The sequence below is a fragment of the Saccostrea cucullata genome, unplaced genomic scaffold (assembly GCF_032062105.1).
Source record: "Saccostrea cucullata isolate Sc308-1 unplaced genomic scaffold, CSIRO_AGI_Scuc_v1 ctg1908, whole genome shotgun sequence".
Classification (NCBI taxonomy): domain Eukaryota; kingdom Metazoa; phylum Mollusca; class Bivalvia; order Ostreida; family Ostreidae; genus Saccostrea; species Saccostrea cuccullata.
In genome coordinates this window covers 1-72,089 of record NW_026937561.1, presented here as the reverse complement: position 1 = coordinate 72,089, position 72,089 = coordinate 1, and the positions used below count along the sequence as shown (strand labels likewise).

Sequence of the window (72,089 nt, the reverse complement as noted above, 5' to 3'; positions counted from 1 at the left end):
CAATTCTTAATTTTGTAAAGGTAATTTAGTGTAAAAATAAGATTGATAAACGTACGTAACAAACCTTTAATGTACATTGCATTCGATGAGGCACCTTGCTGCAGGTTTATAGATATGAACATAATTTACAGAACCAATTAACTAGATGTTAAGAATAATAAATCAATCAAGACCTTTTAAAAGAGGACATCACTAATTATCAAAAATATAGCCCTACTCAAACCTCAAAGACTGTAATGTTTTTTCCCGAAAAAAGTCAATAATTGTATATAGTGACAATAGAAAAAACAACGACGATAAAATTTGTCGACTACCACTAGCAGGTGTTAAGATACTTTTGATCATTAGAACAATATCATCACTCTTATAAAAAGATTGAGTGGTATGATTGATCATAAGAAGAATGAGTGGTGTGATAGTCATATAGAAGAATAGAAAATTAAGTAATGTGATAAACAGAAGATCAGAAAAATGAGTAATGTGATAGGGTGAAGATCAGAAAAATGAGTAATGTGATAGGGTGAAGATCAGAAGAATGTGATCAGATGTGATAGACATTTAGAAGATTAGAATATTAAGTAATGTGATAGACAGTTTGAAAAACAGAATAATAAATGATGTGATAGACAGAAGAACATCATTAAAATCAATGATATGATAGAAGTTTAGATGATCAGAAGAATATGTGGTGTGATAGAGAGAAAACCAAAGGAATGAGCGATATGATAGAAGACAGAAGATCATAAGAATAAGCGATGCGTTAATTTAAAAGATCAAAAGAGTAGATGATATGATAGACAGAAGATCAAAAGAAGAAGTGATATGATAGACAGGAAGAAGATTAGCGTTCCTGGAACAACAAAACATGACTTTTGTATTTGATGAACAATGAACAAATAAATGAATTATAAATAGATATCCTAAAATCTTTTCGAGTGGTGCCCTTTATCAAAATGATAAAAATGTCTTTAATTTTACTTTTCATTCACAAAACAACACATGATTTAGAAAAGAAATAATTTATACATGGACACGACAATAATTATGAGTAAATGTTAATAAACCAATATGTATAGTATACACAAAAATGGTTTTCAAATCAATATCAAAATAAGCTTAGTGGAAAAAATAATGGCAAATGTAAATATCATAAAATTATGAAATACAATTTATTTATATAATGATTTGCGGCATATTTCCACCAAAGCCTCGTGTCATTCATCAATATGGTTTAGAACTTACTTTATTGCCTTCACTTCGGAATGATGTATCTTAAATGGCATTTCGTTGGTTAAAAATATTAATAATTAATGACAAACTTCTCTGTTTTCCATGCCTTCAATTATTTTGCTTTGTCGAATGACAGAAAAACTTCGATCATTTGATAGAAAGAGATGGTAGATTTTGTTATTGGTAATAATGACAATTACAGGACATCTTTTGAGGTGATATTCTTTCATTAAAGTTAGCAAGTTTTTCGAAATGAAAATATTTACATGTATAAAGTTCATCTATCTTCGAGAAATGCTCCTTAAGGTATACCATGTGCTAGATTGGGGTTAAAGGAGGAACCCTTTGATGCTTTCTTCTGATTGAACTTATCGAAGAAAAAAAAAATCAAGTAATAGTTTCACAGTCTGTTTATACAGATAATATTTTAAAGTAATGTAAAGCATTGTCCAACCGTTATTTTAATCTTTTGTGGATTATTTAGAATAAACAATGCATAATCCATACTACTTTTTTTATCCTGCTGCTGATAATTTATCAAAGCATGCAATGTAGAAATCCAATCCATTAATTCTTTTATGATAACTGAACGCAATTGATGTTACCATTTAAAGCTTTATTATGAAAATGATAGCAGCACAAAAAATAAATTGATAATAATTCTGATGATTATCGATACGTCGCAGCGGTGGACATGGGGGAAGCTGATGTTTATCAGTTATAGCACTCTTTTTTATGGGGGTGACAATATGGATAACGACTACAACAGTCATTGGACGTTTGACATTTGTAACCATGCCAACAATCGTGACAGACTTTTACGTAGGGATCGCAAATATTATGACGTTGACAACAGTCCGAGGACGTAGAGCACCGCTGACGATAGCAGTTTGTGTTTGGAAGACTCTCCCATGGTCGCCAGTAGGAATTATACCTGTAATATTTGAAAGAAAAACTGTATATGAACATTGCACTGTGTGTGTTGTATGGTGTTCTTTTCACCGAAATTGTGTGAAATTGATTAAAAACATTAATTTTAAATGTTACCGTCAATCTTACGCAGTATTCATAAATATTGTATATATTACTCATTTTGTTTCTTTGTTTTTTTTTCTCCTCAGTAGCAACACTTGCAAAAAAAACAAGGAAATAGACTCATTTTGAAAATTTATGTTTTTAATCAATTCTACCCAAGTTCGGTGAAAATAACACCACGCTCCTGCGTATTATAACATATAACCAAAAAGAAGTAAACTTTGATCTGAATGATTTTGAACAATTTAATGTATCTTTCATGCATCTTGGTATAAAATTCAGATTAAACGTACTGAAAAATTCATCTAAGAGGTGGGTTTTCTTTCTTTTACAACACCCTGGAACTAATTATCAGCCCTGGCCATATGACTGTTATTATGTCTCGATAGCGAGTTAAAAGGATGGCGTACACTCTATGGAAGAAGTATAGTATGTACTGTATTATTATATCTATATACAAACCTTCTTCTTTTAGGGAAGTATGTATTTCTCCGTTGCGAATAACTAGGTGAATATCGTCTGTTATTTCCAAAGTTATATGATAACACAGCATATCTAAACAAAAAAACCTTTGATAATTAAATTTATTTTATTGTTTAATGGACCTTTGAAATTTAATACCTTTCGTTATCTCCATATATTTCATTTCAAAGTCTAATGAAATATGTAGAAAGTTAACATAACTGAAGCTCAATAAGTCCATTCAGAAACAATACAAGGCGGAGAGGAGCAAAATAGAGGTGTGATCAGGTGTTCACAAAGGAAAAGAACAATATCAACGTTATAACATTCTATATGGTATTTTTTTTTTAACAATTACAGTTATATAAGCATAACTACCGTTTATTTGTAGGTAACATTTCGTTTTCTGCAATGATTTCCGATGACAATGAACGATATGGTGGAAACTCGTCTACAAGAAATACCCGATTTAAACAACGATCTCTAAAATGATTTGAAATAGGACATAAAAAACCCATAGTTTCTTCAAAAGGAACGAATATCAAAGCAAGTCAAAAACAATATCAAAATACTTAGATTTCAATCAGAGACGCTTAAATTACGTCTTTTATGAAACAACAATCATTCCATTAAAGCTTTCTTAACTGCTATCTAAATTTTTCTGTTATTTAGTTACCTGCACCGTAGAATCTTTAATACGATAAAGTTCACTTACCTGAAAATATTGCAGTTGTCCAATGTATAAGCATCGTTAGAATAGTTACGACGAGGACAGAATGCAGACCGCCTAGCATGTTGTAGTTCATGATGAAATCTAAAATGAAATATAGAGACACAGGGTAAAAGCAATGAATAATTGATCAATTTACAGCTTTGTGTTGATGAATATTTGACATTCATTGCAAAATATACATCGTTGATTTCTCATGTCAAGCATCAAATAATAAAATTGCAGATTGGAGTAAATAGGATTCGAATGTACGCGACCTTGGACTGGTAATACACACCAATATCACTTACAACAAATCTAAAACCTAATACATTTATATAAAATAATTATCTAATAAATGAACAATAACAGGGGATGTGCTTGGATGCGTCCATTTGAATATTTCAAAAGAATAAGAAATGTCATTGTAAAATCTGTCATGTGAGTTTGTCAAGGCGATAAATTAATTTTAAAGAACACATCTTCTGGGTTGCGAAATACACCAGGGAAATAAATCAATTACCCTTTAATAACAGAGCTTCAGGCGTATGGCGGTTTACGATGCCAACTCGATTATTGCTCCTTTTTATACCAAAATGTTTAGAAAGACTAGGCTGTGCTATGTGTAATACGAAGATAAGACAATACTCTTCAATAGACTACAGACCCATTATTACTTAGCAGAAATATCCTGTGTCTCTCATGTGAAACTAATGCCAAGTCATACAGAGAAGCTGAAGTAGGCTTTTTAATTCAGAAGTACCTATGGTGTACTGGCGGCAAACATTGCCATAAAGGAGAAGCACTGATTATACATCTGATACCTGCAAAAACTATTCATGCATATATAATGCACATCTTATCTTTTAATATTTGTTAACAGAAAGTGTCCTATTGTGTTTGACATATGATGTTACGCAGTTTGATCATAATCAGAATGAATATAACATTTTAAAACTATTACCTTACTTTATTTGAGGAAACAAATGAAATGCAATACGAGTTCCTAAACGGATTGCAAAATAGATTGTTTTTAAAACGAAGCTTATACTATAAATGCCCCCTAGCTGTCTCTGACATATTTTAAAGAAAAGGATATTATGTTTCACTGTACTTTTAACTTAATAAATTTTGGATTTTTGAGATACACAAGATTAATTTTAACCTTATAAATCTTTGAAAAGTGAAAATGTGCGATACGAATTTTAAAGATCGTCAAAGCTTTTTTTCAAGCATATGCCTCTATGACATTTTTCTTTTGCATGTTCTCATATGAATTAAGATGGTTATATTTTCTCGAATATTTGAGTAGAAAAATTGTCGTTTTACATTTTATTTGGTATACTGAGCTATGTTGGGTGACATTGGATTAAAACCACACTTATTTTCCCCTTATATAGATTTTATGGAAAAACGTGTCAGAGAGGAGAAATACAATTTTGACATCAAAATGTACAAATTTTTCATACTGTGTTCATTGATTGTACTTGTTTTTTATGACAAGAATAAATCCTGTTTGAATTTATGTTTTGGAAAGAATTTCAATTTTTAAGCAAGCATAAAGATGATATGAAAAGTAACCATTAAAAAATACATACCAGTGGAAAGTCAAGTCACAGATGAAATATAAACTACTATAATAGAATAACCATATAATATCACCACTTCGATTGCATCTTCATAAATAATCATTATGTATGCTAATACGGGGGTGTAAGGTGATTGCGTCATCCAACGACACTCCTTTTTATTATTTAGAAGTCAAAATTGGTAACGGGTGTTCTGTTTTGTTTTCTTAACATTACCGTTCATAGGGCGTTAGAGTAAAACATTGAGGTTGTAAATAGAAATTTGTAAAATCGATGATGGTAATTAATCGGAAGGTGTTGGAGGGACTGCAGACTTTGACTTGATTAACAACATTTTTATCAAAGAATACATCCCTGGATATTCTTTGAATATTGATGTTACACGCGTCATGAGATGGAGGATATTAAAATTCATAAGTAAGAGGGGGTTCCCCTTCCGGTCCATTTATTTTCATTGTAATGAAAAAGAAAATTTGTTTTGTGTAATGCACAGTGCTTTAGTTTTTCAACTTAGACAAAAACTTGATGTATTATTTGAAAATACAGAACATTTACTACAATTATTTTTACAACATCTTTCAAAAATTAAATCAATAGATCTGAAAAAGATTTAATATTGGTTTGCCTTTGAAGGCGTTTCCTCCGTGTTATAGCACCAATTCATATGATAATCAAGGTTTCTCTATTGTAAACCCTTACTGAAATTTCTAGAGTCTACGTACATTAAAAAATTTCAATGGTTATATATTGAAATTTAATGACAACCCATGCCTTTAAGTAAAGGGTGCATATCCAAACGTTAATGAACCCTGTAGGATATATTAAAAAGGAGAGTATTTAAGAGACTAAGAATAACAGCAAGGCAGCTTCGGTTCCTTAGAATGATTTTTTCTAATGATTTGTACTTAATGAGAAGGAACCGACATATGAACTTTTAAAAGGATTTCCAAATCAGAAAAATGCTTGAATTTTCAAAATACTCCTACTGGTGTGTTCGAAAACTTTCCTTTTTCTGTAAATTATAATATCCGACGAGTTTGCAGAAGCTCTATATAGATTTAAGTGAGACTACAGTGACACGGAAAAAAAGATAATTTGAGTTATATATATCGAGAGTATCTCAGTATTGGCACCCAAGGCGATGGAGAAGTGAAGTTCTTATCGCGTAAAAGCTTGCCCTGTAAAAGAAACTATGTTTTAAAGGAAAATGTCATTACAGATAAAATATCCCAACATCTAATGCTATTGATTGATATAAACCTTTGTAATGAAGACACAATGAATCGGATATTGTTACATGCAACACACAATTAACTCAAGATCTGATAAAACAGTCATAAAACTATGCGACAAAAAATTTTTTAGAAGTAGTTTGAAATTGAGAGGCTGTTAGTATCTAGATCGAATCCATCGAAGTTTATTTTTGCAAACAAGCAAAGCTTGTAAAGCCTTTAAAGAAAACAAATATTGTTAAAAATAACCACGACAAAGCAAGTGGCATGTTTTTATGGTTGATAGATTTATAGCTTAAGTGCAAAAATAATGGGAACTCCTGTGAGGAGTCCAAAAGAATTTAACTAATTTAGAACCTTAAATCCTTAAAAGAAATGTCTTATGATGAGGAGAATTAGCATGATAAAGTACACGCTATGTATATTTCACTTTGTAATATAATTGCTTCATAGTGTCCCTGCTACATCAGTTCATGTACCTCTCTGTTATCTCCCTAACCAAAAGTACACCAAACTAACGTCAATCATAGTTAATTAATAATTATGGTAATTTTTCATAAGACTTCTATAAAATTTATTTAAAACTGATAAAAAAAAAATTTTTAAGGAAGAAAAGAAAAGGAGACGTCTTTCTGTGGCCTTCAATTCATTTATTTTACAATATTCATTACAAATACCGCATATTATATATTTTAATCAATTAACAATAGTTTTTTTTATTACCCTATAATAATTGAGATGCATCCAACTCTAACTGGTTTTGAATCATGGGAAACCAAAGAGACTGATACTATATTTCATATTTGGATGTTTTACAAAGATGGCAACCAAATAACTTAATATATATTATAAACGCGATGACCAACTTTCTATCGATATCTTCCATTTTTATGAACCAGTATATTATAAACACCTGAATATGATATACAGAGTTTCCCAGTCCATTCGATACTTATAAAATGTCAGGCTTCTTATGAAAAAAGTTGTTGATGCAAAGATAGAAACAATCTTGTTTAAAGTCAACATTTCGTATTTTTTTTACTCGACTCAAAAAACCTATTTGCAAACAAAATCTTGGTCGAATGGTGAGTAACGTCTCTATCACACTATTAGTCCATATTTTTTAAAAATATTTAATTGTCGATGAATTTTATTCGATCATGACAAGAAGCACACAACGCGTATGTTGGCAAAAAAGGAGGCTAACTCCTCCATGACACCTGATCCCACCTCTGGTTTTAAAAGTCTGTATGTACTCTGCGAACAATTTGCATTGAACATGTATTATCGATAAAAGAATTATTTTAAGGAATGGTATTTAGATTCCATGTGAATTTTTAACGAAGTCTTACAGTACCGACCAGACCCAACCTGACACCAAAGCAGTCCCAAAAAGCAGTCCCCGGGACTGCTTTGGGACCGCTCTGGGACTGCTGTGGGACTGCTCTGGGACCGCTGTGGGACTGCTCTGGGACCGCTATGGGACTGCTCTGGGACTGCTATGAAAAGCAGTCCCAGCAGTCCCAGCTGCCCCCGGGACTGCTTTCTGGGACTGCTTTGTTCACTCATGTGTGAAAAAGGTTCTGAGTGACATGATAGCTCCGCCCCCTTGTGTATTCTGAATTTGCAGGCTCCCTGTTGTTTTGTTTACTTGCAGCAGAGAGGAGTTTAAACTGTTTAATAAGCAAGGATTTCTTACATTCTTTTAATAAGTAGAGATTATTACAGTTAATTGATATTTTCAGGGACTGTATATTTACACAAATTAATGTGTATTTAGAATAAATAAAAAAAAATAAAGTTGATAAATAAGGAATTCATGAGAAAATTTTTATCCCTAAAAATAAACTACAAGTTTATGAGAAAAAAATAGCTACATGTGGGCCTTTTTTAATTATTTAATGTTAAATTTTAATATGTACTCAAAATTTGCATTGGTACTAATTAAAAATAATCATTACAGTTAGATATAAAATGTTTTTTATTAAAAATGCTACACATTTTATAAGGACCACGCTAAAAAAGAGTATTCCATGTAACCCTCAAATAAAACCCAACAATTTATTAAATGACCATGAACTAAAATTATGCTACTATTCTCCCGTAACATAAACTATGTGAATAATCATTGGGGAATTAATGAATTACCGCTAGCTTTTAATTAATAAACAAGTTATTAAAAGAGTACATGTATATTTATTTTTTTTAAAATGAAAATACCGGGAATTGTGATTTATTTCTTTTTTGTTTTGCTAGTCTTTACCTGGTCGATTAATTTTTATAAGATGGTATCAACACCCATTGTTTCAATCGCCTCTGGGCAGAAAAATCGATACATGTTATTTGGGTATTTGTATCAGTGTTACACATCATTGAACATGCTGGTAAACAATTACCCTAATTTCAATTTATTTAATGCGAAAAATTTGATAAATGAAATGTGTTTAAATTTCTTTCGGGATTAATTAATTTTGAACATAATCTGAAGCTCCCATTCTGGTGATTTACAGATGTACACTCTAACATTTACAAATAAAACACTTAAAACTGAGTTTTATAGAACTAGGCATTAACGATGATTAAACTGACATGTCAGTAAAAATAATCATGACTGAAAAATAATAATTGGCAAAATTAACACGGAATTTTTTTACAAGCCCCAATACTTAAGAAAACTCTAACTTTAGAGTATCCCGATAGTCTAAATTGGCCATATAATGATAAGATCTATTTAGATCTAAAGCTTCTTCTGGTGGAAAATATTTAATTCACGTTTAATTTTCTGTATAAAAAATAAATATGGGAACCAGTATCAATCACAGAAGAATTAATTAATATACCCAAGAATTGTGATTAAATATTCATGTTCAGTGTAATTCATATGTGTATATGTAAGTGTGAAAGCCTTCTTCCTCCAATAAATATTATTACATTTGTAATAATTATTTCAATTTTTATGCGCGTACATGTTCTGTTCATAAATGACCTTCGCGTACATGTAAGGATTCCTGGCATACTACACAGTATCATTTTCTACTGCCTTTTATAGTTCCGTTGTTTATTGGAAATCTCATTTCTGAGTTGGCTCCACCCATTAAATTAATAAACCCCGCCTACTGGGACTGCTGGGGCTGCTTTCTGGGACTGCTGGGACTGCTCTCTGGGACCGCTGGGACTGCTAGGACCGCTCTGGTACTGCTGTGGGACTGCTCTGGGACCGCTGTGGGACTGCACTGGGACCGCTGTGGGACTGCTCTGGGACCGCTGTGGGACTGCTTTAGCAGTCCCAGAAAGCAGTCCCCGGGACTGCTCTGGGACTGCTTTGTGTCAGGTTGGGTCTGGTCGGTACTGTATTATATGATACATAATGAAAAGCATTACCTTCAGGTGGATCAAATCAATCCTTCAGGTTTCAGTACTATCCACATTTAAGGAAATAAACATGTTTTCTAGAAATTTGCTTTCAGTATAATTTTTCCATTATTTGCATTTGTTTTTATGGAAGAAAATTGAGAGAGTTAGATACATCTCAGGAGACACGTAAATAAACCGATGTCACGACACGCCGATCGAAACTCTAATGAAAAAATATTCTACAGAGGCGAGCTAATGCAATTTGCACTTCTTTTGGTAACTGCAATAAAAATTGAGTAGAAATCCTTAACATACAACATCAACATACCCTTTAATGTTGCAGAAGCGACGTTTCTTCTATGCAGATCACAATGACGTGCGATAGAGAGTGGTTGTAACTTAAGTATCCATTAATCTTAAATAATTTCAAATTCGATTTACCTTTTAAGAGAAATATGATATCTTTGATTTTGCATTATGAATAATTGATGTATGATGAGACACCTCCATTTGATTCTATACTTGACCTTGCCTTAAAGCGAAATGGTATGTTTCTGTTATATGTCTGTCCCATATCAGAAGGGAATAAAACAGTATGCACTTTCACTACTTTGTAGGGTACATGCTTATTTATATAATATTAATATTCAGTAACTGTGAAACGTGAGCGTAAGCTATAGTCTGACCCAGGAGCAAGCAGAAAAGACACAGGTAAATTAAGATATATCTGATATTTTTCAAATATCATTTAAGTTCAGCTTTCATTCCTTGAATTAAACACCAGTCTGACAACATTGAGCTTGTTTTTTGCCAAATAACGCAAGACATGTTTGTTCCAAAAAGATGTCATTTATTATGAAATGAAAACATATAATATAATACATAAAACTGAATAAAAAAGACTGGGAGACAATGTAACCTTAAAACACAATTCCTGAGAAAAATTATAAAACAATTATGCAATAACAATTAGTCTCCCAGTATGTGACTATTACATAACATATATAATTTGGCAAAATAGGTGGCCTCCAAAATATGGACTTATACATATGAATTAATGGCTCAAAATTCCATTATTTGGCCTACATAGGATATGACGAACAATATAATATACATATAAAAAGAATTATTTACAATGAAAACATAGACATATGAGCTTGAGGTGGCCTAATGTACAGTTAAAGTCTGTTTGGGGATGGAGGTGGGTAATCCAAAAAATATTTCAGCAAATGTTTGGCCGTCTTGTCTTTACAATAGCAGTAGATATAATGATGCTAGTTCTCTTATCTCAAAAGGATAAAATTACCGGGGGGTCCCCAGTCCCCACGGGTTTACAGATAAAGAGGCACAAAGTGGGGAAATACTAATTAACATATAATACATGAAACTTAACTTAAAATAATTTTACTAGCATAAAATATCATTTAAGTTCAGCTTTCATTCCTTGAATTAAACACCAGTCTGACAACATTGAGCTTGTTTTTTGCCAAATAACGCAAGACATGTTTGTTCCAAAAATATGTCATTTATTATGAAATGACAACATATAATATAATACATAAAACTGAATAAAAAAGACTGGGAGACAATGTAACCTTAAAACACAATTCCTGAGAAAAATTATAAAACAATTATGCAATAACAATTAGTCTCCCAGTATGTGACTATTACATAACACATATAATTTGGCAAAATAGGTGGCCTCCAAAATATGGCCAAAAAAGGAAAGGCTACAAGCATTTCCTTGCGCCAAAGATATATCTGATATCTTTCAAATATCATTGTTTTACATGAAATATTTATAATTCCCCCCGCTTGAAAAGTGGATGAGTATATAGTGATCTGGATGTCCGTCCGTCCGCCTAGCTGTACGTCCGTCCGTTCGTCTGTCTGTACATTCGGCCGTCTCTTGCGGTTTGGGGCATTCATCTCTTATTCATAGCCCCTCCTATACCACTGAATGAAATATAAAGTTATTTTCACAGAATGTTTCTTAAATAGTGCCATTGTACACCTTCTTTTTTATTTTTTGATCGGACGTGGCACATCTTTCAAATTTCCCATAACAAAAAACATGGACACAACCATTCTTTCTATAATATTGTAGGGTAAATACTAGGATTGACTTGTCCTCTACGGTGGCTGAACTCATCCAAAAATGAAGAAATAACATATATTTTCATTTCACTGAAGTATATTCTTGAAATCGTCGCTGAAAGTGACCCAGTTAGGGCGCATTTTCACCGACGTTTCCATGTCTTTTTTTTTCATCTACACAAAAACTGTTTTACACTGAATAAACGAGAAAATCTTGTGTGACAAATTGAATTCTTTCACAGTTACAATCCTGTACCTTGTGTGAAATTCTAAATATCCAAACTTAATTTGTATTTTTTGCCATAAAATGTACTTTTTAAATTACATATGTATATTTTCCTGATATAACAACGTTCTCAAAAATATTCAAACTATGATATACAACATTGTATTTCATGTATATGCAATGCATCTGTCCTCCAACAAAATTTAATTGAATTAGAAAAATTTATATGAATTTTTCCATTTAAATAAAACTTGAGAAAACACTAATTGATAAAATATGCCACGATGGTGTGATTGTTTTTATAAGTACACTTTATTTTTGGCTTTCAAGTCATGGCTCATGTTATGTATGTTACTCATCTTGGTGTTGAGCGAAATCCATGAAGAGAACTAAGCATTTTTCCTTTTTCTCATAAATCACAGATCTTTCTCAGTCAAAGGCGAAGGCAAACGTAATATTGATTTACTTCAAGACAGTTCATTTCTTTATTATAAACCTACGCTTATATAGTTGAAATTTGATCATCTAAGATTGCTCTGTATACGAATTGTGAACATAAACCTATAACTTATTCATCCCCCATGCAATAAAGTCATGCAAAGATGCAATTAATTTTCCTTGCCTCTTCTTTATAGAATTATTATATATGTACCTATGCCTTACTTCATATCACGTCTTTCTTGCACAGAAATAATGAAGAATGAAGAGTTGTGTGAGACAGAGCATGATATTTTGGAAAGACGTATATGTATCTTGGAGACAACTTCAAAATCCAGCCTTAAGTCTATAACTCTGACAGCTGGTGACAAGATCCTATCTCTTGCATGCTTCTTTAGAGTAGCTCTCAATACTATGTTTTTGCAAAAGGTATGACGTATAATAACTGAGGTTTAAAAGACAAAGATTCTCATTATAAGCACAGATATTATGTTTGGTTCAGAACCGTAGCTAACTTTGAGAAATTCAAAATCATTAAGAACATTTCGTTTGCCATTGGAACTTTCAACGACAAAACTTGTTAAAATTGTATCAATCGTTTTCAGTTTTAAAAATATCATTTTAGAACGTTAAAGTCATACCATGGAATGAAGTTAATTACCTGTACTACATGTAATTATGCATTGTACTGCACTTTATGCGAACACATAATTGAGAAAGTAATTACCCTGCCTTCCTGGGTTTTCTTTAGGGAATAATTCAGAATCCACTGAGAGAAACAAACGTAATAACAGCCTTTAAACGCCTTCATGTATAGAACAACTCTTAATATTCAATGATTTCATCCCATTACTCGTGGAATTCCTTATGAAATAATTATTAAGACGCTGAGTACTCTTGGGGTATCTTTTGAAACAATGTAGTTTCAGTCATTCAAACATATCAGTTTGGGATGGGGTCACTCAGCATAATCAATAAAAAGAATCAAGAGCTTTTCTCCTATTGGAATAAATACATAGATATTTTTCTAATACAGAATTTTTAGGATATTTGCTCCTCATTCAGAAACTCATTATATTGGAGTTTAATTAATTACAAATCAAAATAGAATTTGACATTGAAAGCTGACCTTGCATCAATTCTCCTTTAATGCATTTCTATGTAAGCCAAGGTTTCTTGAAGACATAGAAACTTTATTGTTAAAAAATGACAATTGCACCATACAAAAGTTTTACAAGTATATACAATCTTAGAATTTAATGATGATTAGCATAATATAAAATTAGATGCGATCTGTGATATCTCCAAATGACAGCATAAGCAAAACGCGGATTCATAGAATCTAAAACGATGAGAACTTTAGAAAGTGCACTCTGCGAAAATTGAGAAACATGAAAGTTTCTATGTAAAATATATTTTATGATTTCAGCTTTTTGCACGAAGAAGCATTTTAAAAAAAATTAAGTCAAGAAATAAATTAGTAGCTTTGGGAAATCAACGGTGTAGCTTTGAGTTGTATGAGTAATTTCTTGTTCTAGATAGCAAATAAACTGAGACATGACACATGCTTTTAGATAATGAATGGAAGATAAATTACAAGACCAAAATAATCGGTATTCGTGACTAGATGTAAAGATCCTGTTCTTTCCAAGAGTATCTTTATTCTTTATCGAACTTTGATAATTTGTAGATAAATGTCAATTGGGTCCTTTTAATATGATGGGTTTATACCGACTTAAGAGATAAATAGAATTTTACATGAATATTTCATTATATTTTAAGAGGCCTACGATGTACTTTTAGGACTGAAATAATGGCGAAAACCTCTTAAAATGATATAGAAGTGACATTTTGAATACATGTAACTGAAGCAAATGTGATTTGTTTTAAATATCGTGTGTTGTGGCTTAGTAACTTAACGTATTTTACAATCTTAGAGCTGCTGGATAAAGCTCTTAGGGAACATTTCAGTATCTCTCACTGGTTTTAGAGATTGACTCTGAACTAAAACCGTGTCGAAGTTCATTTCTGAATGAAAAATATGGAGATGACGAACATTATTCAAGCTCAATTGTCTATAAAACAATAAAAATAGGAGCAGAGGGAAACATGGACCTCCGAAACAAAGGTGTGATCAGGTGCTATGGAGGAGTGAGCATCCCCTGCCGACCGCTCATACCCGCTGTGTGCTCCTTGTCATGATAGGGAAATAACGGAAAAATCCGTCGTCAATTCAGTGTATAAATAATAGACTAGCAATTAGTATGAAAACGTCAGTCAGCATTTGACTCAATGATAAATTGTATTTTCTGACAAGGTCATTGTATCGACGATAGAACTTACGAAATGATGTCTTGAAACGAGACTGCTGATGTTCTTGTGTCATCAACTTGTTTGTCAATAATTTACATCGTTTTAGATATTATACATTCGTAAGGAATGCTCTTGCGTATCGAATAAACTGAGAGATTTAAACTCCGTATGCAGGTGAAGAAGGAATATTGCCGCAAATAAGTAAGGGAAGTTGACTATTGAAAAGTTTATCATCACGTTTATCATAGAGCTTGGTTGTTAGATTACCATTAACTTCTTTTTTAAGTAAAATATCCAAATATAAAACAGATGTGTCAAGCTTACAGGGATATATTGTATCAAAATAAGAATGGAAATAACCATTGTTAATTGACAGTACGTTGTCGATATATCTAAATGTCAAGCTGACGGTCATAGCAGCTGTTTTCTTCTTTTCACGTATAATATTTTGGACAAATTCTGCTACATATGAATACAATAATAAGGGGGCGTAATTGGTACCCATTGGAATTCCAATAGATTGTTGGAGGACCTGGTCTCTAACAACCACATAGATATTGTTAATCAGAAACTGAGGTATATTTTCGATGTTAACCTCAGAGTACTTTCATGTACAATCATAGTGTTTTTAAACAAATTAAATTTGCAAATGACCAACGACAAGGTAAGTTAGTCATTAGATCCTATATCCCCTATCTATTTCTATTGTGTGCTGAAATTTTGGGCATTTTAATTTGCCAAAAACAAAGATTTTATATGTCAATTTCAATAGTCCCCGCCCACTGACGTCAAACACAAAGACAGCTGCAAGAGATTTACATGCATATTAGGTCTCCTGAGCATCAGACAGAGATACGTAAAAGCACGATAATTATATGCATATTAGGCTTCCTTAGCTCCTGTACTATCGCTTGGCGAAATTTACATTCCGGTAGAATGATCAAGGTATCAACTCAATTAATTTTAAAATAGATATCACAGAGAAAGAAAAATAGAAACGGAAATATATACAGATAACGATGACATAACATTTTAAGCCCTTTAACCGCCTGAGTAAATAAAAAAGCACTTTTTTAAATTTTATTCAATTTATTAAGAACTATGTCGTCACAACTATTGTCTTTCTTTCTCCACAAAAGAATTGTCCGTACATGCCTCTCGATTTATTCTCAACCTGGGTCTTCTCCTGCATCATTTTTGTAAGCACCTTTATCCGGTATTAAACTGCAATGACATATGTTATATTAAAATACGCATAATGAAATAATATTATATAAAATAATATAACTAATATAACATAATATAATTATTTAATGTTACGTTAAAAGGAGCACTGAAATTTTTTTTACTCTAATCTTTGAGAAACTATTTTGTATTAGGCGTTCCTCAGGGGGAAAATGTAACCTTCTTTTCTTTTTTGTGTTTGGTTTCATGCAAAATAACTTACGGCGTCGTGGTGTGCAGCGCCCTCTCACACAGCGGTAGCCAGATTCACATTGTCGACTCTAAAAATAGAAATCATCAGCTACTTTAAGAAAATAAGCCTTACTTTGTCATGATAAAAGAAATTAAAAGATTAATATATATTTTTTCTTACGCTTCTACAATATTCCTGGTGAGTTTCTGTACCTGAAAAAAAAATATGCAGATGATAAATATTATAGTTTTTGTTGCCCACATTCAAAGATTTAAACGGAATTATGATCAAACAGAACTCTCATTTATTTTTTTCAATTCCCAATATTCCATCTAGAATAACTTACCCATAGGTACACATCGATTGTTTAAACACTGGTATCCTAGCTGACAGTTTCTCTAAAGCATTAAAAATGTATTATTATATATGGATATATGTTACGACTACTTTTCTATTTTAACAAAAATCATATTGATAAAAAGGTATTTCATCTTTCTTTTATTTTGATTTTAGTTGTCCATTTAAGCGAATTAAAATTCCTTTAAAAAATTAGAAATATCAGCAAAAGAGGTTGGAATCTAAAACGATGAAGTAATCAAGACTCACCCCACGGTAAAGATCACAGTAAGAGGATCCCTGGTTCTGACCTAAGGGAAAGATTAAGGTTCATTGATACTCTGATAAGAGAGGTAACTCTTAATGACATAAATGTCTAACATCCTTTATATATGCCTAGTTGAAGTGTCTTTTTCGTCCAATTTTTGCCCCGCAAGCTATGCTATAATTTTTTGTAATTTACTTATAAAATAAATTTCTATTGAAAAATCAAAAATCATTTAGGTTCAAGCAACATTTTATATAAGTAAGCAGAGGGTTTATGAACTTTAAAAACACAAAAACTCTAAATCGTATTTGAAACAAAGTAGAGTTTAAGGAAATGAGTGTATTATATTTCAAAGCTTACTCAAAATTGAATCTTAATTTTGAGGGTTTTTTTTAGTAAATTTTACTCCGACATTTGCTTAGCTATTTTTAGATTGACGCTTAAGGCTTTATATTCATTTATTTTGTCGGACAAAAATATATCAAGTTAATATAATACACCATACCTGGCATACAGTAACCGTTAAAGCATCGCTCGTACAACTCACAGTCTCTGGTCTACAGTTACAAAACATTTATGTTTTAGTTAAAGGAAATAATGGACACAGCAATACAACTATATCCAACAGTGAAGAACACATACGGCTTTAACATATTGATAGGTGATAAGTACATTGAATAGCGCTTTTCTAAAATGTATTATATAAGGCTGTTCAGATTATAAATAAAGGTGAAGATGACAATAGATGTACAGTTTGATATTGAATATAATGTCTCACCCTCCTACATCGTCCTCCCATACCTCCAGGAATCATTGGACCTCCTAAAAAACACATAATTGTACAAAAGCTCATTTCTGTTTTTGTTAAAAGTAAATGTAACATTTAACTGACATTCGTGTTTAAAGTTCGACTTTAAAAACTCTTTTTCTTTCGTTTTTATGATTACCTATGTTTGATTCCATACAGGTGCCGAATCGACAGTACTGACCGAATCCACAATCATTATCCTGCATTTAAATGAAAAATAAAAATATATCGTTTTTACTGTTATTTTTGATAACTTGCTCAAGCTAATCTTAAAGATAGGATTTACAAAGAGAAAGCAATCGAATGTTTACACGTATCAGTTCACATTATTCTTTGGATGGCTTCATAATCCAAAATATACATTTTGTATCAATAATAAATATCCATAATTTCCAATCATTAAAATTAATTAAAAATCAATTTTTGAAGAGCTTCTAAAATCATTGAAAATGCAATGATGCAAATAATTTTCAGATAAGTATAAGTTTGCAATAATTGCCAAAAATATAAATCTTAAGAGGGATAAAGTTCTTTTGAATCTCTTATCTTCTTACCTGATTGCAATGTGTGTCTGGAAAAGAAAAGCAAATCTCTTATTGCATGTTGTTTTCTTAAAAAATCTAATTTAGGGTGTCTCTAATACCCAGTTTATGTAAAAAGTAAAATATTACACAGCTCTCATATCTCACCTGCGAGACAAGTTCCTCCTCGGCATCTTTGATTTGGTCCACAGTCCACGTCCTGAAATTGCATCAATTTGATATTTAACTACATGTTTATTGGAAGAATTTTATGATAAATATTTCAGTGCAATAACGTTTGAATATTCTGAGCGCCACGCCTTCAATAATGATTAAAATGATATAGATTACAATGTTGTGTTTATATTATTTGATATTGGTTTACATTTGAATACAAAAAATAAATCTTTAAACAAGGATCTATAGATGTGTAACAAATTTTCCACTTACTCTCCTGCACTGTGTTGAATCTGAAATAAAAAAGATATTTTAAACATCATCCATACTCTAAACTTTAAACTTGAACAAAATTATTATGACATAGTTAATTGAAAGTTGTATTGATTAGAAGTTCAAAATAAAATACTTTACAAAGATCAAAACATTAACAAGTACATACAAGTATATAATTGTGAGCATGATATTCTTTACCTGAATAACATCTGCCTCCTACACACTGGGAACCAAATCCGCAGTCTCGTTCCTGTTATTACAAAGAATGAAAGATATGTATCATTTTTTTTCTTCATAAATGTGTATTAAATATTTGAAATTGCTTAAGTTTACCAAGCAGTAGAACAAATCAAAGTTAGACCTCTGACTGAGATCGCTTAAACATTTTTAATTTATAAGTGGAATTTTAGCAAGACCCAGAATTAGCGATAATCTAATCTAATCTGAATAATACAGAATAAATTTCACTTATGATGACAACTTTAATTTTTTAACTTACCGATCGGCATTCCCTGGTGGTATCTGAAAAAGAAAATGACAACTTTCCATTCTTACTGCCGAAGTATAATTGAGATTAGATTTCAAATAAATTTGTTGATTTACATTCGTTCCAAAACATAATGAAGGTTAGTTCGCATTATGTATTAAGACTTAATTATTCAACTAATGATCATACCAGCTACACATGTCCCCAAATTACATCTTTGCCGAATCCCGCAGTCGCGATCCTGCAAAATAATGAAACGTTTCTACATGAGTGAAAAAATCTCTACCAGTACGTTAAACAAGGAATCAATCAATCAAACTGATGCCAAAAATATAGCATATTATAGAGATTTAGGTGGATTAAATGTAAAAAAAAAAAAAAGCAAAACATATTTCTGAATTTTGTCCATTCGTCAAAAAAGACCACCTAGTTCATAATGTAAGCGAAAAAGAAATAGGGGTTAAATATTAGATTTTATTGTTTTTATGCGCTTACTGCCTATTAAATATTTTTTCGTTTAGTTGAGTTTCTTAAAATGAAAATAACGTAGCTGAGACAATATTGTGCTTAAGTGAACTGATATTTTTATGTGTATACTCACCAATCTACATGTTCCTAAAGCTGTAAGTAAGAAAACATTTTTTTTATTTTATATCATCATTTTAACTGTAATAAACTAATCGTACGTCGAAGCAATGTAGGGATAGAAAGAAATAAAGATTTAACAATGTATGATTTCATTCATCTAATTATATCAATAACTAAATAATACATATTTACCCAATGTATTTAAACTCTTTCTCGTATAATATACATTTTAGGTCATAAAGATAAAATTTCATTTATTTTGCTACTTATGGAATACATGTATGACATAATCTCTGAAAATATGTAAGAAAATGTACATGTGATAAAAAAAAAAGTCCTACTTGGTACACAATATCCTTTTCTGCACGTGTGTGTAAAGGAATTTTCGCATGTCCCACCCTGAAAGAGAAAATTATTCTTATATTTTTCTTTATTACCTTCTGTTTTTTCAGAGTCTATTTCATTTTAGTCAATAGAAAATTATTTATAATGCAAGTCTTTATTTTCTTTGATGGATAACATAATCTACGTATTGTGATTAAATACTTTTTAAGGTACATGTAATTTCAAATTACCACAATTTGTTAAAACATAACTCTTGATAAATATTTAGAATAATCTAGCAATTGCTTTCCAAAAGTTTTTTTTACCATTGAGCATCTCTCAAAGTTTCCTGAAACAAAAAGAAAACTGCAATAACTAACACACTGCAGAAGATAAGGACAACTGAACACAGGGAATCGGATTATTGTTATAATATACAATTAAAGTATATCATTGAGGGAGTCAGCAAGATTCCAGTTCCCCAAGAGCAAGTCTATTTCCCGAGGCGCTTGCTGACTCTCTCAATGATATACTTTAACTGTTTTATTATACCGATACAAAAATTAGACAGTTTCAAAGCCAGTTACTACAATTCTTATTCAAACAGCTAGTGCAGTTATAAAGGAAATGGAAATAAAGGAAATGTTAATTACTTAAAATGTAAATAAAATAAATAAATTCAATATAATGTCTTTGCATTTTCAAGAATCAATTAGATACAAAATACTTGTATCTACAAGAAAAATGTTTTTGTTTTATAAACAATTTCCACTGTTACAAAGTTACCAAGGTTATGTGATCTGTGGATAGCTCTCAATGCACATTAGTTTACAAGGATGACGTCTGGTCATAATAACAAGTTACATTTCCCGTATAAATTAGGCCCCGCCTCCTTATACAGCTGCATTGTGAATATTCATGATTTTTTGGAACACATCGGTACTTTTCATATGATTAAAAGAAATTGCTAGGTGTTCCGAATAGGTGTGTATCAATTCATCAAACTGACACACCTTTCTGCAGGGAATCAGTCTTTTTGTGGTGATTTTCAGGAAATCAGCAAAATATATTGATTTACTCTTATATAGTGAAAAATCAGTAGAGCTATAATAACTAGATAGAACCACTTCAGATAATCCATAGAGAGAAGTATTGGTAATCGCACATTACACAAATGTTAAGGTATGCATACCTCGAGCATCCCGGCACGTGCCTGCCAGACAGACCTGATACCCCGGACACGTGTCTCCAATAGATGTCTGAACAAAAACAGAATACAGGTACAGGTCAAGTAGAGGTAAAGGCATCAAATTCATATGACAGAAACTATGCAGTGATTATTTTAAAACGTTCTTTTAAACTTAATGTTTCCGTGATTCCAAACTTTCAAACAACTCGGAACTAATGCAATATACTTACTGTTTGGCATCTGCGGCCAAATCTGTCAAATCTGTTAAATCCGGTATCGAATTGTGCGCTAACACTGACCCCCAGTACTACCAACACACTTAGGAACAATGGAGACATCTTTAATCTAGAGAAGAATTCAAATAAAGGATAAAAGAAAGGTTCATGTGCTTACATTAATTTGAAATCAAATTCAAGGGGTTTCTAATTACGAATCGTACATTTTAGTTAATGTTTTAAAATAAAACATGAAACGTGATTATTTTAAAACACTTTTATTTTCTCTTTTCTAACCCTTTCGATTTGATACATATTTCAAAAATGATTTAAAATCCCTAGATATGAACAATAATCAAACGTCTGTTGAAACAATATAATATTAGGGGCTAAAAATAACAGGGATAGATCTCGTAAGCATCCCCTGCCGAATGGTCACACCGCCGTTTGCTAATTATCATGGTCGGCAAACGGGCTGCATTTCATTTCCGGAAACTTAGTTCTACAGATATGCATAAATGTAAAGCTGTTTATTATTATTATTATTATTATTATTATTATTATTATTTTGTATCAATATTTTGGTATAAATACTTTAAGAAAACATTGAATTGCCGCACAGGTAAATTCCGGAAATGAAAGAAATATTATGTCGGAAATGAAAACAAAAAATGTCGGAAATGAAATAAAAAATTGTCGGAAATGCTATGCATATTTCCGGAAATGAAATGCAGCGGGCAAACGGGAAAATCCGTACTATACAATTCATTGTGTACATAATGACCACACAATAAGTATGAGAAAGTCAGTCAGCATTCGACTTCATAATAAATTGTATTTGCTGGGGATGTCAGTAATAAAAGTGCTCGAAAAAATCTGTCTATATATTTCTTTTCATAATTTTTTTTTTTTTTTTAAAGCGTGGGTTTTTGTTTTGTTGTTGTAGAATTTTTTCGTAGAGCATGCTCAACTCGGAGGCATAATCCCAACATGCAAGTGATAAAAGTATATTAATGCAACAAAAGTCACCTTGTTTCTTTCAAAGAATACTTAACTGAATTGGTAACATATTTGTAGTCAATAAAAATAAGTTTGTACTTTTGACCAATTTATGTTTCACTGCAGTTGTATTGAGCGCTTTGTAATTGCTTCGAAATTCGAAATGAACTACAAGGTATGAACAAATAACACTAATGATGAGGCATTTATGTTGTTAATTTCAAATAGAAAGAATATAACAGCTACCATAACAATTAGTAAACCATCGAATAATTTTTTTTTTATATTCCCACGCAATTTCTTTTTAATTCTTATAAACACATTAAATAAATATTTTTTTAAGATTGTTTGTTTTAAAATACTGATCACCTATCCAAATACACCTTAAAGTTTTCTTGCATGGGCTAGCGTTCAAGTTTTAAGAAGATTTATAAGAGGAGCAAATAAATTTGGTGAAAAAAGATATTTGTGATAAAAAAAAACTGAAAAATAACTTTACCTTTGAGCTGATCAAACTAGACTGAACAAAAATGTAAACTGCTTTGCTACTTTATATTTTTTTACCTGCGCAAAAAATGTGCTCGGAAAACTTGTGTAATATATCATTTGATCATCGACACGTTTAATGAATTGTCTTATCGACGTTTGTTTTCAATACAGGTACCACCGCATGTTTTATATTACCCTTAATGCTCTTAAGTTAAAAGTTGTACTTTTAAATCTTTTGCATTCAAATAATTGTGAAAAACAAACTTGTTTCAATTGATGTCCAGGAATGAGTGCAAAATGAAACAAAATTACGATGAAACACCGACACACTCTTGATGCTTTTTTTATAGACAAATTTTCAAGAAAATACAATGACGATGTTATTCTTGCCCTTGATGAATTGAAAGACAATCAATATATTCAACATCTTTAATACCAATACTAATCTTTTGTTGTGAATTCTAGAACCCCGTGTTTTTCGATTATTTAGTATTTTTTCTAATATCTGTTATATTTGTGTTGTTGAAATGAAATATATGAAGATAATGAACAGTATTCAGGCACAAAAGTCCATAAAACAATACAATATAGAAGCAGAGCGGACTTCCAAAACATGAGAGGTGGGATCTATGGAGTGCTATGGAGGAGTGAGCGTCTCCTGCCAACCGGTCACAAGCTGTTTGGTCCTTGTCATGATCGGGAAATAACGGAAAAATCCGGCGTCAATTCAGTGTGTAAATAATGGCCTAACAATTAGTATGGAAAACATTAGTCAGCTTTTGACTCAAGGATAAATTGTATTTGCTAAAAAGGTCATTGCACCGATCATAGACCTTAACAAATGATGACTTTAAAGAGACTGCTGATATTCTTGTATCACCAACTTGTTTGTCAATAATTTACCTCGATTTAGAAATTGTTCATACGTAGAGCATGCTATTGCGTATCGAATCAACTGAGAGATGTAAACCCGAAATGCAGATGATGAAGTTACATTTCTGCTTAAGTAAGGGAAGTTAAACGATTGCAAAGTTAAAGTCATACTTTTATTATAAGGTTTGGTTGTTAGATTACCATTAAAGTCTTTGTAAAATAATATATCCAAATATGAAAAAGATCTGTCAGACTCTGTGGTATCTTTTGTCTCAAGCTCACAAGGATATACATATCGTATCGACATAAGAATGGAAATATCCATTTTTAATTGACAAAACGTCGTCGATATATCTAAATGTCCAGTTGAAGGACACAGCAAGTGTTTTCTCTTCACACAAAATTTTGGACAAATTCTGCTTCATGTGAATATAAAAAAAAGGTCTGCTAATGAAGGGAGCAGTAGGTTCCCATGGGAAATTTCAATAGATTGTTGGTGAACTGGTCTTCAAAAATCCAAATAGATATTTTCAATCAAACACTGAAGAATCGTTTATGTCAACTTCAGAGTACTTGTGTGTACAATCAAAATGTTTTTAACAATTAAATATAATTTTGAAAATGACCAATGACAAGATAAGTAAATGTTCGAGTTCCAATTTTATTGAAAAAGCAGCTGTCAATGATATCAAAAAGCCTGGACTTAAATGTATCGTGAGGAATGGTTGTGTGTAAAATAGTAAAGTCATAAGTTTTTAAGCTGTTGATTTTGGTAAAATATTGTGCTTTCAAATTTCCCAAAAGTTGGAATTTTTTAGTATCCACTACTGATTTGCATCACTTCTCAAATATATTGTTGCACAATACTCTTGAAGTTTCTCCTTACTGATTTCATGTTTACAAACGAATTTTTTTTTATGAAAATAAACAAATTTTAGGTGTCTGATATAAAGAGCATATCAAAAATGTCAACAAGTTGTTATCATTATTATTATTATTATTATTATTATTATTATGGTGGTGATGATGATGATGATGAACCGTTCACGGTGGCTAGGTCGGTAGAGCTCTCGCTTCGTGATCGGGAGTTCGAATCTCGGTCGCGACTGACCTGTCGATAAGAAATGAGTAGCAACTGTTCTTTTGCCATGCGCTCGGCACTTAAAGTGAAAGTTGCAAGTTTTTCGAATGAGACCTTAAAAACAGAGGTCCCATGTCACAGCAGGCGTTGGCAAGATAAAGATCCCCCACTGCTCAATGGCCCCGAGTGCCGATTAACATTTTGAAACCCTTCACCGGTATATGGTGTGACGTCTCTACATGAGTGAAAAATTCTCGAATGGGACGTAAAACAACGATCAATCATTATTATTATTATTATATTTATTATTATTATTATTATTATTATTATTATTATTATAATTATTATTATTATTATTATGTTGTTGTTGTTGTTGTTGTTGTTGTTGTTGTTGTTGTTATTGTAATTTTTTAAAAATAAAATCTTTCAAGAAATTTTTAATGGTGTTTCATCCTCTTAATTGTTCTTGCTGTTTCTTTCTGAGTTTTCCTGCATTACCGTTAAACATATCGGAAACAACAAGCAAGGAAATGAATTAAAATTTAAGTTATACTCGCTTGAATAATCCTTAAACAGTTCATTTTATAACCTTTTAATCTGACACTGTAAATCGTAAATAGTGACTGATGTCTCCATTGTTGAGGCATTAACCTTTCTAGCCGAGTAATTGTGGTGCATTGATAATTAGGCCACACCATATCCCCGTAGTCTCATCAGTTATGCCTCTTTACATTTAACCTTAATTGACGACAAAAAGTTTTGATTTTATTCATAAAGAGCCCCATGTATATTTTTTTCTTTTCATTTAAATTTTCTTTGAAATGAAGTTCGAATAAATAGTCAGACGTTCATGTACATGTAACGCCTATATACTTTCAGAGTAGTTACTTTTTTACTTTGATTAATATAAGCAAATATTTCAGAATAAAAATTATGAAATAAGAAATGGCAATTCAGGTCTGTGGGTACACAGCTTGCACCGCTACGACAGATTTTGTAAAAATAAGACAGACATTAATTTATGTACCTTATTATGCAATATTTGGGTATTTTACCTAGTAATAACACATTGTATATTTTGCTGGTTGTTAAATCGTATAATTTAATTGTAATATATCATTTGATTAGATTGAAAAGTTCGTTTTTATTGTTAAGAAAACCTCATTCTCTATCCAGATTAGCCTGCTGCTACGCCACTAACACCTCTGTCAACGTTAGATAAATACGATTCTTTGTATTATTTAATGGACTTTGGAGCTTGAATGCTGCTACATGTATTTTTGAAGGATTAATTATTTAATATCTTACTTTGGTAAATTAAATTTATTCCTATTTTTCTGTTTGGCCATTCTGCATGTCAGCTGAAGAGACATAAGCTCTTATGTTTATACTGCTTTTGGATAAAGCTGGTCTTATCCTAATTGGTTATTTACGAATGAAATAGCATGGCTGTTAAAGCATTTTGTGCTAAGGTACTTGTCTCACTCTCTGATGAAACTGAATTTTCTAATACATTACCTGTTTACGTGGAGTCTACTGAAGTCTTCTTAAAATAATGATAAATATGTGCCCTAGAAAACAGTTTCCTTCCATGAAACATGCTTTAAATGATGTAAAGATTGTAAACAACATACGTATGACATATCAATCTCCCGGATAGTACCTCCTATCCTTAATAAAATCAGTTTCATGGAATAAGCTGCTAAAATATATTCCCTGCGTCGTCGTTTGTACATTTTATTGGATCATTTTATCCACATTCATTTCAGAACTTTTGTTTATTTTGATAATAGAACTTTCTCTCTATTCAATATCATTCAGTTTTGTAAAAAACAAACTAACTAAGATTGATTTCCTTGCATAAAAAATTTAATTTGGAGTAAGTCGATTTGCCTTTCAATACAGAAACACTCCATCACAACAGTTAATCTTGCTTGATTTATCTGAGACATACATTTTCCACGTTAGAAAGTGAAATCTTTAACCTTAAAAATATTCTAATTACACGTAGTTACATAAATCGGCTACTTTAAAATATGTAGACTTTTTCTTGTTATAATATGTTTATGACATTCGTCAAATTTAGAGATCTCGCTTTGATAAATGAATTTTAAAGATTGAAAGAAGGATCATACAGACCACAACGAATGTTATGCATCCATTTTATGGTCTTTCGACTACATGGATTCTATTGTCATACCCCCGCTTGAAAAGCGGGAGGGTAAACAGTAATCGGTATGTCCGTCCGTCCGTCCGTCTGTTACGCTTTGTGGTACCCATCTCTTATCCGCAACTCCTCTTATACCACTGAGTGAAATTTAATGAAACTTTCACAGAATCTTTATTACATATTGCCATTGTGACCTCCTATTTTACTTTTTGATCCGACAAATATTTTGGGTTTCCCGACCACAGCAAAACATTGACTTTGCCATTATAACCATATGGGTGGCGGGGGCATCACGCAGCACAGTTAAGGTTACAAAAAGGAGGCGGAGCCTAATTTGTACGGGAAAACTTGACTATGACATCATACACAATATACGTCATACAACAATTCTTTAGAATACCACAAAATGAGTTTATGTGCTAATTTAACCAGTAAGAAATCATCAAACTACATAAAAACTTACTACAGCGTGTTGTGTTGTCGTTAGTTAAATCCCACATAACAAGTTATAAACAAGTCACTGATCGCAATACACTTGTCAATATGACGTCATTTCTTACAACGTGACGTAGTTTGTATGCAGTGAGAGACAGGATCAAGTAATATTTTTTCAACAAAATATGTATTCTATAATTAAATAAAATATTATTTACAGATATTCTATGAGCCAATAACTTGAATTTAATGTCTTCTTCACTATTTTATTAATATATTTTCTGTACATTACGTATTTAATTGACATTGCCGTATATTTGTATGCAAGTACATGGTAGGGAAATGTGGGGGGTCTTAATAAATCGATCTAGTGCAAGGGCATACACTCTATGGATCAAAGTAAGCTTTCAGATTTTAACTATAGAACTATTAAGGTATCTGAAAAGTGCTGCGATCCTGATGAAATCGTAAAAACGATTTAATTATATCAATATTTTATGCCGTTGACCAGCAAAAAATATAGCATTCTGTCATACAATTATAATTTTAACAGTGAAATTGCAGAATTTAGACAGGATCGCAGCACTTTTTAGAAACTACAAGGCGTGTTGAAAATATTTATATACTAAACTTTGAAATTTAACTTGGTTATGCCCTTGCACTAGTGATATTTATATGTAACATCAAGACTTCAAGTCAATGTGCTAAAATCGCGTGACTGCCGCATCACGTGACTAATCTAAATATAAAATATAATCGTCCTCGATATGTAGTTATTAATCATAACTACAATTATCCGATATAAATAATGTACTAAAAATAATCGCCATCCCGATAACGAATACATTTTTAAATACAAAATTTTGTCGATATTTCCATTGCGCACCTTAACTGTACTGCGCATTAAGTGAGCTCATTGCTCACAATACCTCAGTTAGTTATTACAATTAATGTCCTCTGACTTCCTCCGGAGATAATTATTTTTTTTTATTATTGTTATAACGTAATTTTGTTGAAGACTCAATAGTGATTCAACTGTTTTAAACTCACCTGAGCCAATTTCAACCAAACGTGACACAGAATATCCTTGGATGAAGGAGCTTAAAATTCATTCAAATAAATGAGCCGTTCCAAGCAAAAACCCCCCTTATGCCAAAAATTTTCGAAAATGATTTTTTGTTTAAAAATGATATAGAACCTTAGGTAAATATAACCTGTAAATATTACGGGTATATCTTGCTCCGTTACGGATATACAGGTATTCAAAGTATGCATCATTTATATGGCCGACGTCATATTTTATAAATTTTCTATTGAAGCGACGTCGACGTTATAGCGACGTAATAAAAACATGAATTACTCATACGCAATAACTAGGTATTGTATTGGCGTTCTGACTAATTTATATATGCTTAATTTGTTGTAAACATTTTTTCTTCTTTTTTATGAAAAAGTTCAGTTCATTCTTTTCTGATATTAATTAAAAATATGTGAATGGAGTTCAAATAGTCCTATGATTCGCTGACTTAGAGAAAACATCACAAACAATTGATAGGTCTTTTAGTAAGTAAAATTCACTTTCAATTTTACCGCTTAAGTTCAGCCCAAATCTTTCAAAACCAGCAACAAGAAAAAATATTTTAGTTCCCATCGATTTATTTTTGATAATTGATTTTACTTGTCCAACCTTTGCCTTCAAAACACTGACCAAGAGACAGCATTAAGGGGCAGGGGCTTGCGCTTTTATTAATGAACACGACATAAGGATTTTGTAAAGTATGGTATATCAATGCAAATAATAAGTACCATTTATCCTTTTTTTCTAAATGCTCAACTGCATTTTCTTTGCTTAATTATGTCCTCATTTGTTGAAAAATATTAGAAGGAACTGGAAGGGGGGGGCTGCAATGAAAGAATAAATATATAAGTACTAGTATAAAGGCAATTTAGACTAGATATATATACATGTTAAATCTGTAATTTATGAATAGTTAAAGTGTACTTTTCAGATTTCAAATTATGAATTAACTAATAAAATCATGACCTGAAAAACTGAGAAAATGAGCAAGGCATTTGATTCAGCTTTTTTAAAAAAAAAAATTGTATATTTTCTACAGTACAATTATGTACATGTAATTAATATATAGAAGATTGCCAAACATACAGCCCCATCTATATCTAACAACAAAATTATGAGAGTCGATCCTCTTGTGCTTTACGCATAGATCTATCAAAGTGAAAGTTAGACATACTTTCTCAGTATTTAAATCAGTTATACGATCCGTATGAAGTTTAGAAAATCATACATGTCACAGTTTTATCTTTTTGTCTTTTTTTTTTAAACAACAGGTTGTTATGAGGCAAGTTTCACAGGTCAACACTTATAATACATCATGAAGGTCCTCTGAAAATGTACCAGTTAGCCAAAAGCAAAAAAAAATATTTTAGAGACTAAGAAAAACGTGTAAGTCAGGGGCCTATTCAAAGCAGCTTTTAAAGTCATCGACACAAAATGTACAATATTTGATTACCGTCTTCATAGAAAAAAAAACACAAAGAAATTTTATAGAAAAGAGAACATGTTTTACGTGCAAAATCTGCACATTGGATTGTCTTTCGAATAAAATGCTTCCCACATATTAGTAAAATATATTCTATCCCAGTCTACCCAACATTTTACATACATACATTTAATGGCGACGCACCTTTTCAAGGGGAGATAATCAGGATTTAGTGATCATATAATAGCATTTTTTAAAAAAATTCTCTCAAGAACTATTTGGCCAGGAAAGACGAAACTTTTGTAGAAATATCCTCAGGTAATAGTATATTCAAATTTGTTCAAATCATGACCCCCATCGGTAGGGTGAGGCCACTATGGACGATCAAAGTTTTAAATGGGAATATAAAGGAAAAATCTTCAAAAATATTCTTCTGAAGAGCAGCAAAGCCATGATTTGTCATATTTATATGGAAGCAAACTTAGGTAGTATGGATTCATGTTTATTCAAATCACGACGGAGAAGGGTGGGGCCTCAATGGGCGATCAAAGTTTTACATTGCAATATATAGGGAAAATCTTCAAATATAATCTTTTCAAGAACAGCAAAGCCATGATTGGTCATATTTATATGGAAGCATTTTCATCTGGTGTAGATTCAAGTTTGTTCAAATCATGACCCCCGGGTGTAGGGAAGGGCCTCAATGGTTGATAAAAGTTTTACATAGAAATATATTGGAAAATTTTTTTTCAAGAACAGCTGAGCCATGGTTTGTTATATTTACACTGAAGCATCCTCAGATAGTGTAGACTCAAGATTGTTCAAATTATGGCCCCATGTAGGGTAGGGTCACAATGAAAGTTCAAACTTGTAGGGAAAAAGTCACAGTTAGTAAAAAAATATGTAGGTGTAGATTCAATTTTGTTCAAATCATACCCTTCCCTTTATGGGGTGGCGCCTTATGGGGTAGGCTAGGACCACTAATATGATTAAGCTTTTCCATTATACTAAACTGATTTTAGCTTTTTTAGTACAATGCTCAAATGAGCGAAGTGGCTACTGGGCCTTTTGTTTCTGTTAACAATCTATGAATATACCAGTCTCCAGTCTTCGTGTAGTACATACCCCGGTAATGCGATTGGGGTTTATTTAGTTGAGGTATTCTATAATCGAAAAGGTCACAATAGTGTTATAAATTTATCATATCTGGGAGTATAGCTTCTTTGGAATATAATAAACAATCATCAACAATAGTGTTTTGTAGATAAAAAAGAAAACTCTTGTCTGATGATATATTTATTTTTAATCATAGTGACAATATTTTGCAAATCCATACTTCGTAGCAAATATAAAGCTTCTTTCTTCTTTCAACGGGAAACTATGCATTGTCGTTTACCAAATCTCGTTCGAATCCATTAAATGTCTCAGTGTACGCTGAAGTTCTCCTTACGAAATCACTACATTAAAAGAAACGTAAAAAAAGAATATGACTAAAATGTTATGACTTTTCATGATATACGAATTGGACAACGAAAACTCCACTTTAATACATAACTAATATGTTTTCCTCAACCCGCAAACTTTCACCTTTAATATAAATAATTACAAATTTACGCTTCAAAATTCTACGGACCATTTTCCAATGAAATTACTGTTGAATAAATTACTCTTGACTCTTTTCTAGATTAACTAACCGAACACGCATTGCCTTTGCGATCCGATTCTCACACACTCTTGTCCAGATGGGCATTCAGCATTCTAAAAAAAAATGAAAAGTGAAAAAAAACACAACATATCATAAGTTAAATAAAACTTAAGCAGATATAATCAATCAACATAAACTCGCTTACACTTTGACATCCTATTTGCGAGGGTGCAGTCGGAGTAGGGAAGGAGGTTGGAATAGGAATGGTTGGCCCATCTTAAATAAAAGTTAAGGTTAATTCAAATCAAGATACAAGTACTTCATTTCCTAAAAAATCATACTTTAAATATATCCAAACTTTGCATATTTTGTATTTTGTTGATGTTAACCTTTTCTTACGTGTTTCAGCCTTCTAAAAAAGTTTTGTTTATCGTTGTCAAGATATTCATCATAAATATATTCTGGTTATCAATAGACAATGTGAGCAAGAAATATATTGTATAGAATTCTACAGTTTTCTTTTTAACTTAAAAAAAATTATGATGCAAGTTAATGATTTTTTAAGTGAATACTAAGAAAAAATTTGTAGACACAAACATCTGAGACGCAGAAAACTATGCATTTTAAGTCTTACCAATGCAGAAACCTATGTCTTACCGGTAATTTGTGACAGTTTAACGCTTACTTTGAAAAAAAAACCATGAGAAGAAATTATGGAAATTGGTAAGTGTATGTGAGAGAGTTTCATCACTGGCAAAATATTTTTTCATAAAATTCTTTTATCTACGCTTAAAATATGTTTACTAATAAAGTCTACTCCACTTAAACAACTCTTATCGGTATGTTCAAGTTGAGCAAATAAACTAAGACAAATGTTTCATGAATACATTTTTCTAAATATGTTTAACTGTATCTACACCACACTTTCGTCAATTTTATACCGAGGCAGGCTACAAACACATAAATTGATATTAAGGACAGATGATACAAACAACATTTTTCTTTGGAGAAGAATTAAAATTATGCCACAGGTTTTGAAAAGTGGATAATTCTTAGAATTTTTTCTTCTAAGACCTGGAAATTGAAATAGACTTGGGAATTATTAGTTATATATCATTGAAATTAAAAATATGGACAAATCAGATTCAGTAAAGGTTCACATGTGAAAACAAATTTCAAAATATATAAGCTTTGGGCTAACAGTATGATATTTTCTTTAAAAAAAAAAGATATACCATTCCAGGTGAATTTTATGAGGAAAAATCAAAATGACAAAATATCAGAAAAATCACATCGGCTGATTTTTACCATTTTGCTTTTCCCCATAAAATTCACCTAATTATTGAGTGTGTTTTGTCAATATTTGTAATTAATCTCCTTTTTAATGGATCGTATAATGGCAGTCATGTGTTTTGCCATTTTCTTTATACCAAATTTGACAAATGAATGTTCTATTAACCTGATAAATATTGGATTACGGCGTGTGTGACCGATTAACTAGGGATGCCTTCTAGACCGAGGTACCTCTAAAATTCCCTACAATCCGTATGAGGCCCTTTTGCAATTTTTACTGTTTTATATTCTTTTTTAGATTGATTTTTGCTCATTACCCGCATCCTTTCTTTTGCAAACTGGATAGTTTACATTGCAACTATAAAAATATCCTAAGACTACTTTAATTATGTTCCCCAAACGAAGTTGGGGAACATATTGTTTTTACTCTGTTTCTTATTATGTTCCCCAAACGGAGTTTTGGAACATATTGTTTTTACTCTGTTTCTTATTATGTTCCCCAAACGGAGTTTGGGAACATATTGTTTTTACTCTGTTTCTTATTATTATTATTCTTTTTTCTTCTTATTTCTTCTCCGGTACTTTTTTGTCCGGGAGTGTTCACAGAAACTGTTCACCCAACTAAGTTAAAACCTTTTTAGGGTTAATAGGTGTGTTGTGTAGGTGTGCTGAACGAAGGTCATTTTGCGCGCATACGCATGCACGTGCGTGCGCGTGAAATGAGTGAATTGACTGATATACTTAATATAGCTATAACTTTTACATTTTTTGATGAAATGCTTTGAAACTCATTACATGAGGATATATTAATAGTGTTAATAAAATTACACTGTCAAATTAGCACGAACTCACGCGAATGCACGTGCGCTTTGCTCTGATTGGCTGAAACAAAAATCTCAATATCTCTTTTGTTTTTCGACGAAATGCTTTGAAATTTTAAACATTGTCATGAATTAGGATATCCTACAATATAATATGGAAAAAATTTCATGAAATCACGCGCATGCACGTGCACTGCAATCTGATTGGCTGAAATTTTAAATGGCTATATCTCCTTTGTTTTTTGACGAAATGCTTTGAAATTTAAAACATAGTCACGCATTAGGATATCCTGCAATATGATATACAAAAAATTTCAAGAAATCACGCGCATGCACGTGTGCTGCAATCTGATTGGCTGAAACTTTAAATGGCTATATCTCCTTTGTTTTTTGACGAAATGCTTTGAAATTTAAAACATAGTCATGCATTAGGATATTCTACAATATGATTTAGAAAAAGATTCTTGAAATCACGTGGATGCACGTGTGCTGCAATCTGATTGGCCGAAACTTTAAATGGCTATAATTCCCTTGGTTTTCAACCAAACACGATGGGATTTAGAACATAGATAGATATAAGGGCCTCCTACAAGAGGGTATGGTCATCATGCACGTGCACGCACGTGTGTGCATTTGGAACGAGTGAAATTAAATATACACTTAAATGAGTGATTTTTTAAATCCTTTTGGACTAAATGCTTTAATATAAAGTATATTTAAATATATATAAAATGTAGACAAGATTATATGATCATTACGCACTTGCATTCACATGGGCACGCGTGCAATGTTAAAATTTGAATATAATTGGTATCCTTTTGGGAAAACGTTGTTAATGTAAAAAATGCACAGATGTTGTCTTATTAAATGTAGCTTACAGGGAATATGGCATCAAAAGGGATTTGGGGAGCGTTTGGGGAACATCTGTAACGGTTCCCGTTACAATTAGCACTAGTTATTATTATTTTTTTTTTTTCTTATTTGTTCTCCGGTACTTTTTTGTCCGCGAGTGTTCTCAGAAACTGTTCACCCAACTGAGCTAAAACCTTTTTAGGGTTAATAGGTGTGTAGTGTAGGTGTGCGGAAGGAAGGTCATTTTGCGCGCATACGCCTGCACGTGCGTGCGCGTGAAATGAGTGAATTGACTGATATACTTAATATAGCTATAACTTTTACATTTTTTTGATGAAATGCTTTGAAACTCATTACATAAGGATATATTGAAAGTGTTAATAATATGACACTGTCAAATTAGCATGAACTCACGCGCATGCACGTGCGCCTTCCTCTGATTGGCTGAAACAAAAATCTCAATATCTCTTTTGTTTTCCGACGAAATGCTTTGAAATTTTTAACATTGTCATGAATTAGGATATCCTACAATATAATATGGAAAAAAATTCATGAAATCACGCGCATGCACGTGCGCTGCAATCTGATTGGCTGAAACTTTAAATGGCTATATCTCCTTTATTTTTTGACGAAATGCTTTGAAATTTAAAACATAGTCATGCACTAGGATATCCTGCAATATGATATACAAAAAAATTCAAGAAATCACGCGCATGCACGTGTGCTGCAATCTGATTGGCTGAAACTTTAAATAGCCATATCTCCTTTGCTTTTTGACGAAATGCTTTGAAATTTAAAACATAGTTATGCATTAGGATATTCTACAATATGATTTAGAAAAAAATTCTTGAAATCACGTGGATGCACGTGTGCTGCAATCTGATTGGCTGAAACTTGAAATGGCGATAATTCCCTAGGTTTTCAACCAAACAGGATGGGATTTAGAAAATAGATAGATATAAGGGCCTCCTACAAGAAGGTATGGTCATCATGCACGTGCACGCACGTGCGTGCATTTGGAACAAGTGAAATTGAAAATACACTTGAATGAGTGATTTTTAATCCTTTTGGACTAAATGCTTTCATAAAAAGTATATTTTAATATAAAGAAAGTGTAGACAAGATTATATGATCATTATTCACGTGCATTCACATGGGCACGCGTGCAATGTTAAAATTTGAATATAATTGGTATCCTTTTGGGAAAACGTTGTTAAAGTAAAAAATGCACAGATGTTGTCTTATTTAATAAGGCTTACAGGGAATATGGCACCAAAAGGGGAGTTGGGGAGCGTTTGGGGAACATCTGTAACGGTTCCCGTTACAATTAGCACTAGTTATTATTAGGGTCTTCCGTCTTCAGCGGAAGACCCTTCTATTATTCTTCGGTTTCTTTTTCACTTTTATTATTTTTTTTCTATTTTTTCCTTACCGATTTTGTGCAGAGGATTTCTCGGAGATGGCTCGATCGATTTAGTTCAAATTTTCAGAGTTGATGTGTTTCTATCTGAAGTTTGTACCGGCAACTCGATTTTGAAAAATTCACTTCCGGTCGGAAGTTATCGCCCTTTGATCGAAATTTAGATGCCCTCCTTGTCTGTGATGGAACTCAAAAACGGTTCAAGCTAGAAAGCTGAAATTTTCAGTGATGATAGAGGACATGTTGCCATGTTGCACCTGGGTCAGGATATTTTCCGGAAGTGCCTAGTATGGAAGCTCGGTAGGGGTCAAAATTTAGGACACAAATCATCAGCGTTTTTTGAGACATTTCGCATCATACCTTTTAAACTATAAATATTTTGTAAGGATATACTGAACATTATTTATGCAAAACAACGAGATCTTTCATATGATACCAAGAAAAAAGCGCTGACTCATCACATAAGGGGCAAAAAGGGGCCAAAAATCTTCAATCGATAACTCTTTAACAATCAATATTTTGTTATACATTACTGAAGGAAAGATATTTATCCCAACAATCTACAACAATATATTATAATTTTGATGTCATATATTACATAATTAGGGGCCACGAGGGGCCAGAATGCTTAATCTTTGACGCTTTATATCTCGAAAGTGAGAAATATTTTGATAAGTAATATTGAACAAAAGATGTTTAAAATAATATTCTTAACAATATGCAACCTTTCATTTTTCGCTAAACGTCCCCGTTAAGGAGTTGAAGGGTTAGCCCCTAAATATTTCTTTTGCTAATAAATCGAAAACAAAAATGAATCTCTGAAAAGTTGTTGAACAAAAAGTGTTCAAAATCTTGAGCGCTTTAAGATAAAATCAAGAAAAAGGGGCTGGGCACTCAAATTAGGGGCCAAGAGGGGCCAAAAGTCTTCAATCGATAACTTTTTATCAGTCAATATTTTGTTATACATTACTGAAGCAAAAATGTTTTATCTCAACAAACTATAGCGATATATTATAATTCTTATGTCGTATGATACATAATTAGGGGCCATAAAGGGCCAGAATGCTAAATCTTTGACGCTTTATATCTCGAAAGTGAGAAATATTTTGATAAGTAATATTGAACAAAAAATGTTCAAAATAATGTTCTGAACAATATGCAACCTTTCATTTTTCGCTAAACGTCCCCATTAAGGAGTTGATGGGTTGGCCCCTAAATATTTCTTATGCAAATAACTCGAAAACGAAAAAGAATCTCTGAATAGTTGTTGAACAAAAAGTGTTCAAAAACTTAAGAGCTTTAAGATGAAATCAAGAAAAAGGGGCTGGGCACTCAAATTAGGGTCCAAGAGGGGCCAGAAGTTTTCAATGGACAACTCTTTATCAGTTAATATTTTGTCATACATTACTGAAGCAAAAATGTTTATCTCATCCATCTTCAACTACGTTTTATTATTTTAATGTCGTATGGTACATTTAGGGGCCACAAGGGGCCAGAATGCTTAATCTTTGACGCTTTATATCTCGAAACTGAGAAATATTTTGATAAGTAAATGTAATATTGAACAAAAGATGTTCAAAATAATGTTCTGAACAATATGCAACCTTTCATTTTTCGCTTAACGTCCCCATTAAGGAATTGAAGGGTTGGCCCCTAAATCTTTCTTTTGCATATAACTCGAAAACGAAACAAAATCTCTTAATAGTTATTGAACACAAAGTGTTCAAAATCACGAGATGTTTAAGATGAAATCCAGAAAAAGGGGCTGGACACTCAAATTAAGGGCCGAGAGGGGCCAAAAGTCTTTAATCGATAACTCTTTAGCAGGCAATATTTTGTCATACATTTCTGAAGCATAAATGTTTATCTCAACAATCTACAGCTATATATTATGATTTTAGTGTCGTATGTTACATAATTAGGGGCCATAAGGGGTCAAAATGCTAAATCTTTGACGCTTTATATCTCAAAAGTTGGGAATATTTTGATAAGTAATATTGAACAAAAGATGTTCAAAATCATGTTCTGAACAATATGCAACCTTTCATTTTTCGATAAACTTCCCCATTAAGGAATTGAAGGGTTGGCCCCTAAATATTTCTTATGCAAATAACTCGAAAATGAAAAAGAATCTCTGAATAGTTGTTGAACAAAAAGTGATCAAAATCCTTAGAGCTTTAAGATGAAATGAATAAAAAGGAGCTGATTCCTAAAATTAGGGGCCGTGAGGGGCCAAAAGCCGATTTTGTAAGTCTTTAATGTTCAATGTCTTTTTACAGATTATGGAAAATCATTATTTTAGAATGAAAATCTCAATCAAAATCTTATCTCATCTCATCAAGAATCGGACGGAAGACCCACTCGTTGGTCGCAACGAGGTCGTATCTAGTTAAGGTCTTCCGTCTTCAGCGGAAGACCTTATTGTTTTTCTTAGGTTTATTTTCCACTATTTTTAAGTTCTTCCGTCTTCAGCGGAAGACCTTATTGTTTTTCTTAGGTTTCTTTTCCACTATTTTTAGTATTATTGTTTTTTTTTCTTACCGATTTTGTACGCGCGATTTCTCGAGAACGGCGCGATCGATTTTCATGAAACTTTCAGGTCTGATAGAACATCAAAAAATCTAGATATATATTTTTTATTTTGATGACGTCACTTCCGGTTCGGACTTTTCTGCGATTTAGTGATTTTTAGAGGGTCACTTTGTCCGGCAGTTTTCTCAAAAAGCACTCAACACAGAAGCTTGAAATTTTCAGTGATGCTAGAGCAACTTTTGGAGAAGTGCACTAAGTATATCACAACTACCGGAAGTACGAAGCGCCGACCCTCGCTATGGCCCGAAAATAGTCCTATCAAGAATTTCAAAATTTTAAGCACCTTTTCATCGATAACTTTTTACCTAGAAATATTTTGTTAAAACATGTAGAACAAAAATGGTGTAGAATTTAAAGATCTTTCAAATGACATCTCGAAAAAAGGGCTGGCCCCTTAAATAAGGGGCCTGGAGGGGCCGAAAGTTTTTCCTTTATATCTCAAAAAGTATTCAGAATTTGTGATACGTCAAAGAAGCAAAGTTGTTCAAAATGTCAAGTTTAATCTATTGTAGTCGTCAAAATACGTCCGGCCTCGTCACTTCCGGCCAAACCGGAAGTAGTCGGAAAACGCGTATTTTTGCCGTTCTTGACAAGTTTTTTTGGTAACACATATCTCTGGGAGCATTAAAATTAATTTTCCGTCCGTCGTCGTCACTTCCGGTCAAACCGGAAGTAACAGAAAATGGCTTATTTTTGCAATAATTAACATGGATTTAGATGAATCAAACCATTTTTGGACGTTATTTCTCATTTTTGCTAAAAATGAAAGCCACTTCCGGTCAAACATGACGGAAGACCTACTTGTTGCTTTGCAACGAGCTTTGCTCTAGTTATTATTATTGTTTTTTTTTCTTACCGATTTTGTACGCGCGATTTCTCGAGAACGGCTCGATCGATTTTCATGAAACTTTCAGGTCTGATAGAACATCAAAAAATCTAGATATGTATTTTTTATTTTGATGACGTCACTTCCGGTTCGGACTTTTCTGCGATTTAGTGATTTTTAGAGGGTCACTTTGTCCGGCAGTTTTCTCAAAAAGCACTCAACACAGAAGCTTGAAATTTTCAGTGATGCTAGAGCAACTTTTGGAGAAGTGCACTAAGTATATCACAACTACCGGAAGTACGAAGCGCCGACGCTCGCTATGGCCCGAAAATAGTCCTATCAAGAATTTCAAAATTTTAAGCACCTTTTCATCGATAACTTTTTACCTAGAAATATTTTGTTAAAGCATGTAGAACAAAAATGGTGTAGAATTCAAAGATCTTTCAAATGACATCTCGAAAAAAGGACTGACCCCTTAAATCAGGGGCCTGGAGGGGCCGAAAGTTTTTCCTTTATATCTCAAAAAGTATTGAGAATTTGTGATACGTCAAAGAAGCAAAGTTGTTCAAAATGTCAAGCTTAATCTATTGAAGTCATCAAAATACGTCCGGCGTCGTCACTTCCGGCCAAACCGGAAGTAGTCGGAAAACGCGTATTTTTGCCGTTCTTGACAAGTTTTTTGGTAACACATGTCTCTGGGAGCATTAAAATTAATTTTCCGTCCGTCGTCGTCACTTCCGGTCAAACCGGAAGTAACAGAAAATGGCTTATTTTTGCAATAATTAACATGGATTTAGAGGAATCAAACCATTTTTGGACGTTATTCCTCATTTTTGTTAAAAATGAAAGCCACTTCCGGTCAAACATGACGGAAGACCTATTCGTTGCTTTGCAACGAGCTTTGCTCTAGTTATTATTATTTTTCTTCTTCCTGGGAAAATTTTGTCCACGAGTGATCTTGTAAACTACACATCCGACTGAGGTAAAATGTTTTTAGGGTCAGTAGACATGTTATGTAGATTTGCCGAACGAAGGTCATTTTGCGCGCACGTGCTTACAAGAGCGCGCACGTGCAACAAGTGAAATGACCAATATAATGGATATTGCTGTAACTTTTCTTTTTCTTGATGAATTTTTTTGAAACTCATAATGTAAGGATACATTAGTAGTATAGACAAGATGGCATGGTCAAAATAGCAAGATCTCACGCGCATGCACGTGCGCTTCGCTCTGATTGGCTGAAACTAAAGTCTCAAAATCTTTCTTGTTTTTTGTCATAATCTTTTGAAATTTTGGACATAGTCCTACATTATGAACATCTACAGCATGATATATAAAAATTTTCATGAAAGCCTGCGCATGCGCTTGCTGCAATCTGATTGGCTGAAAGTTTAAATGGCGATATCTCTTTTGTTTTTTGACGAAATGCTTTGAAATTTAAAAGATAGTCATGCATTAAGATATCCTGAAATATGATATAGAAAAAATTCATGAAATCACGCGCATGCACGTGTGCTGCAATCTGATTGGCTGAAACTTTATATGGCTATATCTCCTTTGTTTTTTGACGAAATGTTTGGAATTTTAAAATATAGTCATTCATTTAGATATCCTTCAATACGATAAAGATAAAAATTTATGAAATCACGCCCATGCATGTGTGCTGTAATTTGATTGGCTGAAAGTTCAAATGGCTATAACTCCCTTGTTTTTCAACCAACCAGGATGGAATTTAGAACATAGATAAATATAAGGGACTCCTACAAGAAGGTGTAGTAATTATGAACGTGCTTGCACGTGCGTGCAAGTTAAATGAGTAAAATCAAAAATACACTCGAATGAGTGAATTTTTTAATACTTTTGGATTAAATGCTTTAATATTAAGTATATTAAAATTTGAGATAGTGTAGACAAGATAATATGGTCGTTACGCACATGAACGCGCGTGCAATGCCTATTTTTAAATATATTTTGTATTTTTCTGGGAAGACCTTGATTAAGTCTAAATTCCATAAAGTATTTCTTATCTAATAGAGATTACAGGGAATATGGCACCAAAAGGGAGTTGGGGAGCGTTTGGGGAACATCTGTAACGGTCCCCGTTACAATTAGCACTAGTTATATAATTAAGATACACCGTACATGAAAACAATGCATCAATATCCATGTATCCCTACTACAGTCATAAATTTTTTTTTAGTTTTTTTTTAAATTAATTTACCATTTCCATCACTAAAGTAACTTCAATTCTATTTAATATGGAATAAAATAAAAATGGATATAAAAAGCAATGATATATTTGAACTTAGAAACCAAAACAAAATAAATATTAAAACTTACCTTGTATAGGTAAACAAACTCTAGACACACAGTAATATCCAGAAGGACAGAAACCCTATCAATGACATTTAGCTTTAAAAATCATGCCTTTCCGTTTTCCTTCAAAATTTTACTGAGGAAAATCAAGAAATATCACTTTAAAAAAATGTTCATTGACTCCTCAGGTCTTTTTTTATTGAAGTCTTAGTCTTACAATATTTTAATTATTATGGTTGTTTCATTTTAACTCGATATAGTTTCCTGAAGATAAAACAAAATTTTATCTAATTTGTCAAAGAGTTAAAAAATAATAACCATTCTCTCTCTCAGACTCTCTCTCTCTCTCGTTAAAAAAACACATACTCACCGAAAATCCGCATAGTTCCCCTGAATGAAAAAAGTAACAGAATAGTAAATTAAATGGGAAAATAATTGAGTTGGTCATGTAAAAAAAATATGCAATGAATGCACCAGACAAGAATATATACCTGGAATATTTGGGTTTTAATTTCAACCCAAAAGCAAATTTTGGAATCAAGGCAAATTAAAGAAAAAACTCAAATAAATTAAAGGGATTTTGTTTTTTAGAAATCAGTGATGTATAATTAATTTTACGATTAGCTGAATTTCTAATCATGGAGAATCTTAATAAATGTTGTTTTGAACCATGCAAACAATTATGGAGTTACCGATTTTGATAACGAAATATTTTTTCTTTAGTTTCTTAATTTCATATAATAAAACTTGAAATCATACTTGGAAATTTGTAAAAATACTCTAAATAATGTTACCTTTTCTTCAACCATTTGGTTTTAGAAAATTGATATTTCAAAATAAATAGATGTTAATGTACGTAAAACTAAATGTCTGAAGATTTAAGTCCCGATAGTCTTCATCAACCAGCAAAAGGTATACTGAGATTTTTAATCCTGTCAGTGAACAGCAAAAAATGTCTTTGGCATTGTAATTGGTTAAAATTTAATTATAAATTTATTTATACCTCGTTATTTCAAAAACAGATTTTGATTCGGTGATTGATCTAATATCGGTGTCGGCAAACTTATAATATATATTACAACAGCGTTGATGGCCTCACTTAAGATTAAGATGTGTCGTAAGACCGTGTTAAGATATGTCTTAGTTCTAAGATAGCATCATAAGCATGCCTACTGGTCTTGAATAATAAATTTTTCATGTAAATATTTTGGTCGCCCACGTGGCTACGTGGTTTGAGCATGCGATCTAGAGTAGCGGAGTAAGGATCGAGTTGATCCTTATGTGCAGTGGGAGTATACATCGTTGCCTGCGCCAATTTAGCCGCTAGAATATGAAGCCCGTTTTTTAAGTACACATGTGTTGATTTCGACGCCTGGCCTAATTGTGGTAAATAGTAACACCCACTCACAGTACCCATTTCACTGACCATACGTTACGGCAATGGTATATCAAGAATAATTTACACTTACATATGGATTTTTTTTTCCAAAAAAGGAGCTTAGGGGGCGTGGGGGATGGCTTGTGAATATTTGACGTTCAAAAGAGAAATCTCTATTGCAACAAATATAGCAATACTGCTATAAAACTATCAATTATAAATAAATCACATACTGCATCTTCTTCTGTGGCATGTTTGACCATCGGGGCAATTGAAATTCTGCAAGAAAAAATTGATTTATATTTTAATTAATATTTTTATATCACTATCACAAATTAACATAAAGATGACACAGAAATGAGTTTGTCTCTTTTGAATGCATTCAAAGTATCATACTCAATGCAAAATGTGAAATTAAAAACAAACAAACAATAAACCTATGTATAAACAATTACAAATCAGTATTGACCAGATAGACGGAACGTTACGTAGTCAAGTTCAGCATAGATACATCGGCGTTACAACTGGTACCGATAAAGTCAGTCAAAGCACGACCGATAAGAGATTTTTATAGCTAAAAAATTCTATGATAAGAAACTTGGTGTTTTATTGAACGCTGAGCTTGTAAATACGTATATGCGTATACCCGAAACATTCCCATTCCAATGACGAGCCCCGGTGTAAACCAAAAATATTGTTTGGTCAACCTCTCAACGCCAAATTAATGATAAGTAGTGTCAGCTAGGTAAAATGTGTTTATTTTTACAAAAAGTTATTTTCACAAGTGTTTTAAAAACCTTCCATTTAAGCCGTTTTTTTTTTTGGTCGCTCACATCAAGTATTATTTCTTGAATTTTTGGATTTATGCTTTTGGAATGTCGATTAAAAAATTCCATTCCGAAAGCAATGTCTTTGAAAAACATGTATACGCTAGCCCCAAAATAGTAGTAAATATATAGTGAGTTTTCGGATACCATTTCTAAAACCGGGAAAAGCATAAAATACAAGTAATAATATCCGACGTGTGCAACCAAAAGACCGATTTTACTAGGAGCATGCTCTTGAGTATCAAATAAGACGATAGGAGGTGTAAGAAAATGTTTAAAGGATATAATTATATAAAAAAGGGGGAAGTTGACGATGTAAAAGTTAACGTCATTTACTTTGTCGTACAATATAGTAGTTGACCCTTACTGTCTAAAGGCAGTAACAAATATGGCATATTCTGTGGTGTCTGTTATTTCATTCTTACCGTGATGTAACAAATAATCGTCGGTAAGCCCACTAGTTCAAACCAAAAATTAATAAAGAAAAATGAAATTTTAAATTAAAAAAACCAAATTATTAATTGAAAAAAAAACACAACAAAATTATAAAAGAAAGCGAAACTGAGACTAAAATACGATATTCATAGATGTGCATGGAAACATAACCTGAACCTTTGAATAAATTCTTTATTTTTGATTTGCACTATTGGGCTTCCGTATATATCTCTCATCAATAATTGCAAAAATTGCATCCTAAAGCTACATGTATACATGTATATGTCGTCTCTGAGCTAAAAATAAAATATGAGATTTAAGTGTTGATTAAAATGATATTTTCTTCTTAGTTCAAATTAATTTTTTCACCGATTTTTAACTTAAATTATCCCCATTTTTTAAAGGTTATATTGACTTTTTAAACTGTGTCTGATATTTTTATCCGAGTGGGAAATAAGGATATCCATGAAACGCGTTTAACTATATTTTGTAATTTACAGGAAAGACCTATTCTTATATAGAGTACCAAAAACAAATAGAAAGATCTTTTTAATTTGAGTTAGTCTGAACATATAAAAAATACGCCATATATGACTTGAAATATACCCTTCAAATATGCTATATGAGCAAGTTACTATGTTAAATCATGTAAGATTGCATTTGACCTTTCGAAAGATTGTTCATCCAAAAATTTGAAGTTTCTATAACATTTAGATAAACTAAGATTTTTAATATATTTTCATGTGAAATGCTATTACAATATATTAATTCATGTAAAATGCTATTACAATATATAAATATTAACTTCAAATCTGTGTCTATGCACCTTTAAAAGTTTAATAATAAACATTCAGAACGTATACCCAAGTTTGTCATATGCATGTATGTGTTAAAAGATACCACAAAACAAAGAAAAAGAGAATCTTACTGTCTCAGATTAGAAGGTTAGTTTTGTGATTAAAAGTAAACTTGTGCCATGCTATAAGACAAAGACGACGGCTATATTGTATATACTTACTGATCTGCAACCTGTGAAACAAAATCATATAACATTTAGATAATAGATCTTCTGAAAAAAAATATGCTCTTAAGCAAAAATAATTGATGTATTTCTTGTAACTTGAATAATATAGCAACTTTACAGTAATGAATTCTATTATTTTGTTTTTGGTACCGTTTTACTTAATGATATCGTTCGATGCAAAACATAAATTAACAAAATTTAAAAAAAAATACCCTGGCTTTCCACAATTGCAGGTGAGTATTCAAAATATATCTTTCAACAGAAATTACGATTTATAGTAAAAAATGTTTTTGGTAAAAAAAAAATGCATGGTGTAGTCTCCAACACTTACAAACAAACATATCCTCACACCCTCCTTCACTCACTCTCTCTCTCTCTCTCTCTCTCTCTCTCTCTCTCTCTCAAATTATGTTTTTCTTACAGTTAGTGTAAAATGACATTATAAAGTTTATCTCCCATTTAAAATTATGACATACTTGTAAATAGTTGACATTTTCCATTTACGCACTCTGCCCTATGGGAATCTGGGCAATCCGAATCCTGAAAACGAAACCAAAAGTAAATTATACATGATAAAGAAGTATCATGCATGAAGATAACATAAATCTCGTATTTTTCATGAATAAGGATGGTTTATCTCCATTTCAGGAATGGGAATGGGTGTTGTAATTTAATTTCAAAAAAGAATAATATTATACATTTGTACAATACATGTACATGTACTTATATTAAGGTGTCGGCTTTAGGCACAATGTCATTTTAACATGTACTCTCTTTGAAAAGATATACAATTATGGAATCTTTTGGTGTTGAATATGGTTTGTTATTCACCAGAAATATCAATATTGAAGGAGGCGAAACAGTTTTTATTAGTAACGTATACATGCATATGTATCACAAACATTTACCAAAAAAAAATGTAATAATTATTTCACGACTAATTATATACCCATTTTGTTACTTTTTGATTTTTGTGGTGGTTATACAGTATTTTGTCTTGATTTCCTTTTTTATCAGGAAATGATTTACATTTGCTATCACAAATTACGACTTATATGTTTTAATAGCATTTCATACAAAATATATTAAAAATTTTATTGCATCTTAAAGTTATTGAAACTTCAATTTTTGGGTGGGTTTGATTGACACATCCTTGCACTCTAAGAAATTTTACTTTTATTCTAAATAATTAGTAAATGTGGCAATCTTGTTGTGTATTAATGAAAAATATTAAGACTTAAATTCTTTTAAATTTGATTTTTAAAAATCTTTTTGGTGTCTGGAAATTTACAGAACATCAAGTTTGCGAGGTCATTATGAAGTATGTGCTTGAATATAATGTGTTTTTTCCAGGAGAATCAATTGGGTGATCGATCAAAAAAAATTCAAACAAAACAAATATGTGAATAGGAAATAAACACGAATCCCCTAAAAATTCATGGTGGGATCAGGTGCCAAGGAGGATACTTAAGAATGCTTGCTTTCAAAGGGGTTGTTGAAATTTCTGTAACATCAATTAATATGTCAGTAGCTTGCCTTGGTTTAAAAACAGAAAAAGGTAGAAGAAAGTCATCAAGAGCTAATCTGTAATGGGTCCGGGCGATAGTGTGCCTATTCCTATCACAGCTCCGGAGCATTTCCATGACGACTACTTAAATAGCGAGGGGACTATTCATTGATCCTGCAGGGCACATGTTTGCGCGAGCACAACTATATCTTTATAATTTAGAGGCATAAACATACGTTTGCCTCTATGGGAGGTACAAAATACTCTTTATTTTTTAAAAATCTATTGAAAAAAGAGACTCTGAGATGGTGAAAGACTTACCTTCCTTCTAGATATAATATTTAAAATTATTACATTGTAGAAATATATTGCAAACTAATATAACATTGTAAAATACCACTCAATTTTCTCATAATTATACGGAATTTATAAGTCTAAAAATGTATGATCTTTATGTCTTTTTTTTCAAAATATATTTTCTTTAGAAGAATTCTGTAATGGAGCTTAGCCAGGGCCCCATCCCTGGTAGCTGCTAGCTTATTAGTTCATTTAATAATTGTTAATGAGTAGGATCTGTGAAATAAGGATTGAAAAAAACCATAGGTTTGCCAGAAAATATGCAAGATTCGAGCGTTTTTGCAAATTCAAATTCATCTCAGAGGAGACTGGAGATATTGATTTCAGAGTTGAAAAGGTCATTTGCGAAAAGTGCTATGCTAGTACAACCCGGCGTATTCTTTAAAGACTTAAAAGCACTACCCTTATCAAAACTCAATTTACTTTCAGCTGTCGTTGAAGTACAGGAAGACCATAAAAAATCCATTTTTATTTTAAAGTTTTGCTTTCTAGCCGCAATGTTTACAGACTGATATTATACACACAGCAATGCATACACAATCGAAACAACACTTAAAATGAAGATTTATGCAATAAACAAAACAAATACATACATAAGTAATTTTGCTACGTGTTCATGTGACAAAATTTAGACACATGAACTAATAATTTGCGACAAAATGTATGCAAAAGATAATTTGCACCATATCCTGACCAGGTGTAAATTTACTCAACTGTGCAGAATTTGCATGTAAGCAAATCAGTTCATACGGCAAAAATTGCACATGTGAGTAAATTTACATATGAGTAAAATATACTGAGGTATGCAAATCATGTCTTATGAATGGGGTATAGACAGATATTTGATATTCAGTAATTTATCTTGTAGTACTTACAGATGTGCATTCTCGATCTGTAAAAACATAAAAAGCGAATATTTTAAGAAATGTTTCTTTAATATATGGTAGCATAAAATATTTACCTCGATAGTATACACTACTATAGCTATTATTATTAGTTATTATATATCTTTACACATCATGAATATATTGCTATAATAACATAAAATAAAATACCGACCTCTTTCGCAAAATCCGTTTGTACAGACGTACCCAGAAGAACAAGGGAGGTAATCTCTTCCATAACATAGTGCTAGTTTTATGAAAAAATATTAGTATAAGAAACTTATACAAGTAAATTTGTGCACCATTGTTCCAAGTCAGATGTTCAATCACTGCTTACCTGAAGGTGGCCACACACATCGACCATTTTCGCAAATGCTTCCTGGGTAATTTCTGCAATCCCTCTGCAAGAAAAATAGGGTAAATATATTTTATCATTTAAAAAGATTCTATAATGTGATAATGTGTGTTTTCCTTGTAACCCCTCTAATTCTAGAAACGCAATTATTTTGAATGTTTTAGAAGGCATTGTTTCTCCTTTGTTTACATTTAAAAAGACAACAACTACATTGTATATATACTTACAGATCTGCATGGAATAGAATCTGTAAAATATAAATGTTACATTTGTATCTCTTCTGAAAAAATATTCAGCACAGTTAGTTTCTTTAAAACGTGCATTTTAATGTTAGATTTGTTAAAAAAAAATTGCAAAGGTTTTCTTTGAATTTTTTTTTTTTTTTTTTTTTTTTGCAAAAAGTATGTTTTACTTGATAATATATAATAAAATCTAATATTATTGGCAGTCTCATAACCTTACACATCGTGAATTTATTAAATTAACACAAACTGCATTTTCTTTTATTACCGACCTCTTCACACAATTTTTGAAGAAGCAGCCTTGCTCAACATAACTATGTACTTGATTAGTTTATTTAACACATAGAAGCAGAGAAGATTTTCAAAGAAATAATGCATTTTCACTAGGGATGGGTATCGCCAAAAATTTCGTATCGCGATATATCAAGATTTCCCCCCCCTAAATATCACGATAATATCATGATATTTTTACAAGCAATTTTTACAATGATTTTTTAATGAATTGTCAATATTTTTCTTAAAAATGTGCTAAAAAAACAAAATTTCAGTTTTTTGAAATTTTTATGTACATAAAATTAATCATGTTTGGATGGTAAGATGCCGTTCTTTTCACCCTTTTTCAACATTTTTAGACTTTCTATAATTGTAATTTGAAAGATTGAACAAATAAATGAACAGTTTCTGGACTTTATGATATGTACCTAAATAACGGTATTCAGGTTTCCGTATCACGATACGTATCACGCAACAAAAAATCGCGATATACCGGTATACCCTGGGGCCATGAATTTCACAATTTTGGTGGAGGACTCAATGCTTATTACATTCATGCGAACAGTATGACTGCTTGATGTTCAGGAGTAAAAAAGAGGATTTTTAAAGACTGCATTAATTTTAGTAGTTTGTGCCCCACCCATCAGGCCACAGGGGGCAGGGACCATGAAATTCACAAATTTCTTTCCCCTTCACACGTATATGCTTCATGCCAAATTTTGTTGAAATTGGTTGAGGGGTTGCAGAGGAGGAGATGAAAATGTTAAAATGTTAACACACGACGCACACTGCCGCACGACGATGGACGAAAACGGATAGCAATAGGTCACCTGAGTAAAAAATGAATGGTACTGGCTAAATAAGGATTACAGATGATTGCTTATTGTATTATCTAAAGAAAAAATTGATATAGATGAAAACAATCACAAAAGTATTCCATTAGGATTTACAATAATTTTATTCATTCTTGCTAGGCTATCCTTTAATATATATATATATATATATATATATATATATATATATATATATATATATATATATATATATATATATATATATATATATATATATAGAAAAATAATCCAGAATTTGGAAAAGATGATCACATTTTATTCCAAAGCGCTTTCGCCATTCGGCTCTTCAGTGGATTTTGAATAACAAAATCCACTGAAGAGCCGAATGGCGAAAGCGCTTTGGAATAAAATGTGATCATCTTTTCCAAATTCTGGATTATTTTTCTATATGTTCATACCTATACCAAGGACATCTTAATTATATATATATATATATATATATATATATATATATATATATATATATATATATATATATATATATATATATATATATATATATATATAGAAGAGTAAAAATCCAAAAATATCACAAAACATTTACTGCAAGCGCTTTCTCCATGTTCGGCTATTCAGACAGTTATACATATGTCAGGTAGGTTACCTGATAACGTCAAAAGCATAAAGTTCATTGTGACGTCATAATAGATGTAGGTAGCGTTAAGTTGGCGTAATCGTTAATGTACAAATCTTGCACTAACTTTCACACATTATACAAATGAAATTTCAAAATATAAAATATATATAGTATCATTTGCGATTAAGTTTGGGTTTAAAGAGGTTGATAAAATAGTCTTCTTTTGCCAAACGTAAATTTTCGTTTTCATTTGGAAGTTTATAAAAAGGGAAAATCTTAAATATTCCTTTGCCACATTTTGCGAAATGTTCACAACACGGTGTATTACGCACACTAGGGTCTTTAATTTGCTGTTTGTGCACACGAACCCTGGCATTTAGTTTTCCCGTTTGTCCAATATAATATTCTTTACACGTCGGACAGATGGCACAGTAGATGACGTTTTCCGATTTACAGTTCATAGATGAGTTGGTTCGAATTTCCATTCCTGATTTAAGTTGGATTTTATTCCCCGCTTCTAAATATGTACACGTTCCGCATCTCGGATCTCCGCATTTTTTAATGGTTGGAATTTCCTCCTGTGTAGTAAAACGGGCCTTGGTCAATTAAGATTTGGTGCTTGTCGTCGACTGTTTATGATATCATTTGGTTGAACTAAACTTTTCATGTTTTCCGATTGTTCTAAAATGGGATAAAATCTTTTAGCGTCCATAAGCAGTGTTTTCAATAAGATTTTCAATAGAAGGAAAAATAGATGGAATAGCAGGAAACCAGTCTCGGCGAGGGGTCTGGGGGCCGCCTTAGGCCCCCAGCGGGTCCAGGGCAGAGCCCTGGTAGGGGGCCCAGGGGGGCGATACCGTGTTGTGAACATTTCGCAAAATGTGGCAAAGGAATATTCAAGATTTTCCCTTTTTATAAACTTCCAAATGAAAACGAAAATTTACGTTTGGCAAAAGAAGGCTATTTTATCAACCTCTTTAAACCCAAACTTAATCGCAAATGATACTATATATATTTTATATTTTGAAATTTCATTTGTATAATGTGTGAAAGTTAGTGCAAGATTTGTACATTAACGATTACGCCAACTTAACGCTACCTACATCTATTATGACGTCACAATGAACTTTATGCTTTTGACGTTACCAGGTAACCTACCTGACATATGTATAACTGCCTGAAGAGCCGAACATGGCGAAAGCGCTTGCAGTAAATGTTTTGTGATATTTTTGGATTTTTACTTTTAAATATACCAAAAACTGTACCGATTCTTCATTTTGTTTTGAAACTATATATATATATATATGTGTATGTGTGTGTGTGTGTGTGTGTGTGTGTGTGTGTGCGTGCGTGAAGGGTATCAAACGGGGACATTTGTTTGTTTACACACCTTCCAACCGGGGACGACCTTCCAACCGGGGACGTCCCGGTTGTCTCCGATTAAAAATTGCGCCAAATTCGAAATCAGGGATGTCTAATTACCCCAAAAAGCCGAAAAAATCCATTTTTTAACATGTTGAAAAAATGTCCCCGGTTAGTTAGGATTAAAAGATGTGTGTTAGTGTGAACTTTTCATAATGAGCGAAGGTTCGTTCTTGGGGGTTACACACGTGTCCCCGGTAGTATAGTGAAAAACGTGTCACGTGACCTTTTCTGAAACAAACATTACCTTTAGATATTCCCTTTCTTATTTTTAAGTCCGTGTTTTTTTTTTTAAATGTTAAAGTTACATATACTATGTTACGTTACTAAGGTATGATCATCAGACAGTCTGACAAACATTCGTGTCTATGGAACATCAGGATTATAGATGTACGATTGACGTAGTACTTACGCATGTAAATTTAGTTTCTTAATAGAGCCTATAATTTTTTAAGGAATGAAGGTTATTTAAACTTATGTTATTCGAATAATTCGATCATTCTAACATAACTTGGGGCAGTTTGCACGTTATAAATCACGCAGTTTTGCAGTTTGATGATAAGCAGTCGCGATACATTCAGCATAATTCATAGGCGTCAAAAGCAAATTAAACAGGGGGAGGGGGGTCTAATATTGAAATGAGGCTAATCCCCAATAAAACCGTAAACCCTATTTTCAATGCCCACATAATGTATATCTTTGCAAAAAAGTGGAGGACTCGAGCCAATAATTCGAAATAATATTGTTTATATTATGTTAGAATTCTGCAGTAGGGTAGATTTTCTTGAGCTTAAACATAATTCTTGATTTAGTGACAAAATAATACTCATTTTGATAAATATGCTTAAGTATAATTCGCATATTTAATTAAAGAATTTCCTGTAAATATACATTTCACCAGAATTGAAAGTTGTCATGCATTTTTTTGTGGGGGAGGGGGGATAAGAGCGGGGTTGGGGTTAGAAAGTTAAAGCTTACAGTGTTTTACCATTTTATTTCTAAGCTGTTATTTGAATAGCTAAGGATGGTAGATATATCCATATACATGCATGAGATTCCTACAACGTGCCTTGTAATAGTAGTGTGGCAAATGCTAATAACTGCAGAACGGTAGTTATCCGAAAATATATTTTGACAGACTGGAGAGCTACAGTCCCATCCATTGTGAAAACAGTATATTTATTGCCTGGACAAAATGCAGTGCTTAGTTCTGAATTTTTTCTTACTATTCTTTTTACCTCAACAGCAAAAAAAAATTGTCTTTAAAAACTCTCGGACAAATGTAGGTGACATCTGCAAAAAGTGCGTTGGACCAAATTATCTTGCAAACCAAATTGAAAGTATAAATAGTTGAAATTTTTGATGATCACAGGAGGGCTATTAACAACAATAAAATTTAAAAATTAAGCTTTGACAGTCTGAGATTTCTGAAGGGTAGAGATACTGGAAGGAATGTAAAAATATCAATAAATGCCTCGCTTCATGAAACGAAATGTTTAATGTGGTGTTGAAGAGAAGGCGGGGGAGGGGGGGGGGGGGGGGGGGGGGGGGAGGGGGGAAGGTTTATGCTGTAATATTTCCATTTCTAATTTTTCTCTCTGTGATAACTCTTTGAAACTTAGCGGGGTTAATTCCTTGGTAATTATACCGGAATGTAAGTTAGGCAGGTCAATAGAACATGAGCTAAGGAGGCTTAATTTATGCATATTGGGCTTCGCCCGTTATGCAAATTATCCCATGTTCCCCACTATTGTTGATGCCATGGCATACTTTACTAACTAGACAGAGATTCCTTAATTTATGCTGTCTATATGCCACAGCGATCTGATCATATCCCTTAGAATTCGAAGTACCGAAGACGAGATATTGAAAAAAAACCTATATATTAATTAAACCTGTGCGATTCATAAAGTTAACTTTTAGAGAGTACCGGTATTTACAATAAATCTGATTAATTAAAAGGATCCTTTGTCTATAATTAACCAGTAACCATTGTAAATATTCGTACAACCATTATATATCCTTCTAATTAAAAATATTTAAAAAATCATATTTTTATAATACACAGAATAAGTAGCAGTCCACTCCCGGTATGTCGGTACGTGGAAGTTCTTATGCATGGACATATACGTGTAGTACAATGTTTACGTTTGATCACAGTCGATCGAGAGAAAGGAAGAAGGCGTAAAGAATAATGAAGAAAAAATATTTAATCATTTGACTGCTTTTATGAAAAAAGGGTCCTTAAGGACATACGCAAGGTACCTTACCTGCATATAATTATTAAAGATATTTATAGACAAAAAATCAGAATGCATTAACAGGGTTTTAGAAAGATAACAAATTACGAAAATTTTTGCATTATTCAAAGAAAAGTATACAAAAATTACAAAACACAATTTACAGATTTTTTTTTTCAAAATTTGTTTTAGAAGAGGTGTGCAAATCCATAATTATATAAACATTTAAAGTATTGCACACAGGTCCATCATCTAGTAGAATTCAACTCCAGGGAAGAGCTCAATAAAGTTCAAAGTATGTTGCATATGACCTTAAGGTCAAAGTTTCAAATCGGTATCGTCGTTATTCAGTAAGAACGTATTTTGACGTCGCGTGCTACGAATTAAGTTTCCAATCATTCAAATAAATTTTATAACATTCTTTGTATATAAACTCTTAATATAGATATTTTTTTTTATATTCGTCCTAAATTCTTTCAAGATCTTAAATTCTCAACATATACCATGAAGATGAATTTGTTCTCTTACATAGGCAGATCTAGTAATTTCGACCGGGGGGGGGGGGCATATACGGATTCTGAAAACAGATTATGTTAATTTGGAACATGTGTACCGTACAATTTAACACTAAGATATTTGATATTCTAGCTCGTGAGGATCCGGGTTAGAATAGGTCCTCAGTACCCCCTTACTTGTCGTAAAAGGCGACTAAATGGGGCGGTCCTTCGGATGAGACCGTATAAACCGAGGCCCCGTGTCACAGCAGGTGTGGCACGATAAAGATCCCTCCCTGCTCAATGGCCCTGAGTGCCGAGCATAGGCCCAAATTTGCAGCCCTTCACCGGCAATGGTGACGTCTCCATATCAGTGAAATATTCTGGAGAGGGACGTTAAACAGTATACAATCAATCAAACATCGATTAAAAGAAACAAAGAACTTGTACATTAAGACATAAAAACTACTGTTGACTAATACTTTTTCTATCAAAAATGTCGGATGGTCATTTAGAGGAAGTAAATAATTTCTTGGCAGCTTAATATATTGTTTCTTTTCAAATTGTTTCATGCATATATTTTTAAGAATAAGTTCATTGTACACTACTGTCGATGTAATTATTACTTCACTTTAAAATTGATTTATGCGCTTGGAGGTTTGATGAGGTGTGGATGGGAGTTCCACATTAAACGTATTGAATTCCTAAACAAAATGCAAACTCAATTTTAAGCTTTCATCCTAACAAAACAATATAGAATCAAAAGTAATTGTTTTCAGAGAATATCTTTACGGCATCTTAAATTTTATAAATTGCTAACTTTTAAAATATACTCCGTATTTTTACTCAATTCTCCTCCATTGAGGTTTTAGAATAACTCATAAACATGTTCCTTCTTGTATTTTGATAAGCCTAAGGTACATGTATATACATGCGTCATTCACATTTTTTTGTATTTGCATGTTATAAACAGGAATCTCCACTTTTGTATGGTGATAATTTATACCCACAATGTCCCCTATTGTAATGCGAAGTTTTATACACAAAATATGTCCCCTATTGTGTTGTAGATTTTTATACACAAATGTCCCCTATTGTATTGTGAATTTTTATACACAAATGTCCCCCATTGTATTGTGAATTTTTATACACAAAATATGTCCCCTATTGTGTTGTAGTTTTTTATACACAAATGTCCCCTATTGTATTGTGTATTTTTATACACAAAATATGTCCCCTATTGTGTTGTAGTTTTTTATACACAAATGTCCCCTATTGTGTTGTAGTTTTTTATACACAAATGTCCCCTATTGAAATGTGGATTTTTATACACAAAATATGTCCCCTATTGTGTTGTAGTTTTTTTTTTATATACACAAATGTCCTCGATTGTATTGTGATAATTTATACACACAGTTCCCCTATTTGATTAAGATGTTTTTTTTTATTTATTCCCAAGATTTATTAGTTTTAACAAATTATTTCTGTGGTTGTGCTCTATTTTTAACAATCTTTTCTGTACTGATTCGCGAATGTCCATATATCTTACTAATATTCTTTAATATCCATTCATGCGTCCTCTAGTTTTCGGTTATAATCAAGTGTTATACATAAAATTATCGGTCTTTCCGCCTTAAAATCTCACCCATGGGAAAACTGGCTCCATAGTAGAACTTCGCCCAGGGAGAACTGGCTTAATCAAATGAGCTAGTCCCCGCCCCCAAAAGCTTATTCTCAGTTATCCATAACACCACGATCCTCATTAATATATATATATATTTTTTTATTTTGGTGTTGGTATAATTGTATATATAAAATGTATATCATTGATAGAGTTTCCAAAGGAGTTAAACAAGGTTCCAGTTCCCCTCAACCAGGTCCTGACCCAGGGGAACTGGAATCTTGCTAACCCACTTAATGACATACTTTAAATGTATAATAATTACCTCTTTTAAAAGAGTTAATTATCATGATTATCTCGAAATAATTTTAACTTAGAGTTGATATCTCTTATAGTAAAGAATAACAGCACTAGAAATAAACGGATTCGAGTTATTAAAATGTGTGTGTAATATGTATAATGAAGATCGAGATAATGGAATTGAAGAATAGTTTTGCAACTGATTAAATAGTGTTCTTTTTAAATGTCAAAAAAGTATCTCCTTGTTCATGATTTTTTTTTCAGCAGTGATAAAGTTAATCCTTGAGATTATTGGCAGCAGAACAGCTTAAAAATTTTTCATAACTTAGCCCCTACGCTAAATAAAATTTTAGCCATTTATCATATATTAGAAAGATAATTATTAATGGGATTTAAGGTGACAAAAAAGTGTGTAGAAAATTAAGGATAGTTACAAAAAGATGGAAATTGGAACATCTAAGTAAATTAAAATTTCTTAGTACATGTATGTTTTAAATCTATTTTTTTTATCATTTACAACCAAAAAAGATCCAAGAAAAGATTTTCATCTATTCGATCAGTTTTTGTTTGTATCATCTGTCCTTAACATGATAACAAATCTGTTATTATATACTGCATGAAATGCATGAAATTGATTGATTGATTCCTCTGGAGAACTTTTCACTCATATGTAGACGTACGCCACCGCTTTCCGGTGGAGAGCTTCAAACTTTGCCCTACACTCGGCAAACAGAGTCATTGAGCAGTGAGGGATCTTTTTTGTGCCAGCACCTACTGCGACACGGGACTTCGGTTTATACGGTCTCAAACCCGCGGCTAAAGGATCATTTTCACTGAAAGATGATTGATTGATACTGTTTAACGTCCCTCTTTAGAATATTTCACTGATATGGAGATGTGAAGGGCTGCAATTTTAGGCCTAGGCTCGGCACTCACGGCCTTTGAGCAGGAAGGGATCTTTATCGTGCCACACTTGCTGTGACACGGGGCCACGGTTTAAACGGTCTCATCCGAAGGACCGCCCCGTTTAGTCACCTTTCACGACAAGCAAGGGGATACTGAGGACCTATTCTAACCCGGATCCCCACGGGGCTTCACTCAAAGAAAACCATTGTCAACTAAGGCGCAGCCAAGGTTGCTAAAGATTTCGAAGGGTGAGAATTCCAAAGTAGCATTTAACTTCATGCTGTATGCATTTTAATATTCTTAATATTCTATGAAAACATATTACAACTAAGGGTACTGTGAGCAATGAGTTCCTTAAATAATACCCCCGCCTTTCATCTGAATATAATGGCAGTATCCATGTTTTGCTCTGGAAAATTCAAAATGTATGTCAGATGAAAAAATAAAATAGGAGGTGCACAATGGCAATATGTAATAAAGATTCTGTGAAAGTTTCATTGAATTTCCTTCAGTGGTATGAGAGGAGTTGCAGATAAGAGATGGCTACCCCAAAGCGTAACAGACGGACGTACAGACGGTCGGACGAGCATACCATTTTTTTTAATATATACCCTCCCACTTTTCAAGCGGGGGTATAATGAACCACGTGCGCATGAATTCTGCACAATCAATATTTTTTAATGATATCACCGTCATCAAGCAGTGTTGATTGTTGCTATGCTTGGGGACGTGGTTTCATCAGTCAGCGGATAATAGTGATTGTGTCTCGGGAAATAGTCCTGGTCAAGGGGAATTAGAATCTTGCTAACTCACCAATTATATATTTTTTGACTATGTTATTATACCGATATAAAAGTAATTAAAAAAAATAATGGATTAAGAATGACCGGGGTCTATAACAGATAACCGGGGAATTAGCTTCCGAAGCAGGGATTAGACTATCTCACGGGGATTAGTCCATTCGCAGAGATTTCTAGGGAATTGTTCACATTTTACTGCGTATCTTTTATGGAGGAAAAAATCAGTAGACGTATTGATAAAATAAAAATAAAAAATACAAACTTGAACGATTCTTCCGTTCATAGGATTCAAGCAAACTATAAGTAATAAAAAGTATGCATAGATAGACTTTCTATAAAAAAAAAAATCTTTAAACAGCCTTGTCAAAAAGAACATTAAAAATACATCTACCGCTAAAGCCTTCAGAGGTGTTAATACATCTAATCTGGGGAGATTTGAGTTTCTTTTGAAAGCTAAACATTTTGGTTGATGATTTGAAATATATACTTCCTAAATGTACATAAGTTGAAAAACACTCATTTACCATTCAAAAATCTGTTTGTCGTTTATTTTATTATAATGCGGCTGTGGTTTTTATTTACTCTCTATATAACAAGGGATGGGGGATCCTACTCTGAGAAAGAGAGAACTTCAAGGAATAGTTTGGTTCTGGTGTGTGAATTCCCCTTGGACGTAAATTCTGCTCTAGAGTACGATTCCCTGTGGGGCAGTTGAGGGTTGGCTATGGGGGAAATGCAACTCTACAACACCAGTGTCTACTTTCTAAAATAAGTATTTTAACAATGAGGACGAGGGTGCTCGAACCCACCCTTATGGCACAGTGTACATATCTCAAGCAATCAGATGATTTTGCAAAAAGTTAATTGGTTTAAAGTATCCTATTTGCAGCAGTCGCAACTGAAATGTCCTGTAAATTTTCTTTTATAATTTAAGTAACGGTTGTGGAAAACATATTTAACTCCCTTTTTTTAAATTTCTGCTGTTAATTTAGTTCATTTGTATATTTCTTATAAAAAATAAAATTATTTGACTTTAGTGAAATGTATTCATAAACATTTTGTGCCATTAAAAATACTGCACATGTATGATCCTTCCGGATCATCGGTTTTCTGTGTAAAACAAAAAATGAATAATTGTCTTTGCTTTGAAAGATTTTTTAGTTAATGTTTTTTTTTAATAAAAGTACCTGATCAAAGATGCAATGTAATGTAAATATTTTAAAGAAGTCGTCGTACTCCGATTCTGTAATGAAGCGTATACGTAAATGCATTGGATTTGATTTTAAAGTGTCTATCGATTATATTCAAAAGCTGACCATTATCAAAAAAGATCGATATAAATTTTCTTTTCATTTTGAAATTGGTCATATTTTGGAGTGGTATTATCAGCGCCCGCTTCAGACCTTGTCTTATATTTTTTTTATAGTTGTAAGTATGTCAAATGACAATCATTTTTCTTGTTCAATACTCTAATTCTGAGACAAAAAAATTTGAATCGTATTTTAAAATCATAAATTACATGTAAAACAAGTAGCTTTAAATTTTGCAACCTATGTTGCAATCAACATATTTAAATTCCATGAATCATGGCACTGCGACAAAGAGGTCAGTGATGCCAAATTGATAAATTTAAGACAGATTCCTAAATTTCAAAATTATTTGAGAAGAAAAATAAAAAATATATTTTCATCATGCAATAACTGTTCGTAATTTCCATATTTGATTTAAAATATTAAGCATTCAAGTGCCTATGAAGACAAGGGTCTTAATCAGTGATGAGAACGGTGGTAATGAGTGAATAAAAGGCACAAAAGAAAGGATTGTATTCGTTTTGGAAAATGTCCCCGTTTAGATACATGTACAATAAAACAAGAACTGGTGTGTGAATATTAATGAGTGTGAAATAGGTCCCCGTTTGTGCTGCGAAATGTGCTTAGCTTAAAATTAAAGATATTGATATGTTCTCAATATATTTGTTATCAGGGTTACATGGTGATAAATATTTTAATTCAAAAGTCAATGAAATATTAAAAATGAAGAAGTCCCCACTTTGACAGTCTTTAACCCCTGTCCCCGTTTGACACCCTTCACACGTATGAATGTGTGTGTGTGTGTGTGTGTGTGTGTGTGAGGGTGTGTGTGAGGGTGTGTGTGTGTTTAAATGTAGTATGGTAGCAAGTGTATAATAATAGTACACCGTAATAAATCTTTCATTTTTTCGGGGGGGGGGGGGGGGGTAAGGAAAATCTATTAGAGTAAAACCAGTCATGCAGAAAAAACAAACTCTGTTGTAAAAAGATAGAACCACTTATCTACCAAACCTTTATAAACCCCGGGGTGTAAAAAAGTTTTGGACATTTAACAAAAGTGCCATTTTTCTTACTCTAGGTTTTTTGGGAAGGACATTTTTAAAAATGTTACTTTCACTTTATGATCGCTCTTTGAAATCAACATGGCCCTTTATTTGAACAAATTTGAATTCTTTTATCTAAAGATGTATTGTCGCAATTGATTAAAATTTACTCAGTGGTTTTTGAGAATAAGTCGAAAATGTAAAAAGTTTACAGATAGAGACGGACAGATATACATACGACAGGATTATTTGATGAAAACAGCTCACTTGAGCGTTCAGTTTAGGTGAACTTTAGAAAAGGGACCTCACAAATAAAGGATTTTCGAGATAAGAAGCTTTTCTGTACCCCGACCCCACCTCCAAAACCCGTCCCAAAGTTAAAACGTTTTGATACGGGCATGAATAGGTGCGAAATCATTTCTCAATTGACGAGGGATTTTCCCATTATTTCTCGATCATGACAAAAAGCACACTGCGGGTGTGACCGGTGGTCAGGGGATGCTCACTCCTCCATTGCACCTGATCCCACCTCTGAATTTTAGAGGTCCGTGTTTGCTTTGCTCCTATTTTGTATTGTTAACATTTTAACTGAAATACTGACCTCTTCTGCAAATCCCGTTTCTACAGACGTACCCAGAAGAACAAGGGAGGTTACCTCCTCCATCACATCTTCCTAATTGAATAAAAATATTATTATTAGAAACTTACATAAGTAGCTTTGTACGCCATTGTTCCAAGTCAATTGTACAAGCAACGCTTACCTGAAGGTGGCCATACACATTGACCATTTTCGCAAATGCTTCCTGGAAAATACATGCAACTCCCCTGTAAGGAAAATAGACTAATTATACTTTCATATTTAATTATAATGTTACAATGTTTGTTTCCCTTGTATCGACTCATTTTACAGGTGTATGTTTTAGACGACATTCATTCGTTTCTCGTTTGATTTTATTTAAGGAATGAATTTAATAGCTACCCATTTTATACGGTATAAACTGAGTTCGGGCAGTTTACGCTTTATAAACCGCGAAGCGGTTTATAAAAAAGCGTCAACTGTTCCAACCCAGTTTATACCATATAGAATGGGTAGCTATTAAATTCATTGCTTATAATTTAATTTTCATTCATTTGATGTAAGAAAAAAAAATGATTGTTCTTAGACTAACAAAATGACTTCAATTTGTACAAAATTTGAATGTAACGTCAGGCGGATTGATACGTTTTTGACGCAAGTCATTGCGACGTAGGCAACCCATTTTTACGATATAAAGTAAATTTTTTATCCAATCAAATACAGCGTTACAACCAGAATTATATTATTTCAATATATAAAAACTCTATTTTTACAAAACTAATATGTATGTATTAATTGATCTTTATCTAATATAATTTCTGCGCCATTGCACATGCAGTCATATAAAGAAGTAAATAACTGTTACGAAAGATATTTTAAGAAATGTGTATATTTATCTGAAAGTTTCTAAGTACGAAAATAATTCTTACCCCACATTCAAGAGTTTCTACAAATGAAAAGCCGTAATATAATTCAAGACATTCTCAAGATGATCCACACATACTAAATAGTCGGATTATCATAAGAATATAATAAAAAAAAAATAAAGATATCACTTGTCAATACCTTTATATCTAGTTTTATCAATGCAAATAGTACCAGTATGTTTTCTCAAATGATTTCGATCGAGCGAAAAAAAAAACATGTAAATAAATTTTTTATAAAATGAATGACACTGGCTTATTTCAGATCACATGTGATTTTTTTATTGGATAATCTGCAGAAGAAAAAAAAGGTATAGATAAAAACAAAGACAAAATATTCGATTTTTCATTCATTTTTTTCTTTTGTGCTAGGCTATCCTCTGATATATATGTATATATAGATGTAGTATGATAGCAAGTGTAGAATAATGAAAGTAATAAATCTTTCATTTTTTTTCCGAGTGGGGGGGGGGGGGGGTTAAGAAAAATCTATAAGAGTAATATCAGTCGTACAGAGAAAACAAACTATGTTGTTAAAGGATAGAACAACTAAAGGCCGAGATTTTTAACCGTACGGTTTTCTCAGGTAATGAGGGTGGGGACTTAATTTTACATGCGTGGTACCCGAGGCATTGACGTTCGTGCAGTCCATGGAGAACGCTAATTCCTAAACACAAAGAAGTCGGTTCACTTTATGCATAAAATGGCCCTGTAGATATACCAATTAATTGATCAACACTTGATTTTCTATTTAAAGCATTAAAATAAAATAGAGACTTGGTGCTTTCATATCCTATTAAAAAATTCCTCCTCAAAGTCCAGGTCTAGGAGAACTGGCTTTATGAAATTGCAATGTTCTTGAATTTTTAGGTAAACAGGTAAAATTGAGTACTTTCAGTGAAGAAAAATAATATGAGCGCACCCTCTGATCTAAAAAATAAAATATGTCCATGAATCCTCAGAAACAGTTCTATTATTTACTAGTCGCATATTTTAGATCAGAGGTTGCGCTCTATATCAAATATCAAAAAATAACTTTAAAAATGACCGTTTTTGTAGACTTTTTCGAAATATGTGGAAATTGACGCATTTCGTGACGTCATAATTAGGGATGTCAATTTTACTCGGTCAGCTTAGTCGAATAGTCGGATGCTTTAGTCGAACGATAGTCGAATATTCGTTTAATTTGAATTATTTTTTCATATCATATCTTTTACCATAGACCTAAATCGAACTTTGCTTTAGGTCTTTGATTTTACAGACTAGTTTACAATATTTAACCTACGCTTTCACCATTATACAACGAATTTCTGAACTGTAAACATGTACGTAGTACAATTAAAACTGTACATCAATATGTATCCAATGTATTTAATTTCAAAATTAATATATTAGCTATTTATTTATCGAAATGTAGGATATCAAAAGCTTGATTTGTCCTTTCTTTACATAACGGTAGTATATGTACCCCATAATTGAAGCCAATTTCTACGCTTTGACAGGTTTAAACAATTAAAGTGTGTCTCTTATAAAAACAAAGAGAGAGAGAGATAGCTTGGGATAAATTTTAATTATGAAATTTTGTGCAAACAATCAATGATTGCATAAATTAATATCAGAAATAGAAAACACGGTTTAATTACTCTCATAACTGACCCAATTTACATGTATTTTGAAGATATGTTTTCCGAAAATACATCGACGTACATATAATTCCTTTGAACAGTTATACCCTACCCTTAATTTTTACATATGAAAATATTGATCTGTAAATAAATGAAATGGGCAAATATAAGTTTATTGCCTTGAATTCAATATTACTTTGATGAAACACATTTTTAACGAATAACCGACTAAAGAAATTTTAGTCGATAGTCGGTATGATCGAACGATAGTCGAGTACTCGAATATTCGTTGACATCCCTAGTCATAATGCATTGACTAGCCAGAAAATGACGTCATTTTTTATATGATCGCAGTCACCAAAGATCTAAGTGATATTTTAATTCATTTTTAACTAAAACTATGCAGTTTATGTTTTTCACAAATTCACAGGGCCAAATAAGGCAAAAGTGAACCTTGTTCTTTATACACAGGATGTCCATGAGTATTATTTGTACAGCTTGTTTGGCGTACATTCGATCGTAAAATTATTAGATATCGACTAGATATAGAAATAGAAAATATCATTAAAAATAAATGATTATTGAAAAATTCCATGATTTTAGATCTTTCCTAATATTAAACAACAAATCTCACCGGCCGAATTTTGTAAAAATCTACGTCACAGCAGCAATGAGTTGAGTTCATTGTACAAAAAGTAATAATGATGAAATACAGGTACAATTTCAAAAGGAAAATATTCCTCCTTGTCTGTCTCTTTCAAAATTTTACAATCTATCAAAGTTTTCGTAAATATAGCAGAGCTTCGATAACGACCAAAAGAAAGAGTTACTTCTCGTTTGCACAAAAAGTCGCATGGTCCTATTTTCAGCAAATGTGTTTTATTGTGAAAATTCGCGTGACCGACGGGTTCGTAAAGTGAAGGATATGGAGATAACGAACAGTATTTAATATCAAAGTCCATAGAACGATACAAAATGGGAGCAGGGCAAACACGGACCTCTAAAACATCAGAAGTGGGATCATATGCCATGGAGGAGTGAGCATCTCATGCTGACCGGTCATATTTGCCGTGTACTCCCTGTCATAATCGGGAAATAACGGGAAAATCCGTCATCAATTTAGTTCAATAAAGTTAAAATTATAGATATATGTGTGCATGAAAGTAAATTTAGATAGTAATAATAGAACAACTTAAAATGAAATATTAATTTATTTTTGACATATACCGGTATATCCATGTATTTCTTCCAAAACTATTTGAACACCTGGAAAGGAGGTAACAACCCTGAACCCACATAGCAAGAAATGCTAGGTTATAAAAAGAAAGAAAGAAATCATTAAAGGTGCATGGACATAGATTTGAATTTCATATTTTCTGTGTAATATTACGACTTATATATTTTAAAAGCATTTCACACAAAAATATATCAAAAATCTTTTTCATCTTAAAGTTATTAAAACTTCAAATTTTTAGACGGGTTTGATTGACACATACTTGCACTTTCACAAATTTTAATTGTATTCTTAATACTTAGGAAAAGTGGCAATCTTGTTGTGTATAGATGAAAAATATAAAAACTTTAATCAAGAAAATGCAGAGTAGAAATGTATGAAAGCAAAACATATACACAGTATATTGTCAGTCCGTGCAGTTGTAGTGAGCAGACTTTTACAATTGAACGCTCCCGGTGAATCGTAAACATCAACAATAACAGAGTCCGTGCCCTGTTTACAAAAACTGTGTACGTTTCACGGATGTGATCAATTTGCTGAATTCTGTACACAACACTTAGCGCTGAATGCTTGTGAGGGGGGTTTCCTTTCTAACATTTCTACTCTGAATATTTTTATTTTTCTGGATTAAAGTTTTAATATTTTTCATTAATACACAGCAAGATTGCCACTTTTCCTGAGAATTAAGAATAAAAGTAAAATTCGTGAGAGTGCAAGGATGTGTCAATCAAACCCATCCTAAAATTTGATGTTTCAATAACTTAAAGATGAAATAATTTTTTTAATATATTTTGTGTGAAATGCTATTTAAATAAATGAGTCGTGATATTATGCAGAAAATATTAACTTCAAATCTGTGTCCATGCACGTTTAATACTTGTCCAGGTGATGAATACTAATAAGATAGTTTGCTTTCATAGATACCACAGAGTCTGACACATCTGTTTAATATTTTCATATTTGGATATTTTACTTGAAAAAGACGTTAATGGTAATCTAAAAAACTAAGCTCTGTGATTAATGTGATGACTTTAACTTTTCTATCGACAACTTTCCTTACTTATGCAGCATTCAACACCTGCAAACGGAGTTTATATATCTTAGTTTATTCGATATGCAAGAGCGTGCTCAACGTATGAACAATTTCTAAAACGAGGTAAATTATTGACAAACAGGTTGATGAAACAAGAATATCATCAATTTCGTTTAAAGTCTGTGTTTGCTCTGTTTCTATTTTGTAGTGTTTTATGAACTTTGATATTGAATACTGTTCGTTATCTCCATACCCTTTATCTTCAAATCAATTGTACTTATCTTCAAATCAATTACAGACAAAACTAACTGGGTTGAATGCATAGTTATGTTAATGTAGGATTTTGAATTCTTATTTTTCTTTCAATTTGTCAATATAAAGCAAATATTTTACCTGGAACACATCTTCCATTTTCACAACGCTCTGAAGGATAAATAGGACAATCTAGATCCTGAAAAGTTAAATCTTATTCAGTTAAAAAAAAATTAAGAATAACATTGTCTGCAATTGTCAGTTTGAAGGTAAAAAGAAATTCATTGATCAGGAGAAATATAAATGACAAAGTAATAGCATTTGTTTTCAGGAATGGTGTGTCAACATGTAAAAACAACATCAAAAAGGCAAATAATCAAATAAGTTATATTATAAGCCTTGCATGTTTTTTTGTTAAATTAACTGTTTTAATAAATGTTTTAAAATTCAGTGGTATCAGTATCTAAATTTTTATTTCTTAACAACCCTTTACCCAAAAATTATTATAAAAATTAATTTACAATACTCGTCTCTACTGACTAACTTGATTGCAGATTTACTTAAATAAACAGTTATGGAGTTGCTTTTTATGCAGATGAGAACAAGCAATTTTAAAGAATTACTCTAGTATGCCATCCACCCCTTTCGGTGTCTTAGTTGATGGGATGCCTTTACTTTTAGCATATTGTGTCAAATATGAATAACTAATTATCTGCGAAATTCAAAAGAAATCACCAAAATAATTTTTTTTTGAAATTAGATCAAACATGAAGTCAAGATCATGACGTCAAAAATGATAACATGCTCGGAAACATCATGTCACAGGTAATGTACACGTCAAATAAGAAAGCCCTATCTCTTCTGCATCAAAAGTTAAAGGTCACGGGGTCAAAAAACATGGTATATTTAGAAATACCTTTTCATGGGTTATGTAAATGCCTAATATACATGTTTAAAATGAAAGCCCTATCTTTTGTCTTTCAAAATGTCAGACCAATGTAGTTATTTTAAATTTTTTAAAATATAGATCAATCTATAGGTAATGTACATGCGCAGTATTAAAACCATATCTCTTTTCATTTATAAGTTTTAACAGCTAAGAAAAGGCCTATAGGTCTCAAAACACTTACCTTTAAAAGTAATTTAGCTGTAGACATATATTTAAGGGGGCTAGGGGGTTGTGGACATTTTTAGACTACATAGTATATTGATCTCCTTCTATAGAAAAAGATCTTCATGTGAAGATATATAAAGATGACCAAATTTCAAAACTAATATAAAATGTATGAAATTTTTCTTTGGTAAATGAGAGTTTACAGCTTAAGATATCATGTCTACAAATGAGGTTATATCTGATGGCTAATTTGTTTGAACCCCCCCCCTATCTCCTTAAAGACATTTGTAGAATTTTTGGTATAATTTTTATGACATTATTTGTGTTAAATTTACTGTAGTTTTCCTAGTTTGACCGATCGTGACAAAGCGCATGGCGATTGGCGAATCTATCTGGTCGACAGAGCATGCTTACTTTAGATATACATGACAACTGATCTTACCTTTTGTTTAGAGTTCTATATTTGCTCTACACTCATCATATACTGTTTCAATGCAATTTTGTGTTTACCTCAAATCAAGAAAGGAAAAGATGAAACTTAATAAAGCACAAATGTTTTGTACAAGTGTGTTTCTTTCATGGTATACATGCAATGGTAGGATTATTTCCCTTTTCTCATCAATACCTCTCTTTAACGACATGCTATAGCAAGTAATGCAAAGTAAAAAAACTTTTACAGAATGGACTGTCTGACTTCGTATTCATTTTAGTACACAACACAATATCTGACGTAAATAGATTTTTCATGATTCCTGTGCCTCCATGGTACCAAAGGTTAAGCAAAGCTGATATATAAGAATTGATTATGCTATTGCGTATCACCTTACCGTGTAGCACATATCTAAAATTTTAAAAAAAAGATAAAAGAATATTAGATAAATACCTGGAATGATCATTTTAAATCAACTCTAGCTTCCTTGGTCTAAATGTAAGTCGTCCTTAGTACAGTGGTTAGAGCGTTTGCTTTAAAAGCCAGGAGTAAGGAGGTGATCCTTACTTGTAACAGTCTGTAATAGTTCTAGCAGATAAAAGTGGGGGGAGGTAAGGCTTCTTTATTTTTTGCAGTATTTTAAAAAAACTTTGTTTTACGTACCACGCTGACATATTCCTTGTTCACAACGTTGTCCTAAAGGACAGTCTTGCTGCACAAACTACAAATGTATGAAAAATAACGAAATATTAACTAAACGAACTAAAGATATAATTGATCTCCATTGATATCTTGTATATGCAAGAGTAATTAAATTACTTTGCCTGTATATTTGAGTTTCTAGATGGTACATCTTTTAAAAGATATTCAAAAAATGTCAAAAATAAAAACCATTTGATAAAACTTTTTTAAATGCTTTTTAAAGGAGGTAGTCTATAATAAATATGTATTAGCAAAGGATTGCAAAATTTAAAAAAGTTATGCTTCTAAAACATCGAGAATTCTTCTGTCTATTTTTGTTTCAAATGGGACAAAATATTGTAAACGGAATAGAATAAGTTCGACAGAGGGAAACAGGTAGTGTTACTAGGAAAACTCAGTATTGTTTCTACAAGCAGTTATTAAAGCATGATTTGTTCCCTAAATAACTACTAGCTTCCTAGGCTTAAATCAACATTTTGTCCAAACTAATTTCCTCATCTTTTTCAGTTATTGTACCATAAAGTACAAAGTTGACAGTGATATACTCAATGTATCAAAAATATTATCAGAAATAAAAATCCCAATTAAATACATTTCCTAAATGGGATTTTTATTCTCAAAAAAAAAAAGTTAAAGGAGAGTAATAAGAAGTAAATAAAAATTAATCGGATGTGAACCATGTTGACTGCATGTTTCACAAGATAATAATAAAAATGGTTGTTACTTACTGGATAGCACAACTGTGAACCTAACCTCTGTGAACTAACGCTGGATACAAGGGATAACAGAAGGATAAGATTTATCATCTTCTCTCCCGAGTACTGACAAGCGAAGATCTGACGAATCTGATGGGGATTATTTTCTATAAAACTGTAAAAATGTCTGTTTAGACCACAAAAAGTATGCATAAAGTAAAACAAATAATTATGTTCTTCTTTACTTCTGAATTCCATTTCAAATTGGTACAAATCTGTTCACTGAAGTAATACATAACTTGTTAGTTATCATGGAGAAAGTAAATTATTTGAGGAAGGTTGAAGACGATGGTATAATTGTATTTATGTGCAGCATAAATTAATTTATACCATCTCTGTTAGTGTATTGTTATAAGAGAATTTTTCCGGAATTTTCAATGCCGCAATGAATTCTTGCTACTATATTATATTTGTAACTTGATCTTGTTTATCCAGACCATGCTTTCTGATGGAAATAATTTTTGACCCACCACCTCCCCTGCAACCACTCAATATATACTCAATTGTATTTGATTAAATAATGTACACTTACAGTGGAGTTATTGTATCGTATAAATTGTTTTTTCAATTGATATGTGTTAATAATGTCAAAATAATATATCATAACAATTATTTTGTTATGTATATATAGTACACATATATTTACATTAAAGTTGTTCTCTGATCTGACATGTTAACAATGTAACAATATTGTATACTTATTTTTTCGTATGTTTCACATCCTTTTTAGAATTTGGCGTGTTTGTTCTCCCATCTTTTTTGCAAATTCTTCTAGTCATATTGGTATTTTTTACTTATGTATATTAATATCCTTATAAAGGATATATTCAAATATGGTCATAAGTAACTTTTGTACATATTTGGTTAATTTGTTTGGCATTACAATAAATGCTCATTTACAACAAACAATTTGTTTTGATATTTGCAAAAAACAGAGCAGAGTAGACTCATTCATGGAGAAAGTAAATTATTTGAAGAAGGTTGAAGACGATGGTATAAGCCCCTGTACTGCAAAACTGGAGGCATATTATATTTTTTGGTCCGTGTGTTTGTGTGGAAATTGACCTACTTTTGTAAAAAAGTACCTTTGGTCATAACTTTTGAATAGTGCTGGGGCTTTCATATAAGCTTTCATACAGAGTGATCACTGTTTCACAAATACATCTTGATTTTTGCAGCATTTTTTCTGGGCAGTTAAGTCCACCCATTCTTTTAGGAAATACTTGAAATGTCAATTCTGGTTTAGAAATACTGATATACTGGTATTTTCTGTTTTCAGTCATACTTATATTTACTGAATTTTTCAATTTATTTGACACGTATTGAAAATTTATGAGATAATTTTTAAGAAGTACGTTTTAAAAAATATGAACACATGCTTGAAACTTAATCCAGATAAATTAAGTAGAGTTCAAAACCTTGTAGAACATATAATATTCATAAATTGATTCATTTTTCGTGAGTGATGATAGGCTTTTCCTCGAGAAGTTCTTTCCTTGGTATCAATATTATTTTCCGGGCAAATATCGATTTCCAAAAACGAAAATACTATGATTCAAAATTTTACATACTACTTTATTAAATGAATGCTTAAGACTCCTTTTTCAAACATTGCTTAGCTTTAAAAGACCGATATTTGTTCTGAACATTAACAAGTGCTGATTTTAAAAGTCGTATTGATAAAAAATAAAACATATAGAGATAACGAACAGTATTCAAGCTCAAAAGTCCTTTGAACAATACAAATTTGGAGCAGAGCAAAAAAGGACCTCCAAAACATCAGAGGTGGGATCAGATGGGATCAGTTGGGATCAGATGCCATGGAGGAGAGAGCATCCCCTGCCGACCGGTCACAGCCGTGTGCTCCAGTTATCGAGAAATAACAGAAAATTCCTTCGACAGTTCAGTGTGTAAATAATGGCCTAGCAAGTAGTATGAAAAACGTCAGTGAGCATTTGACTTATTGATGGATAGAATTTAAGAAATACAGTCCGCGTTTTCGTGAATATTGATAACCTCCGAGGTCGAGAAATGTTTGAAAGATAAAAGCCGAGGCGTTATATTTCAAACAACATTTCGAGACCGAGGAGGTTATCCTACATCATTCACGACAATAAGGACTATTTCTATTTCTTCTTGAGTTCTTCTTATTTCTATTCTTCTTGAGTTCTATATAATAAGGCTGACCCTATAGAGAAACGATCACGCTGTTCCATTTAACACCAGTTTACCTACGTAAGGAAGGCAGATAATTTGAGCTTTCGCTGCATTAAAAAGAACTTTTTATTATTGTGTTATGAATTTATTATTTTTTTTAATGTACAATGACAAAAGCAGTTTTCTATTTTATTGCTTTATCACTAAAATCAAGGAGTTCAAATATGGTGAAAGGAGGTCCATGGAACAGCCCCGCTTAGCAATAAAAACCTACATTCATTAGCTAATTTTTAAGTATGCATTTATGCAGTGTTTAGACGTTGAAAGACGACAAGTCGATGTGGTCTTAACAAGTATTCATTCTATAATCAAATATTCATCACAATTGAACAGGTTTGATACGTGTTTCTGATGACGTTCGCGATTTATTGAAGAATAATTTCCGATTTATTTCTTTGATCTCGGCAATAATCATAGTAGGTAGAATTACAGATAAGGTCATAGTATTGACTATAAAACATACTAAATGGTGATTTTAAACGAGACTTCACTCGGGAATATTTTAAAACATACTGTCTTATAGTCATTCTGTTTTTTTTCTGTTTTTTCGGTAAAAAAGCGTTTAATCTAAAATTTTCAATATACACATGTATTTCCTAGTCAATTCAGGATAAACACGTATATGGAGTTCCGTAAACATCCTGTAAATTAATTTATTTACAGAATGGTTGAGGAAAGCCATGTTATTCCTGATTTCACATATTAAGTGTAACATATCAAAGAACTGAAATGGAAATTTATACACATGCTTCCTCAATCGTCAGGATTTTCGAA

The 72,089-nt window shown here is 32.2% G+C and overlaps 3 protein-coding genes and 1 long non-coding RNA gene across 4 annotated transcripts; all 4 read right to left on the bottom strand.

The window, feature by feature from the left end:
- Positions 1 to 1,825: 1,825 nt before the first annotated feature.
- Positions 1,826 to 9,835, bottom strand: LOC134248401 (uncharacterized). The gene is made up of 5 exons (XM_062730806.1): positions 9,639 to 9,835; positions 3,443 to 3,541; positions 3,106 to 3,178; positions 2,728 to 2,820; positions 1,826 to 2,164 (listed from the first exon to the last, which is right to left on the bottom strand). Exons 2-5 carry the CDS (start codon positions 3,531 to 3,533, stop codon positions 1,945 to 1,947), a joined length of 477 nt encoding a protein of 158 aa, XP_062586790.1. The 5' UTR covers positions 3,534 to 3,541; positions 9,639 to 9,835; the 3' UTR covers positions 1,826 to 1,944.
- Positions 9,836 to 15,756: 5,921 nt separating this feature from the next.
- LOC134248400 (tenascin-like) lies at positions 15,757 to 22,820 on the bottom strand. Its single transcript, XM_062730805.1, has 20 exons — positions 22,790 to 22,820; positions 21,307 to 21,421; positions 21,080 to 21,146; positions 20,214 to 20,236; positions 19,905 to 19,962; positions 19,577 to 19,596; positions 19,165 to 19,216; positions 18,988 to 19,010; positions 18,687 to 18,738; positions 18,486 to 18,505; positions 18,204 to 18,255; positions 18,069 to 18,085; positions 17,654 to 17,714; positions 17,485 to 17,528; positions 17,212 to 17,263; positions 16,709 to 16,749; positions 16,449 to 16,500; positions 16,283 to 16,314; positions 16,133 to 16,190; positions 15,757 to 15,909 (listed from the first exon to the last, which is right to left on the bottom strand). Exons 2-20 carry the CDS (start codon positions 21,412 to 21,414, stop codon positions 15,905 to 15,907), a joined length of 837 nt encoding a protein of 278 aa, XP_062586789.1. The 5' UTR covers positions 21,415 to 21,421; positions 22,790 to 22,820; the 3' UTR covers positions 15,757 to 15,904.
- An 8,299-nt stretch (positions 22,821 to 31,119) lies between these two features.
- Positions 31,120 to 43,261, bottom strand: LOC134248399 (uncharacterized). The gene is made up of 6 exons (XR_009988044.1): positions 43,216 to 43,261; positions 41,975 to 41,994; positions 41,629 to 41,683; positions 31,690 to 31,760; positions 31,534 to 31,597; positions 31,120 to 31,296 (listed from the first exon to the last, which is right to left on the bottom strand). It is a non-coding gene; the product is annotated as an uncharacterized LOC134248399 (long non-coding RNA).
- Positions 43,262 to 45,733: 2,472 nt separating this feature from the next.
- LOC134248402 (tenascin-like) lies at positions 45,734 to 69,209 on the bottom strand. The gene is made up of 9 exons (XM_062730807.1): positions 69,072 to 69,209; positions 68,305 to 68,362; positions 68,039 to 68,052; positions 66,239 to 66,296; positions 61,960 to 61,976; positions 61,215 to 61,278; positions 48,192 to 48,263; positions 48,008 to 48,024; positions 45,734 to 45,808 (listed from the first exon to the last, which is right to left on the bottom strand). The coding sequence occupies exons 1-9, from the start codon at positions 69,147 to 69,149 to the stop codon at positions 45,734 to 45,736; spliced, it is 453 nt and encodes a 150-aa protein (XP_062586791.1). The 5' UTR covers positions 69,150 to 69,209.
- Positions 69,210 to 72,089: the final 2,880 nt, after the last annotated feature.

Excerpts from the sequence above, each read along its gene's own strand:
- LOC134248401 (XM_062730806.1), bottom strand. The coding sequence starts at position 3,533 with ATGAACTACAACATGCTAGGCGGTCTGCATTCTGTCCTCGTCGTAACT. Across the intron at positions 2,821-3,105 it reads ATGTTACCTACAAATAAACG|ATATGCTGTGTTATCATATA; the intron begins GTAGTTATGCTT and ends TTTTTTGTTTAG. Across the intron at positions 2,165-2,727 it reads TACTTCCCTAAAAGAAGAAG|GTATAATTCCTACTGGCGAC; the intron begins GTTTGTATATAG and ends CAAATATTACAG.
- LOC134248400 (XM_062730805.1), bottom strand. The coding sequence starts at position 21,414 with ATGTCTCCATTGTTCCTAAGTGTGTTGGTAGTACTGGGGGTCAGTGTT. Across the intron at positions 21,147-21,306 it reads TTGGCCGCAGATGCCAAACA|ACATCTATTGGAGACACGTG; the intron begins GTAAGTATATTG and ends GTTTTTGTTCAG. Across the intron at positions 19,011-19,164 it reads TTTGGGGACATGTGTAGCTG|ATACCACCAGGGAATGCCGA; the intron begins GTATGATCATTA and ends TTTCTTTTTCAG.
- LOC134248402 (XM_062730807.1), bottom strand. The coding sequence starts at position 69,149 with ATGATAAATCTTATCCTTCTGTTATCCCTTGTATCCAGCGTTAGTTCA. Across the intron at positions 68,363-69,071 it reads GTTCACAGTTGTGCTATCCA|TTTGTGCAGCAAGACTGTCC; the intron begins GTAAGTAACAAC and ends ATACATTTGTAG. Across the intron at positions 48,264-61,214 it reads ATGTGTATGGCCACCTTCAG|CACTATGTTATGGAAGAGAT; the intron begins GTAAGCGTTGCT and ends TCATAAAACTAG.